Source organism: Abramis brama, assembly GCF_963993115.1.
Source record: "Abramis brama genome assembly, chromosome: 2".
Classification (NCBI taxonomy): Eukaryota; Metazoa; Chordata; class Actinopteri; order Cypriniformes; family Leuciscidae; genus Abramis; species Abramis brama.
Genome location: NC_139964.1, coordinates 39,837,503 through 39,909,591, shown reverse-complemented (window position 1 = coordinate 39,909,591; position 72,089 = coordinate 39,837,503). Strand labels below are relative to the sequence as shown.

Here is a 72,089-nt window from a genome sequence, read left to right as displayed (position 1 = left end):
TGGGACCAAAAAGTGGCCCTGGACTTTCTGGCCCACAGCAGCCCCCCACATCATAACACATTGGCTCATTAACCACCTTCTTTTGGTGTCATCTTTACAGCAGAAAACCTTTTGAACCAAAGCTTTGCTTGAATTTTGTTGAGGGTGGAACTTGAAAAATATGTCTAGATTTTATGATGTCGGTACAGTGAAGAAATCAAAGCTGGGGATGGCTTCCTGACTCTGGCTCAGTCTATCTTCCTGAATCTGAATGAATGAATAAATGAATAATAATAATAATAATAAAAGGTTATTTAAGTTTATTTAACATATAGGTGCAGTTCTTCACAAAATAGGCTCATCTGTGTGTTGGCACACTGTTACCTAGCACTAAAATGTAAAAAGACAAATAATATTAATACTCCTAAAACCTGCCCAGAAAGCCACACGGACAAAAAGGTGCAAACTTCTTGTGTAAGATGTGTTGGTCCTATCTGCAATGATCATAGCTACAAAATCTACAAAGGATAGTAGCAAATTTAAATTTCTCTAAAACACAATAACATAAAGATAAAAGATAAACATAAATATAAAACAAGGAACTTGTTTTTGAAAGAAAACAATATAATTTAATAGGGTTTATTATTTAAATGTTATACTAATTGTTGAGTTAAGAACTAATTTCTCAGCACTCAGCAGTGTTTGGAATTAATATTAACGACCATCATTGTTAAAATGAGTAACTACTTTACTAGTGCGAGCTAAATAATGCTACTACTAATTTCATTTCAGCTTACCGGTTCACTTTGATTGCCATCTTCACTACTAGCCTGAGGCTCAGGTACAGGTAGGGAGGGGGAGAGGAGTTCTTGGTCATCATCAGCTGGCGCTGGTTCATCATCAGTGACCTTGGTGCTGGGTCCAGCCTCGCTATCATTGGCCTTGGCTGTAAAACTAGAGCCGCCAGAGCCTGCTGAACTGCAACTTCCCTTCGCGCCAATTCCGCCAAATGCATTATCAGTTCATTTGAAGCATTTCACAGCATCTACCTCTAATGCTTTTTTTTTCTTCTTTTTTTTTACGCATAACTTTTCAGCTCCACCTTTTCTTTTCTTCCCCCTTTCATCCATAGACAATTATTTGTTATTATCTTATCTGCTCAGACATTCGCTGTACCGGATCAATCTGTCTCTCCCTCTGTAAATTAGACGTGAAAGGGGGCGTGTTTCAAGATACGCAATGGAGTAGACCAAACTAAACAGGGAGGGAGGGCAATACACTCACATGCAAACAAAACACACTCCTTGTCGATCGACTCACTCATCCATTTGCGTAGAAAAGAGATGTAATATTATGATTTCCATCATTTTTTTAAAATATATTTGCGTACCGGGTGGGCCGGCCCACATTTGCCAGCGGCCCACCGGGAAAAGTCCCGGTGCTCCAGATGGCCAGTCCGCCCCTGCATGTAGCTGTAATAAACATAAAATAAACATACATATAAGCAGCGTAGCTCAGTGGGTAGCACCTGTCACCTCACAGCAGGAAGGTCCCTGGTTCGAGTCCTGGCTGAGCCAGAAGTTTGCAGGTTCTCTTTGCAGTGTGGGTTTGCTCCAGTTTCCCCCAAAAAATCAAAAACATGCAGCATAGGTAAATGAACTGGCTAATCCATGCTGTTTCCCCTGTGGCCACTCCAGCAACTTCATGACCCTAAGGGATGAGCTTTGTAAATAATGGATAGATGAAAAGAAGCAATGTTCCTGGAGGTTTTTTGTAGGCTATAGAAAGTTTTATTTTTTTATGAAATAAAAAAAAATCTTAAAACATTTTAAAAACTAGATGTTTTGAACATTCAACATTTAGAAATAAGGGTTTCATAACATTTTCAAAATTATAGAATGGAATATTCTTCTAACGTTCAAATAAACCAATTTTGTGTCAAATTATTTATTTATTTTGTAGGTAGCCATGTAATAAGCGGGATAATGTATAGCGAGGCGGTTGTTATAGCGAATAACAACCCCTTCAGGCTGATTCAAGACCCCTCCCCTCCGCTTCGCGTCGGGGTCCCGTTCAGCCTGTCGGGGTTGTTATTCGCTAACACTCGCCTCGCTGTACATTATCCCTTACTTAAAGGGATACTCCACTTTAAAATGAAAATTCTGTCATCATATACTCACCCTCATGTTGTTTCAATCCTTTATGAATTTCTTTCTTCTGCTGAACAGAAAGGAAGATATTTAGAAAAATGTCAGTAACCAGACAGTTTCTGGTCTCATTGACTTCCATAGTATATTTTTTTCCTACTATGGAAGTCAATGAGACCAGAAACTGTCTGGTTACTGACATTTTTCTAAATATCTTCCTTTCTGTTCAGCAGAAGAAAGAAATTCATACAGGTTTGAAACAACATGAGGGTGAGTATATGATGACAGAATTTTCATTTTAAAGTGAACTATTCCTTTAAATAAAGTAATAATGCATTTGTTCTATGAAGTCGGTGTATTGTTCCTCATGCGTGTGTCCTGTGAGTTCTTGTTCTCTTCTCTTCAATTTTATTTAATGATCAAACAAGTAGTAACGTTTTTTTTAAAAAGAGTTATATTTACATCCAACTAAGAAATTAAAAACAAAAATGTTCCATGAACAATGTATAAGTAACGTTTTTATGCTAACTTTTAAGTAAGTTTTTAAATTCCAGCTCTATTAACTTTATAGGAAGAAAATTTGTTCATAAGTTTGAGACCATGCCAGAACATTAGCCAAAGCTCCGAACATTAGCAGGAATCTGCTAAATATGACTATAAGGCATGAATATATTAAGATATTATAACATCATGATTTTCTGTAAAGCTTCTTTGAAACAATGTGTGTCGTGAAAAGCACTAAGCCTATACAAAATAATAATAATAATTTGACTGACAAACACTACAAGGATTAAAATTGTTCTCACAATGTTTTATGCAAACATTCCAAAAACAGTCAGCAAATATTAATAACATCATAAAGCATTCCAAAGATGTTGTTCTAAGGCCTATTTATACTTCTGCGTCGAACTCGCGTCGTAGCTACGTCGTAGGCTGTGTGTCGCACGCGTACCCTTCGGCGTACCCTGACGTGCACCTCTCCAAAAATGTAACAACGCGTCAACTCTACGCGGACGCAAGCGCTGTGATTGGTCTGCTAGGACCGCTCCCTCGGGTTTCACATGCTCCCTAGGTGCTCGTCAACGCGGACAACAACGCAGAAGTATTTTGAAAACCAACGCGTTGCCTACAGCGTAGAGGCTCCGGCGTAGGTCCGACGCAGAAGTATAATAGGCCTTAAGAACTATTGTATTGCACCTGTCAATTAACTCTTTAGAGCATTAGTTGATTATTAGTAGCCTACACTCTTAGGAGTAGGGTTATAGGGTTAGTATAATAAGGGGTTCAGGATAATAGAATAAGTTGACATGTAGGCTACTTGCAAATTTACTTATAGTCAGTAGAATGTCTCTTTGGGAACCAGCACAATAAGGTGTTAACTGATATTAAGTACTCTACTAAAATGAGTTGCTATGTAGGTATGAATGTAGGTGCAATGTTACATAGTCAAAAAAATGTCTAAAGGGAACCATCAAAATAATGTATGTCTGATTAGGTTTATATATAGGCCTATTAAATAGATTCAGTAATTAATAAAAACTTGTTTCTAAAAATTCCTTATCTACTTATACTCTGTCACGACACACAGGGAATTAGAGATCCAAAAGCAGTCGATTTATTGGGGAATCCGTACTCACAAACAGTCCATGCAGGGGTCAAAACCAGAGAAGCAATCCAAAACAAGAACAATACAAGACAGGCAGGAAGGCAGTACTCAAAAGTGGTGTGATCTAAGACAAGGACTCCGTGACAAACACTGAAACAACCAGGGTATATATACACACACAGAACTAACAATGAAACAGGGAACAGCTGGGAACAATGATGACGTGGAACAGCTGAGTGTAATGAACAGTGATTGGTACAGACAAGGATTGTGGGGAATGTAGTTCCTAATGTGAAATGACACCGTGGGGGAAGAGGACCTCTAGTGGACACCAGGAAACAAACCAACACTGTGACACTAACATTCATTGGTAATCTGTAGGTGAGGCTTATTGTTCAAGAAAGGGAGGGTGTTTGATGGAGTGCATATAGTGTATACAATTAGTTAGCCATATTTTGTGGGACACATCAGACTTGGAAAGATCCGATTCACGAGTCGAGGGCACATGTACTTGTAGAAGTAGAGTTAAAATATACCTTGTTGTATTTTTTGTAATTAAAAAGGAGCAGGGGACTGCTGACACCGAATGCCTCACTAGTTTAATAAAAAACTTGGGTCCTCGAACTGTGGTCCTGACACTGCAGCGTCCGGGTATCGCAGGAATATAATATTGTGCTACGAAAAAACGTAACGGCTAACTTGGATCAGGTGTGCCTTGATAACCAATTACATTACAGCCTTGACGTCTGTAACGGTCACCAGCTGGAGTGCCCTTGAGAGCCACCAGAGGGCACTCCACACCAGACTATCATGTTTCACTCACAAACTACATCTCCCATCATTCTCTGCCTGGACTCATCAGCACTCATTATCAAATTCACCTGTGTCTCATTATCTTGTTAGTTTCAGCCTATTTATTTCATGTTCTCTCGTTCATTCCCTGCGAAGTCTTGTTTTAGTGTCACACTGCAATTCTGAGCATTCTCCTGGTTTTTATGTCTCTTGGTTTTGGATTTCTTGCCCTGTTCCCTGGATTACTCTTTTGCCTCTGACCCCTGCCTGTTTTGTGTGTTTGTTTGCACGGACTGCCTGCCTGTGTTTGACCTTGCCTGTTTTGGATTACCCCTTAATTATGACCGCCGCTAGCATAGCTAGCGAAAGCGGTCATATAGGGATTGTCAAAGTTTTTTTTTTTTTTTTTTGTCATCTACTGAATTTTTCGTCAACAATACCAGGGACACCGAAACACCGGGGAACATGAAATTTGGTGGGCATGTAGCCCCACTAGACTTTTACGGAAAAAATTCGTTTGGTCCCCGGGGGCCACTCCCCCCCGCGCTGGGCCCCCCCAAACCCAAAAAATGCAGTTTTTCCTAAATAACTACCTGAACCGTGGCACCGAGGATGAAGAAATTTTTATGGTATGTTGGTCTTAAAGGCCCACATCAACCTAGCCCATAATCACTCATTTGTGATTTGCGCCCTTCCCATAAAAAATGAAAATGCAATATTATTCTGCTATAATCGCCCCTATCTTCAGTTGAGATGTTCAGAACTGCACCATATTTCATGTGTATGATTAACTTGACATCCTCTGGGGGTATGCTAAGTTTCGTAGAATTTCATCCATGGGGGGGTATAAAATAAATTCATTTATGTGCACATTTAGTGACTGTACACTCATCGGCCTGTAGATGGTGGTGTTGAGCGAAGTGTTGCTGGTTTAGGATGATACTGTCACACACACACATGCAGGAATACAAACAAACGCAAGCATGCACACACACTGACATCCACACGCACAGACACACACCCATACACACACATACAAATCCACATGCACAGACACACACACACAAACACACACGCGCACACACATGTACGCACGCATACATACACGCACAGACACACACACAGACACACACATACACAAACACACACACATACACACACACACAAACAGACATGCACATACTACTACTTTTTTTAGGTATATACATAAACACGCAATACAGCCAAATTGCTCCACGTCATTTATTTTTGTGGAAAGCCAGTGCAGGCCTGAGCGGCGGTCATATTTTGTATCAACATATTTAGTTAACTACATCTAGTTAAAAGCTGCATTTGGATTCTCCACCTTTGTGTCTTGGAGCAGTTTGAGACAATATCACTGAATTTCATTCAGAGTTGTGTGCTTGTGGATTTCATTGAAATGAATGAGAAGTGCCGTAAACTGAAGCATATGCTTGTTGCGCAATTGTCTGTGCTTTCTCTTATAAAACAGCATTTTTTTTTTCTGTGTACATTCTAAAAATAGATCATTCCAAAACTAATGTTTATGAGCAAACATATTGAATATTAGCCGATGGGCTGTCGATTCATAAGCTATTTCTTCACAAAATCAGTTTATTCAGTGTAGTGAAGCCTCTCCTCCATTGACATCCATAAAAAAAAAAAAAAAAAAAAAAAAAAAAAAAACAGCCTCTTGTCCTCTTCCCTGCGTACCACAGCGTTAGCAGGCATCACGCTTTTTTCGGCTATATGGTTGTAGGCCTTCAAGTGGCATTGCTACAGGCTCAGTGCTTAAATAGTCCATGAAATGGGGAACAGATGTGTGTGTGTGTGAGTTCTGGGATTTGTATTCCAATTGCTAATGTTTAGGTAAGAGAGATCTCTGGTGGCAGATGGGAGGATTTTCAGAGGTAGCGTTCATGACAGAATCTGAGGACTGTGAGCTTTTATGTGTTTCACACAACACAACAATAATTTGAAAGATGCAAATAAAAATACCAGGAGGCTGGGTACCAAAAGTCACAAATGGTTTTACGGGCAGTTATATCTCTATAAATACTTTTTGGACTACATATTTGGTTGTCAGGAGAGATGATATTTTGTAAAATACGTTTTTGCCTTGCATGACAGGTTGTATGGCCAAATATGTACTGACATTTTTTTTTTACTTTATACTGAATTCTAAATAAATGTATTTGGTTTACAAAATTGTGCAATTGGTCAAATATAGCACTGAGGATGAGGGACAGTTTGTGACCTTAAAAGTAAGGTTTTATCTGTATATGTTTAGTTAAAACAAAATGCAGTAAAGCAATAAAATCATTCAAATATCTTTATCCTTGAAACATGTAAAGAATATGTAATTTACAAATCAAATATTAAAATGTTAAAGCTATATTGCAGATCTTTAAAAACAGAACATTGTCAAACTAATTAGGAAACTACGAACTCTCCACCTGCAGTTCTAAACTGGCAACGGTGCATTGGGAAAAAAATCAGAAATTGTTTGTAAATTTCACAGTTAATTACAAATAAATGGCAAATAACACATTGAATAAAACATGAAATGTTGAAGTATAAAGATTGAAATAGTATTTTCTTGGAAAAGTAATCAAAATTACTACAATTTTAAAATGCAAATAAAAAATAAAATGTGTTAATTTATGTATTTCACTACTGTTTATTTGAATTATTTAGATTTTTGATTTTTTTCAGAGTACAGTTATGGTACATATGGAGACTTGGAAAAAAGATTTTAAAGATCTCTCTAACCAGTCTTGGCAAACACAAGGTTATTACATCAATTCTACAGTAAGAAGATAGAAATGTGTTGCAACAGAAACATTCTGAATCTTCTGGATGCAGGAGAGTCCTAGGAATCTGTAAAAGAAAAAAGAAAAATATATCTGAAGCATTCATAACTCATTTTACACTAAAATACAGTATTAGCTAAAAGTGATGTCCGGAGGTGAATTTTGTTTTTAATTATAATACAAGTTTGATTAAACCATCAAAATATGAGGAAATTATTATTTTTTTTTTTTTTTCAAATATTTTAAATGTGAGGGAAGAACAAAATACTTTATTTGGCAAAAAAAAAAAGTGCACAGAAAAATAAAAAGCTCACAGGGAAAAAACTTATAATCAGTTATTAATATTTAATTGTTTTTGCATGTGTTCATGATTTATTTCTGGCAGCCTGGCCAACAATTATGTCTGCACAATTTGGCATGTTTCATTGCAAAAAAGGTTAAAAAAAAAAAGGGTAAAGATGTCAGTTTTCCTAAGCTGGAAATAACTTTTGGCCACTACTGTACAAAGAGTAAGGAGAGTATAAGATTCGTATTTACTCAGGAGACTCATGTAAATTCACATTGTTTCTTTAAGAAACAACATTCATTGTTGCAAAACATTTGGAAAGAAATTAAAATCCTATTTTGGGTCAAGTTTACTTTGCACATAATTGACAGAATAATATTACATTTTATTATTTATCAAAAACAGAATAATATTAAATTTATTGCACTTATAATTGAATTAATTTAATATAAATGTACATTATTAAAATAATCATTAATAATTACTAATTGATAATTATTAATTATCATTAATACATTAATAAAAGCATTTTTGATACGTGTACCTCTGTCACTCATTCTCAAATCTAGGAACATAGGAAGCTGAGCTTATCGTTGCAGTCTCTGTTCTCCCACTTCTTAGTCGCTATATTGCGGGCTCCACAACCATAAGGTACAGCTGGGCACCATGGCAGTGACACGTCGTTCCCAACAGGCTCTGTGTTCAACCAGTACCATTGTCCAGCGACAAAGCGCAGACCCACCCAGACACTTGTTTCTCCCTTTAGAATATGTTCAAACAGTTGCAGTTGCTTATTAGAGGTCAGACTGGCCAATTCAGTGTAGTGATCTCTGCAGTGCTCCATAGCTTCCTCCCATGTCTTTTGATCTTTATCCAAAGTCACTGAATAGCAAAAGAATGGCAACACATTATGACATTCATAATCAGCCCATCCTGTTCCATCAACTTCTACACAGTTTTGACCACTGTTTCTACCATTAGGTTGATCTGACTTCCAATTAATGAAGTTTGTTAAGTCCCCATCAGACCATATAAACTGGTCCAGGTTTGTACGGTTCCTGTACATCCCAATCCAAGCATGGTGTCCTCCCAACATTCCTCGAAGAAGCAAGTTTTCTTCATTGCTAGAGACGGTGGAAAGGTCTATGTAATTCTGCCTGCAATAAGACTGTGCTTCATTCCAGGTTTTCCATTTGTTCACATGGATATGCACTCTTGGGATTATTAAGGATCCACCCTGGATAATCAGGAGAAAAAGCAGAAAAATGTTTTCCATTTCTTCTTTGATGAATTGCTTGGAGAGGAATGTCTCTGAATAATTTCTAGTGGTTCTTGAATGGAGTGCACAAACCTTTCAGAGTTTCCTTTGCTAATATCCACTGATCCTCCAGTACCTAGTTAAAATGTGAATTCATTCAAAACACATTCAAATGAACACAACCGCAGCATCACTTCAAACCTCACACAAAAGACTTGTTTTTTTCTTTAACCAGTTCATGCTGTTTTCCGGTCTTACCCTGCTATCAAAAATATGTTCTAAGAATGTTTTGCTAGAGTTCTCGTTAAGTTATGAAAATGTTACGTCTGCGTGTTTTTAGAACATTTAAAATGTCCAGTTTTTTTATGTTTTAAAACATTTTTTTCTTGGTTTGAGTTTTAGAGAAAACATTAAGAGAATGTTCTATATAAAAATATAAAAAAAAAAAAAAAAAGTAGTAACGTTTAGAAGACATTAAATAGCATCCAAAATGTTTCAGAAAAATGTTAATATGTTATTAAATGTCAGATAATGTTATTAAAGACAGATGACTACTATTATCAAACAATCTATTAAGGTTACTGGAATAATGTTTGTTCATAACTTTGAGAGAACTTTGCCAGAAATAAGCCAGATTTCTGAGAACGTTCCCTCTTGGCTGGGTAGTTAACGTCCCAGCCTGCTCAGGCTAGTCTTTTGGCTTGTTTTAAAGGGGTTTGGGGTCTTTTTTCAGCTGATTATACAATAATACAATACAAATTTTATTTCTATAGCACATTTAAAACAACTGCCGTTGACCAAAGTGCTTGCCAGCAATACAACAAAAGCAATCACATACAGTCACACTCACAAAATTAAAACCTGTTCACTCAATCAGTTCTAAAAGCCATACTAAAAAGATACGACTTCAAACTAGACTTAAAAGCATTGGAAGAGGGTTCCATAAGTGTGGGGCTGCCACAGAGAAAGCCCTATCACCCTTTGATTTTAATCTATTTAGGAACATGTAGAATCATCTGACTAGAAGATCTCATATTTTTGGTGTTTTGATAAGGTATCAAAAGGTCAACAATATATTTTTGGGCAATACCATGCAACGCTTTAAAAACCATCAACAACACATTAAACTCAACTTTCTGAATTTTACCGCCAGCCAGTAGTGTAAAGAAACCAAAACTGGAGTTATTCTCTCTCTCCTCTTTGTACGAGTCAAAAGTCTGGCTGCAGCATTTTGCACTATTTGTAGACGAGATAATTGACCCTGTGAGATAAGAAAAATTAAAGAATTACAGTAATCAATGTGTGATGATACAAATGCATGAATAACCGTCTCCAGGTCCTTAAAGGAGAGAATTGTGACCCTGGACCACAAAACTAGTCAAACTTTTAAATTGAGAAATTGAGATAAACATCATCTGACAGCTGAATATATAAGCTTTCCATTGATGTATGGTTTGTTAGGATAGGACAATATTTGGCTGAGATACAACTATTTGAAAATTAGTTAGGAATTTTGTAAATAGGAAATTTATAAAATATCTTCATGGAACATGATCTTTAATTAATATCCTAATGATTTTTGGCATAAAAGAAAAATCGATAATTTTGACCCATACAATGTATTGTTGGTTATTGCCAAAAATTGACCCATGCGACATGTGACTGGTTTTGTGATCCAGGGTCACAATTGGTGTCAGCTTATAAATAATTCTGAGTTGATAAAAACCTGCCTTAACAACACTAGTGACCTGTTTATCTAAAACCAAAGCCGAATCCATGATAACGCCCAAATTCTTGACATGATCTGAAACATTTATCGACATAGAGTCCAACCTAATTTCCTTAGAGGACGAATAGGGTCCAAAGACAACACACTCAGTCTTATTAGAATTAAGATGAAGAAAATTGCTTGCCAACCAGGCTTTAATCTTAACCAAACACTGTACAGTGCATCAAAAGATTGAGAGCCTTTCGGATCTATTGGAATAATGATTATGCTGGAAGACCAACTAGACCAGCTGAAGACTGGCAAGGTATCCTGAATCCAGTTTTGTTTAATAGGTGCCCCCAAACATGCATTTCTGTTTAAGCCCTTGACTAAAAACAGCTGCCTTCACAGCAATTTAATGAACATTCATGGCACAACATAGCTAACTGGTTGCAGTGTATTATAAGACGTAATATTAAGTCCATAAAGTATGAGGAAACTAAAGATTTACATTACATTGCAGATTTACATTGAGTGTGATGTTTGCAAATTGATTTGAATGTATGTATATACAAGGGCTATGAACTCTGATAAGAGAATGTAAATCTTCAGTCACAACACACCTGAAGTTTGTACAGGTTTAATTCAAGTGTAACATGATTTAAAAAAGATGCAAATAACAGGGCTGACATTCACTTGATAAACCATTATTCAACATCCAGCATCCAACCTTTACTGTGTTAATTTGCCTCGATGGGAGGATTGCAAAATCACATAATTTGCACCATGCTGTGGTAGGAACACTGCAGTGGGTTTAGTATGTGTTTGAGTAACAAAACCACAGGCTTATGTTACTTTTTGGAATTGGCACAGTATACAGATCCAGCATTCCTTTGTTTTGAAGAGTGTGTATCAGTGTTATTACAAGTCACTCTTGCACAAGATATTTTTACATTATTTCTGCATAATGATTTGCATGCCATTTTATTATACCCACACACACACACCCACACACACACACACACACAATAAATAAACAAACCGACAAATAAATAAATCCCAGAGCAATGTTGCATTTATGCAACATAACTGTTTTTGATTGTACAATTATCAAAGAAATTGTGCACATTATAGGGTAGACAGAGTACACTACACGAAATAACACAACGCATCACACCTGCACTGATAGAGGCCATAACTGCCAACACATATTAACTTAATATTTGATTAATGAGTATGTGAATTTACTCACTGACACAGTAAATGTTTTTACGGTTGTACAGATGAAGTTTATATATTTTATTTAGTTTATTAATTTATTTATACAATTATATATATATATATATATATATATATATATATATATATATATATATATATATAATTGTTGTTTTTAGAGATTAACTATTCTTAGTGTTTCACTAATTGTTTAGTGTTTTTCCGATGACCTGTGTACTACTTACCTCTTACTGTAGATGTTCTAGCAAATTATCATTTGTACTTAATAAAGAGCATGAATAAAATAAAGAGCTGTTTTTTGTAGAATGATATTCTTAATGACATTGTATCATTTGAAATTAGTTGAAAAGGCTACTTTAGAGCATTACAGATGTTTCAACTGTACCAAACCCGAGTAACAAATGTACTTGTATTAATGAACTAACTGTGAAAAATTAACTACAGATGGTAACACTTTACAATAAGGTTCATTAGTTAACTACTTTAACATGAACTAAGAATGAACAATACTTCAGTGTTGTGGCAAAAACAATAATTAAACAATCATCATCACTGCATAAGAGACACCAAGAATCAAATTGTATTTTAAAAGATATTTATTCTCTTGCAAGAGGCTTATAGTCACAAAATCACAGCAGCTACCCCGTGACGTGAGCAAGACCTGACACCCAGCCCAGGAAATTCCCTTCTTATACTCCTTCTTCAAGGTCTTTCCTCTGTAGTTTTCCACTCACCCAGCATGGCCACATCTAGCTGATTTAGAATAGAATGACCCCTCTAACCCCACTAGGCTAAATTATCTTCCATACCTAAAGAGTTAAAGGTTCTTAACCATTTGTCTTACCGTGTGTCTTGCTTACACCAGGTGCACAAACATACATAAATTCCAGAAGAGAAACGAATGCTTAAAACCACACAATGTCTTAAGAAAGTTAATGAAAAAAAAGTAAAATATCAATTTTTCTACAACATTCAGCATTTATTAATCTTAGTTAATATTAATTTCAACATTTACTAATATGTTATTAAAATCAAAGGTTGTATTCGTTAACATTAGTTAATTCACTGTGAACTAACATGAACAAACAATGAACAGCTGTATTTTTATTGACTAACAAAGGTTAAAACAATACTGTAACAAATGTATTGCTCATTGTTAGTTCATGAACATCCAAACTATAGAACCTGATAAATGTGTGCAGAGAGGATTAGTATTAGTGAGAATATGGAGCTCACACTCGAGGAGGAAATAACATCTCAATTTTATTCAAAGGCTGAAACTGATCAAAAATAGACAGTTTGGTACAGATTGTGTTATTTTAGCCAAAAAGTCAGATTAAATTCCAATAGCTTGATGTAAATCAATTAGACTGTTATATCAATAAAGCAGACTACTTACATGAAATGCATATAAATATCAGTTGTCACTCTATATCTCCTGTTTATTAACACCTGCTGTTAACAAACAGAATCACTGAAAGAAAAAAACAGAATCACTGAAAGAAAGAGGAACAACAAGAAGAGAAAAAAAGAGATGAGATGAGCAAAAACAGATCTACAACTGCCTTATTGTAATCAACTGCAAATAAAAGCAGTTTGTTGTTTAAAAATAAACATATTTACACTAACAACAACTTACCAGAGGATGATTAAACAGGGGAGGACTCCAGGTCCAGGTTTGGGAACCACAACTTCAACTAATCTGCTTCTTTATTAATCTCTTTCAACAATGTTTATGTCTCACTAATTCAATTTCTGAAAATTAATGTAACAAGTCAACTGCCCAAGTAAAGGAAAACCTAATCACCATAACCACCATAATAGCAACTTTAAACTTAACATTTTCAATAAAACAAGTTTCAAAAGTGCAAGTTTTTGAAAACGGTCTTTGTGTAAACAACAAAAACGATGACGCCATGCACATGCGTAGGCCTATTACGTGTTCAATCTATAGTGTTTTTAATCGCAATCTAACGGCCTGGCAGCAGAGAATACAGCGTTTTCAGAAAATAGTAGTTTTCGCGGATCCGTGTGAACGGGGATCATTTTGACAATGGGGTCGTCTGTACATGGAAAACTCAAAGGAAACACTTCTCTGTTCCCTTTCGAAAGGGAACTCTCACTGCGTCGATTGATGCATTGGGGAACGCCTCAGGCTTGACAGGTGACAGATGACATCATCAACGTGCGACCCAGAAGGATACAAGGGTGCTCTCGTCTGGCCCTCTTCTCGAGTGAAGAGGGTTCAGCGTCTGGACCTCGTGGTTCAGGTCCCGCTCGCGCTGAGGCAGAGCGGTGGATGTGCATCATACGGCTGCCATATGGAGCTCACTGATCACCTTGAGAGGGGAATAACCCTCTCAGACGATTTGGCAACTGATGAGGGTGAGCTGCAGGTGGAGGATTACTCTCCTCCTCCTAGTCCAGCAGCGAGTGCTCTTCAGGATGAGCAGGAGATGGCTGATGAGGGTGGTGATAATCAGGTAGATTCTGAACCCTCTCAGCCACTCTGCCACTTTCACAGCCCTGCTTCCAGAAATGAAATAGGGACTTGTGTTTGAGAAAGGTCTTCAACGTGTTAAAACTTGTAGGGGTCATTGAAGCCAATAATTTAAGGGACCATTTCTTTGTTAAAGCCTTACTTTCCAGTTATATTAAAGTGTAGCTCTCCTTCAGAGAAAGAACATATTATCTTGATGTTTTGAGAAAACTCTCCTGTTTATAGTCTTTTTGGTTACAGGTTAAGGAACCACTGGCATTATTGGAGATTGACTGAGTTGTTGTTCTGGACATGCCCGCGCCCAGCAACCCAAATCTGCGACCTGGAAGATCACAACGTGCCTAACTTCAGGGTCCGAGTGTCAGCTGCCTAATCTATGGAGATATGCTTCTGTCTATCTGTATACTGTATGTGTGGAAAATTACTATGTTTATCTATTTCTTAGCCAATCAGAAACTGCAACCTGAAGCAAGGACATAGCTTAGACCTTGGTGAAGGGTATAACTGCTGTGATCTTTGTAACTGTAAACGGGGTGGCCTACGATGTTGAAGGGATTGGTGAACATGTTTGCAAACTATCTCGCGTCTGGGCAGGCATCGACACTGAGAGCTTCAACCCCATCCAGACCGTTGAAAGCAACATCGCATTTGAATGGCAGAGCATACACGGCAGCGGGTCAGGCCGGTGCTGCCCTGCACATCATGGCGGTGTTGCAGGCATACCAGGCCGATCTGCTGGGGGATCTCGACCAGGAGGCAGGGATGTCCCCTGAGGCGGTTGCTGAGCTACGCCGCACCACAGATCTTGCTCTCCGGGCCACTAAGCAAACTGCTGCCGCGATGGGCCGGTCGATGGCGGTGATGATGGCCATGGATAGACATTTGTGGTTGAACCTGGCCGACATCAGGGAAAAAGAGAAAGGCTTTCTCCTCGATTCTCCATTTTTTCCCTCTGAGCTTTTCGGCACCTCCGTGGAGGTGGTGGTTGGAAAGTTCAGAGAGGCGAAGGCGCGCTCAGCTGCATTTAAGACCTGTATGCCACTGATAGCCTTATCCACGCCCAGAGAGACGGGAGGGCCTGGCCCATCACGTTCCGAGGACCATAGACAGGGTTTAGAGAGCCAGTGTTGCCTCTCGTGCGCCGCCTCCGTGGAGGAGTAGACCGCAGAAGAAGCGCAACTCCCGCAAGAAGAGGGATCTGAGAGAGGTGATCCAACACACACACAGCGTCGGTGATGGATCATTAAAAAAAAAAATAATAATTATGTTTAGTGCAGACTGATGCTGGAGCTTCAGATAGATCTTATGTCCGGCCCACGTCTGACTTTTCTTGTTCTGAGTACATCGCTCCCTTTAGCTCTGTTTGGGTTTTCATTTAGGCTGAGCGTTTTTGCAGCCCCCCGTATGAGAATCTTTCTCTTGAGACTGTGGCTCCTCCGAGCATCCTCTGGTAGATCTACACTGTAACAGGTTTCTGTAATTTGAACAGTATGTTACTGTAAACAGCAAAGGATTATGGGAAAATATATGGTCACTACTGTAATTCTTCCCTACTGTAAATCAATTTACAGTAGTGAACTTGCCAGCGAAAAACTGACCAATGGCAAAGAGATTTCTTTTCAAGTGTTTTTTTGATGGTGGCAGTTAATGCACGGACAAAAGATCGTAACTCACTAAAAAGGTTAGTATATTATTTCTATTTTATGTAAAACAAACATTTTCAAATGTTTTTATTTATGTTAACAGCAAACTAACATGATTTATCGTTTTGTTTTTGTCTGAATGGTTTTAGTGCCTTTTTTTCTTGACTGTCCGTCAGAATGGTTTTGGTGCCTTACTGCCTTTTTTTCCTGCCTGTCGGCCGGGTCACTGTCACGGTGATAATATTAACTGGTGAGTAATTTAAGTTCACCTATATTAGCCGAAATATTCTTTAGTTAAAACGATAAAAAATAATGTTTGTGTGTTCCTCTGCCTCTTTAACACAAGTTAGCTCATCAGGCGGGCGGAGTCGTCGGTAACTTAAAGGATAATTCCGGTATTTAGCACTTTGAGTCTCTTTTCTGGTTTGTTATAGATGAACTAGAGTGGTGGAAACAGAAATTTTGACGATGGGTCCTGTCTCGACTTTGACTCATTTAGAATCGCCTTTGACCGCTTCAGAGTGGCTGGCTACGGGCATGCACAAACATGTCCTTAACCCTTAACGTTCGTTTTCAAAACTGTGCAACTCACCGAGTGGTTAGTGATGTTCGTTGATGTTCCAAAACAAGTAGCGTAGCGAATTACAGTTTCTGTCGTGTTTTATTCGGCATTTTGTAAAATCCCATTGATTTCTGTTGGAGGACTCATTGCTCGTTGATATTACTGCGCTTCAGACTCAAATATCGAGCGGAAGTTTATACGCGGTTGTGAGGTATCTGAAAAAATAGTTCCACTATAGCAAATAACACGGATTGAAATCATACATTGCGCCGATATATTTGTTTTTAATCATCAACGAACACCACTACGACCGTTTGATTGACGAACTTACTGTCCAATGATTCTAGGTGGTCTTGGAAATGATTGGCTGGAGTTTTTCAAGTCCTGCCCGTTCCACAGATGATTAAATTGCTTAATTTTCATTTCAGTGCTTCTAACTCAGTGGCTGTAAGTGGGTTAGGAATAGGATTTCAAGTGATTTTGAAAAAATGGACAAAAAAGAGAATCACATACCCCACCTTTAACTAGTTTGGCAGATGTACAACATAAATACTGAGTAAAACTAAGTTAAAGGGATAGTACACCTTAAACAGAAAATTATGTATGTCATCATTTACTCGCCCACAAGGTGTTCTAAACCTGCATGAAGTTCTTTCTTCTGAACATAAAATAAGATATTTTGAAGAATGTTGGTAATGAAATTGTTGCTGGTCCCCATGGACTTATATAATAGAAGAAAAAAATAACACATGAATGTCAATGGGGACCAGTAACTGTTTGGTTACTCATGTTCTTTAAAATATCTTATTTTGTATACAGCACAATAAATAAATTAATAGAGGTTATGAACAAGTTGAGGGTGAGTAAATGGTGACAGAATTTACAATTTTGAATAAATTAACCCTTTATCCAACACCATTGTTAATTTCATCTTTTGTTTTATTTTCAAGTTTGTCGTCTGAATTATGTAGTCTGCAATGTCGGAGGTGTATTTTGGAGTCTTTTTTTGTGATTGCCTTCGTAACGGTGATAACATCTACAGGTGAGGTGAGTAAAATAACATCAACTAAATTAGCTGAAGTATGCATTAGTTAAGCAGGCAAACATAATATAACTGCCGATGAAACCAACGGAAGGGGAGAAAACAGTGGTTTACCAGGCAGCAGAGTTACAGTGCTTTTAAACAATCATCAATCAGTTTCTGTTCTTTATTTTGAATTTGCAGCAGCCATTCCCTCCGGACTGTACATCACTGCTGATGCTCTCACTAATACACAGAACGGGTTGACATTGGAGGGGGAAGAGGAGGAGGAGGAGGAGGAGGAGGAGGAGGAGGAGGAGGAGGAGGAGGAGGAGGAGGAGAGGGTTAGCAATATACCATTATCAATATAGCAAAGTTTTGCTAACTAATATTTTTAATGTTGTTTAATTGATTAAAAACTATAAACACCATACAACATCATATCTTACCTCATCTTCACCCCACATGTTATTGTTGTTAGTAATAAGTTATGTTATTGTATTTGAGTTTATTTTCTGTAAACTATAACACTAAAAGTCTGCTGTGACTTTGTCTGTTTCAAACATTGCTTAGAGTCTGTTCTCTAAGCAAAAACATGGATGCTGTCAATGAAGGGCAGAATCATCATCCAGTTACAACAGTTAACAGACTCTTCTTCAGCATTAGCTGTCTATTTTGTCGAATGCAGAATTAGGTAAACCAATATATATATATATATATATATATATATATATATATATATATATATATATTTTTTTTTTTTTTTTTTTTTTTTTACATTACCTTTACATGCATGCATTTGGAAGACACTTTTATCCAAAGCAACTTACATTTAATTTAAGTTTAAGTTTAATTTAAGTTATCCATTCCCTGGAAATCTAAGCTACAGGAATGTATTGAAAAAGAATGAAGCTTTAATTATTTTAATGTAATGGATTATGAAGTAATACCATCCCTGTAGGTGGATTCAGAATCAGATGTAGTGCTTTTATTAACGTCAAACATGCAGCATCAAGTTTGAGAGTTAGGGAAAATTCTGCCAACACCGGTCTGAAAAAATTATATATTTTTCCCTGCTTGTGCTTGCAGGTTCATTCTGAGAATCAACCCTGATGGCACTAAACACCAAAGGCACAGATCAGATGGAAATCTGGAAAGGTCCAAAGAAAAGCATCAGCCTGAAACCATGAGCTTGTCAACTTTGACTGGCAAAATTACTGAAATGTAACAACACAAACTGACTTTGAATGTATTTTATTATTTTAAGGCCTGTTTTGCTTTTCAGTGTGTGTACGTTTTTGCCATGCTACAGATACATGGTCCCCAGGAGATTAATTCTATGGACTTTGGTGATGTTGCCTTTTTTTTCTTCAGCTAGTGGCTGCTAAAGGTCAAGATTTGTAATTTGTACTTCTAAAACAAAATGTTCAACGATTAAAAAGAATATTATAAGGACAAATGTTCATGAGTTATTGTGATTTTTGGGGGGTGGGGTAAACATACATTGAAAAAAAAAAAAATTAAATGATGAAAATTAATAAAAAAATAAACTCAATACTAATACTGTAAATTAAAATACGGTAATAATAATGCAAGTACAGTAAATGGTAAAAAATACAGTAATAATATTGTAAACATTTTACAGTAAATTACTGGCATCCAGCTGCCAGTAAGTTACTGTAAAATTTACAGCAACCTCTTTACAGTGTATGCTTACTGGCTGGCCCTAACCAGGGCCGCCACTGTAGCTGGCCTAGGCTATACTAGGGATAGTGGAGGCGTTATGCTGAAGCATTTCTGCCTCCGGCCCTTCACTATGTGAAATGTAGGCTTTTAGAATGGGAGGCATGTAGGCTCCTCCCATGAGAGTCGTTAGGCCAAGGCCCGCCCCCTTTCTGCATTCTGGGGTGAGAAGAGTAATGCAGGTTGGTGCAGAGGCATGATTGATAAAGACCTTGGGTCAGGCCTTCAATAAGGCCTCCCCGGTATACAATGGGTCTTTTTTGAGCAGGGTTAGGCCATCTCTCGCATCACAATGAGACTGTTTTTTTGTCTGCCCGACCCCGCCGTGCAGAACTAGCATATGGACCTGGGCCACCAGAATAGGCTCCACTTAGCTCGCTGAGGTACGGCTCGAGCGACGGGTTGTAGGAGGGTGGCTTGCAAACAAGCCCCTCTCCCCTAGGCTGGGTGCAGATATATTCTGTATTGCTGCAGTACAGTCAAATCTCCAGAAGAGGTCAGCATCTCCTCATTGCTGACACAGATTGAACTTAAATCACATTTAAATCCACTCATAAAAAACATTCACTTATTCTTGTGTAACCTTAGTAGGGTATATCGTGGTACAGTTGGAGCACTTTTTGCTTTTTACATTACAACACAAAAACTAGAGAAAACATTTAATCATGTTAATTTAAAACATTTAATCATGTTACGTCACATCTGTCCACATAAAGAAGGTGTCTCGGCTGGTAGGCTATATTGCTTGTGAGGATGTTGGAGGTGGAGATTTATAACCTTTTCTCACAGCACTTGAAATAATTAAACTTATGGCGGATCCAGAATGTCTCAAACGACAATCACCAGTGACAACTGGAGATTCACCTTTCTCGTTTTGCTATTATGGTAAATATGAATTATTTTGTGCTAGCTATGAGAGAGAATTTTCTACTCCAAGAAAATCAAACCCGCCTCCTCCGTTGTCAAGTATTGGATCTGAATCAGATCGGTAAAGTGAAAATTTTCCTGACGTAAGATGTTTATATTATGTTATATTATACGTTTATCAGTGGTGTAGTGGTAAAAAAAGAGGTGGGTAAACTATAAATTCTGGTGGACCACGACGTGTATCCTGATGACATCGCTATAGGCTATCATTTGATGGTACTACCAAGGGTATCACTGGTTGTTCCCTCATCATAGGTCACACAGTCACTATTCAATTCATACATTAATCTAAGTTCATGTTAAAGAGACTCAAAAAGGAATAATATGGTTGAAATCTATAAAGTTTACTAAATGTCAAAACAGAGAGATCAAAAATATTTATGAGAGATCGAGAGGGAGGCTTATATCCAGGGCTTCCAATGTAACGCACTTGTGCATAATGATTAGTGATTTGGGATTATTTTCATAGTCGATTAATCTGTTGAATATTTCCTCGATTAATTGATTAATTTTTTGGTCTATCAGAAAAATGTGGATCAGTGTTTCCCTGTAGAGGGAAAAGTCTTAAACCTGGTGCAGGCTTGACTCCCTCTGAATCTCTTGTACAGTTGGGTTTTGACATGCTCCCTACATTAAACCAGCTGCCTGTAATGAAATTAAAAAATCCCTTTTTTGCATTGTTTTAATGATTTCCTGTTGCGGCTGCGATCAAGTTTCATTTTCGCGCAGCTTGTTTAGTAACTTCACGAGCGTGTGTTTTCTGCTACGTGTGTGCGCCGTTCTCTTTGTTCCGTGCATGGTTCCGTGTGTGTGTGTCGGCGCGCTGCGCTCTCTGCTCCGTGTTTGTGCTACGCGTTCTGCTCTGTCGTTAACGGCTCAAATGCTCGAATCATGTACCGATCGGCGATAACGCACAGGAAAAACAAAGTCCGCTCAAATAACGTGAAATTTAGAGGTGGATAAACGCAATGTAGAGGTGGATAAACGCACTTTGGAGGTGGGCAAACGCTATTTCCGAATTTTGGGAGGTGCGTAAACGGCGTTTACGTGCGTTTAGCCTCCACTACATCCCTGACGTTTATGCATAACAGGGATTCTGTTCATACACCGTTTATTTCATAGCACTATGATTGTTATTTGTTTGATAACTGCTCTTCTATGATTTGCACGGTTTGACATGATATGATAAGCGATCGTTACTGGAATGCTTTTTTTCCCCTTAGTTGATCAGAACAAAAGTGGATGTTACTTACTTGTTCAGACGTCATTTTCCGTTAAAAATAGGTTGGTTTCACATGACGTCACGCTGCTGCATCGCGAGAGCGCGAAATTCAGATGGAGGGCAGGAAGTGAAATAGCTGTCTGAAAAAATGCCAGTTTTGTGTAGTTTACGGCTGCTCCAATCGTTCTAATCGAGAAAAGGGAAAGGGTTTTTATAGAGTACCGAAGATTGTCACTCATAAAGGTGAGAAATGTAAAAAGCTCACAGAACAACACCGTAAAAAGTGGATTTTTAACGTAAGTTACGTCTGCGGTCGGGAGGAGCAGAGTCTGTTAATGCCCATGTCTGCAGCGACCACTTCGTCGGAGGTATGTTAGCTAGCCAACGTGTTTTTTGTGTCTGTGTTTATATAGCATTAGGTTGTCGTTAAATGCTCATTTACTTAGGCCTCGTTTACACTGTAAAATGTGACCCAATTCCGATTTTATTTTTGCTCATATGTGACAGATCGGATGTGTTCTATGACCGTGTAAACAGGAAAAAAACGCATGCATTCGGATATTTCAAGATCGGTTTCAGGCCTCATTCATATGTGGAAATAAATCGGATATGTGCCAGTGCGACTGTCATGTCGAATTTTCTGAGGCATTACGTTAGGCAACGTCTCTGCGGTTAAAGCCAATATTTAAACACAATATGCTCCCACCAGTCCTGAGATCTCTCTCACACACAATAACTGAAGACACAAAGTGCAATGATGGCACTTTTCGTCCTCCTTCGCCTCAAAATCATGGTGATGTATGGCGAACTTCGCATACATCGCAGAGCTAGGATCAAGCATATTTCGCGTCCGCCCATCTGTGCAAGAGAATTTAACCCTTTAAGCATGCGCGATGTTTCAGATAGTATGGCAAGTGTAAACACATGAATCGGATATGGGTCAGAGTTGAAAGAACGTGTAAACGGACGGTCAAAAAAATCTGATAAATGTACAACACGGACACTCCGCAACGGTTTCCTCCATAGACGTATTCTCCATGTTTACTTCCTGCTCTCCATCTTCGTGCATCATAATAATCACGTGACTGAAACCCAGCTATTCTAATATTGGTCATACTTCCAAAAAGTATATTCTGTGATTCTGAATGACAGTTTCCACACCGGCGCGGTGATTGACAGCCGCACATTCACCTCAAAACATTGGATTCATCCGAGCTGTTTCATGCCGATGTACAACACACGTAAAGTTGATAATTCCACAAATAACTGCAATTGCAGATTTCGAACAGAGATGGCGACAAAGAGGAAAAGCTACGGACTGCAGCTGTCATTTATGGTGTTATTCTACTTCCCACCATTAGGGGACACTATTGTTCCTTTGTGCTAAGTTTAAATACAGGTAGGTAGGAGAAGATAATAGAGCTAAAAAGAATATTCAGAAACTATGGAAACAGTATTGGGACACTGATACAAAAATGCTGTCAACAGTGGGTAAGGGAAGAGTATCAGGTGGGAGCAGAACTGAGGAAAACAAAATTACACGATTAAGACTGGGGTATACAAGATTGAACAGCACAATGCACTTAAAGGTCCTATGACATGCTGCTTTTTAGATGCTTTTATATAGGCCTTAGTGGTCCCCTAATACTGTATCTGAAGTCTCTTTCCTGAAATTCAGCCTTGGTGCAGAATTACAGCCACTACGAGCCAGTCCCACAATGAGCTTTCCTTAGGACGTGCCATTTCTGTGTCTGTAGCTTTAATGTAATGAGGAGGAGAGAGGTGGGGCAAGGTGGAAGGTGGGGCTGTGGCCTTGACTAGCTTGCGGCCATGGTACCATGCGCTGTAAATAATTCAAATGTCCACATGAGTCTGAGACTTAAATTAATACTTTTGTATTCAATGAATACTTTTTAGTATTGTTAAACAAATGTGCAGGTAACATACAGGCAAGTGCTAAACTCTCCACAACCGGAAGTCTCTGTTAGGGGAACGCCCCCCGTACGTCCATAGGTATGAAGCCACATTTACATGTGCACATTGTATGACATCTCCCCTTTTAAGTTTTGTTTCTTTCTCTGAGAATACACAAGACACCGAAAATATCCTGACTGTTCCTATAACATTTGAACGGTACTGCATTTGATTAAACAGTAAGGCACTAGTATCAGTACACTTAACTCTTCAAACATTACTCTGTGCATTATATAAACAAGCATTAGAACATCAGCTCTTTTCACAGTGTCAATCAACTTTTCAGTCCACAAAATCAATAAACATTTCCCTTAAGTCCTCTTTTCCCCTCCCCACAGTCCATGGCTTAAATAATTAACAAAATAGCCACGCCTTCACAGATTCAATCTTTCAACATGTTTACTCAGTTTACTCACCTATGGACTGTGTCATATAAACATCAACATACATTGCATGCAACATGTCAGGCCCACATCATTACTATTCATTTTGTACTATATATATATGTATATTTAATATTTAATAAGCATAATAAACCCAACACAAAGTAACAATTGCACAAATGACCCAAAAACCAATACAATAAATATATATATATATACATATTGTATTGGTTTTTGGGTCATTTGTGCAATTGTTACATTGTGTTGGGTTTATTATGCTTATTAAATGGGTTTGTTTGGTTTATTATTAGGGGCCAAGCACCGAAGGTGTGTAGGCACTTATTGTATCTGTTGCGTTCTTCTTCTTATTATTCTTCCGACTGGGAGTCTATGGCAGCCAATAGAATCGTTTGCGGGAAAGTTGTAACGGTTTGACATTCTGATAGAGGACAGTCCCAACATTAAATACACCAATTTTGGTGTGTGTAACTCATTCCCTCTTGCGCCACCAACTGTCCAAAGTTTCACTCATTTCAAAGTTTGAACCGTAAGGCCTATCAAAAAAAAATAAATAATTCCTCTGATTCCTTAGCTCAAGCCGATTGCACACTATGACGTCATTTTGCGTCATGAAAATTTGTCCGCCATTTTGAATTCTCTAAAAAACCTACTTTTTTTAACTCGTCCTAGACGGTTTGTCCAGTTTGCACGAAAATTTAACCAGATCATCTCCAGACCATGCCAACAAAAAGTTATGGAATTCATGTTGATTCGTCAAACCGTTCACGAATACCGCGCAAACTAATATTACGTAGCGCTTGCAAAAACAGACGTAAGGCTGTATCTCTGCAACGCTTTATCATATTCAAATAACTTATGAACCGTAAGGCCTATCAACAAAATTATTTTTTCCTCTGATTCCTTAGCTCAAGCCAATTGCACCCTATGACGTCATTTTGCGTCATGAAAATTTGTCCGCCATTTTGAATTCTCCCAAAAAACTACTTTTTTGAACTCGTCCTAGACGGTTTGTCCAGTTTGCACGAAAATTTAACCAGATCATCTCATACTGGTCCGAAGATACGAAAAATTGCTATTTTTGTTTATAATGGTTTGTCCAAAAATCATAAAAGTGGTCTCGTTAGATTCAGAGATTCTTTCCCAGATCGGCCATTTTGGCTGTCAGCCATTTTGAATTATGTGCTAAAATGCTGTATTGTATACACATGAATGGATTGTTGCGAAACTCGGTATGGGTCATCACCACGATAAAATTTCATTTTCAAATGCTTATAACTCTGGGTGAGGTTGTCTTATTTTCACGGGAGTCATCTCATTAGGCTCCTGAATCCTTGACGAGTCCAACGATACCATGCTAGGTATCGTCTTACGGTTTGTGTAGCATTGTGATTTAGCGCTTAAAAAAAATTGCCAATATCTTCGAAACCATTAGACAGATCGAGACGAAACCACTGTAGGAAAAACGGAAACTTAGGTCGCTGGCTGAAAACTAATGCCCAAATGTGAAAACATTGATAGTAAGGGGTAGTAAAATCCAATCAAAGTCAGGTGTCATTTTTTATTTTTTAGGTGTCATAAATTTTTTATATGTTTTTTCATATAAATGTCTATAACTCCGAAGCGAATTGAGATATTTTCACCAAAATTGACACACATATGTATGGGCTCACTCTGAGGACACATAAAAAAATGGTGGGATTGAGCCTCTTGGTGGCGCTATAATAGAACAAAACATGAAATTCCCATTGAGTTCAATACAGTAGTGTGATATAAAATGCTATACTTTATGAACACATTAGCGTATCGTTAAGAAACTAGGTATGAGTCATCGGCACCATGCCTTGAAGGTACTCAAAAAGTTTCAGGGCAGCGCCACCCTGTGGTAAAAAAGTTGTAACAAAATTTCACAAAATGCTAATAACTTTTGAATAAATCTGCCTATTGTAATGCCACCGGTCTTAAGGTTTGTCATTGTCACCAGACTCTGACCACATCACATCACATCAATTTTGTAACTACGTCACCTATTGGTCAAAAGTGATAATCCATTAAATCATATTTTTAGTTAATGTTTATGATTTTTCAGCCATTTTGTCTAAATTCATCTTTAAATGTCTTTAATTGTTCCTTGCTGCAGTTGGTCTGAGACTCCCAGCCATGTTGACATGTCTTATCGTCTTTTTTTGCACTTGGCCCCGATAATGGCTGCTTGCAGCTATATTTGGATTTATTATTGTGCAATAAACACATGTATAAGCTAAGAAAATCAGTCTTCTGTTCTATTGTTTTCTTGACCTCAACCAGTTTAATGATTGAGATAAGTTGGTATGTAGATCCATCCCAAAAAAACTCTCAGATTTATAGTGACCTTTATATTTATAGAAGTACGAGTTTTGTTATATGACACCCGAACAGAGACCGTACTAAATAACATCATTTACTACAGTGTTTTGGGTTTTTATCCAGAATGACCAGCCATAATGATTTGTGTGAGGGTGGATTTCATCCTCAGAATGGGTCCTTAACCGCTCTCAGAGAACTGATCAATGCATTCAGTGATTTGTACCTGGACTCTGAGGGAGATGAGGAGGAGCGCACAGGTGAGGATCTGGATCATTTTCCTTTAACACCCCTCCCCCACCTTAAAGCTGACTGAGAACTAGGCCAACCAATCCCCTTTGTTACACCTTTGAATGAACGACTGGATGAAAGAATAGCATCACTTAAAGGCAGAGTTGAAGACTGTTAATAGAGAGTGGGTGAATGCGTTTCTCAGGACGCTTGTCTGTTGCAACTGAGATATTATGAAGTCTTGTGGCAAAACTTTCAGGCAGTGTGTGCCACCGGGCCTGAGATATATTACACCTGGCGATACACACAACCTCTGTGTAATCTGCCTGGGAGCAGAGCATGCGAGTTCAGCACTCGAGGGGCATGGATGCACGCACTGTGATAATATTGCAGTGAAATAGCTCCGCTCCCACTTGGCTCTCTTTTCGAGGGCACACATTTGTGGTATTGCCGCAAATATACAATGTATTGTTGGCTATTTCCACAAATATACATGTGCGACTTGTGACTGGTTTTGTGATCCAGGGTCACATATCTCTCCAGGCAAAGTGTCTTCGCTGAAGGATCCGGTTTTGCCCTCAAAGTTGTGTCAAGCCACCTCATGACTTGTGGGCAAAGCATATGCAGCAGGTCAGTCTTGTGTAGCCCTGCACACAATGGCATTGTTGCAGGCTTACCAGGTTGACGTGCTGAAGGACCTAAATAATTTGCAGGGATTTTCGCCTGAAGCAGTCACCGAACTGCGGCGTACTACGTATATGCCACACCACTAAACAGACGGCCGCTCCATGGCGGCTATGGTGGTCTCGGAGAGGCATCTCTGGCTCAATCTGTCGGGGATCAAGGAAAGGGAGAAATCTTTTCTTCTCAATGCCCCGTTATCGCCCTCTAGACTTTTTGGCACTATCGTTGAGACGTGGTGGGAAGGTTCAGAGAGGCAAAGGTGCAGTCAAAGGCGTTCAGGCGATACATCCTTCACCAAGCCAAGTCACCTTCCTCTCCCTCTGCTAAAACTTCAGACCCGAGTTCCTTGAGACAGGGTCAGAAAGACAGGGTCATAGCCGTAGCCAGCAATAAGGACACATAGGTTTGGACCTCTGTAAAATTTTCATACTCAAAAATAAAATCTGAAGTTCTCTGAATGAATAATTAGCCGTTTAAAACTCCTATGAGTCTCTGAATATATAATACAGTTTAGACAGTTTGCTAGATTGTTTAGTGGTGTGAAAATACCTGGGAGAGACATTCATGTCGCTGCGAGACACTGGCGTTGTAAACTGGGCTTGAGAGACAGTACTGTTGTATGTGTGAGGCCGCGGGTTCAGCCTCCACCGTGTTGCCAGATCCAGTTATTACAAGCATCTTTGGAGTTGTTTTTTCCACTTAATGTGACCATTTAGGAAGTTAATTTAGTGGGAAATTGCAAGTTAGGGTTAACGATATCTTTATCTTATTTCCAAAACACAACATTTGAACTTATTTTGTTCTTTTTGGGGGAGGGGGGCTTGTTTGTTTTTTTCAGAGAAATATCTGGATAACACTTGCATCGCCGGCACTTAAATAAAAAAAAAGACCCATAGACAGCGCAGGCAAGTTATTGGTGACAGGATACCACATTCGTTAAGACAAATGCAGTGATCATCATGATATTACAGTATCTGTAAAAAAAAAAAAAAACGCAATCAATTTTATTCGGTTTAGTAGTTAACCTTTCACACTGAAAAAAATAAATCTGAGTGGATGTAAATGTTAAGTAATTAAAATGTGTGATATCAACAATAAAAGGTTAAGTTTGTATATTTACATTAATATATCTAGTTTTGAATTAATCTGCATTTGTTCAAAATACAAGGCAATGTGCATTTTTTCCTTTACAAAATTAATCTAAGTAATCCCAGCCAAACTTTTTAGGTACACACGCACAACAAACAATACCTTGTTTTATTTACTCGGTACAAAAAAAACCCCTCCCCTTCCTGATTCGTTGGTCTGGAAACCCCTTGCAAGTTGCAATTCCAAACGAAGACGAAGACGAAGACGCGGACTGAACTTAAGGTAAGAATAAAGTTAGCAAATTAACAGTTAATGTTACTTGGGTTGGTACATTCTTTAGTTTACAGTTTTCAAATTGTTGTACAAAAACGAGGTTTCAAATGTAATTTGAAGATTGTTGTATGTGGATTTTCTAATTAGCATTAGCCTAGGCCTAACTTACCATGTGGTTACGCTGATAGGTTGCTTTACTTGTAGCTTAACGGTAGGCCTAATTGAAACTTTGCAAGTGGTGATAATAAAATAGTTTGTTCTAGTGTAATTTGAAGCTCACATTAGAATACAGCCATGAAATAAGGGATGTAAGTTAGTGTAAGCACGTGGATTTTCAAAACATCCATGAATAATGTAAGGTAACGTCATTTCTTTTCAATCTGGGTCTTATTAAAAAAAAATATGTTTTTGTGTTTAAGTGACTGATGGGAACAACAATCTTTGTTGGCAGTTTGCAGAGGCGAAAAAAATAACAGTTGGCCTAACATTATGTTAATGGGCAATTGCGTATCTTTAATTTACATCCACAAAACCTGCTTATTCGCCACTGACATGCTCAGATTATTAAAGTGTCTGACAACATTATGGAACGGATCCCTACAGAAGTCGACATACATGTTTGTTATGATCCTTTTTATTTAACCCGTTTACGTAGAAAGATTATTGTTTAATATTCACTGCACCTTAAAACATTTACCTGATCGGACTCCAGATATTTGGACACTATTTATGATAAAACTAGGTTGTATAGTGACATTAATTTATTAATTTGTAAAATATTGCAAATAATCCATTTATTTGTTCAAAAGATACAATTGACAGCGTCCATTAGGACTCTTCCAAGCGTGCGCGCATTTGTAGAAATATCGATTTAGTTTTCAAACTATTTCGTCATACAGAATGCATACTCCATTTACCACTGAACTACGCGAGCTGAAAGAGCGCTTACAATTGTCAATCATCTTACGTGACCCTAAACGTGAAACTATTTTTTAATTCTAGTTATAGTTAAATGATTTGCTACGATTTGGGTTTCTTGCATTGTTCAGTTACTAACCATAACACTGTGTCCTTACCAGGTTATTCTACTGACAAGTTGACTACATTGGATAAAGGTATGTAACTTTCAATATATTATATTTAAATTCTATAATAAATGTAGTGAGGAAACTAGGGGTGAAGTTATAACTCAGTTAGCTCATGGGCCAGACAAAATTTCAAATTTCTTCATTTCAAATGGCAAAGTTCCAGTTGTCCTGTTTGTTCTTTTTTTTTTTTTTTTTTTTGCATTTCACAGAACAAATTTATAGTCCTGTCAAAAATTTTGTCAAAAAAGTGACTTATTAACGTGTATGCACCATATGTTGATGGCTGCTCAAAGTCTGCCATTGCATTAGTTGCATTGCATTGCATGGTAATCTATTTTTGTCTTTCCAGACATCAGGCCACCTAAATGTTGTTCCTAGTGTTTTTCTAGGGTTACTTTTTCTAGTTGGTATTCTGTTTCTGTTTCTTTTTCACTGTGTCTCTAATTCTTTCAGTATCTCATGATGTCTCTCCATCTCTCTTGGTCTCTTTCTCAGATCGAGGAGGAATTCCGGAGGATCACACTGAAGCCACTACAGTCCACATTCTTTGGGAAGTTGGACGAATACACGCCTAAATTGTTGAGACTCTACAGGGGGACGGGAGGAGCTGTAGGGAAGAAACTTGATGAGACCCTTGAAATCATGAATGAGGCATGTACTTTTAAAATTGTAGGAGTTACTTTAATGTTGTAGCATTCCGATATCTGTACTTAAAGGGTCACACAAAAATTGAATTTCTGTCATTAATTTCTTACCCTCATTTCGTTCCAAAATCGTAAGACCTTCTTTCATCTTCGGAACACAAATTAAGTTATTTTTGATAAAATCGGACAACTTTCTGACCCTCCATAGACCGCAATGTCATTGCAACTTTTAAAGTCCAGAAAGGCGGTCAAAACATCGTTAAAATAGTCTATGTGACTCCAGTGGCTCAACCTTAATGCCATGAAGAGGCGAGAATACTTTTTGTGCACACAAAAATAATGATATTATTCAACTATTTAATCTCTTCTATGTCAGTCTCCTACGCTGTTCACGTAGTAAACACAGCATTGCCTTTCCGTGTTCTACTTCAAAACGCCGGCTTAGTATTGGCCTCTGGTTGGCCAGCTCCTGCGTCAGCATCACATGCATTTATCATTGTGCTTACGTGAACAGCATCGGCCAGTATACTCGTCACTTCATCACATTAAGGTTGAGCCACTGTAGTCACATGAACTATTTTAACGATACTTCCTTTCTGGGCCTTGAAAGTGGTTATGACGTTGCTGTCTATGAAGGACTGAGACAGCTCTCAGATTTCATCAGAAATATCTTCATTTGTGTAATCTTACGGGTTTAGAACAATGAGGATGAGTAATTGACAGAATTTTAACTTAAAGGGTTAGTTCACCTGGAAATGAAAATTCTGTCAGTAATTACTCACCCTCATGTCGTTCCAAACCTGTAAGACTTTTGTTCTTCGGAACACAAATTAAGATATTTTTGATGAAATCTGAGAGCTGTCTCACTCCTCCATAGGCTGATTGGTAATTGCATCTATCAAGGCCCAGAAAGTTAGTAAAGACATTGTTAAAATAGTCCAAGTGACTACAATGGCTCAACCTTAACTTTTTGAAGCGACAAGAATACTTTTTGTGTGAAAAAAAAACACAAAAATAACGTCTTTATTCAACTATTTATTTTCTTCCGTGTGGGACTCTGATGTTCACGAAAGCCCCACGACGCATGCGCGAGAACGTAGATGACGTCCTGACATAGCCGGAAGCACTTCACTGTCTGTTTACAAGCAGGGGACATACTGTGTATGTAAGCTATTTGAATTCGACATTGATTATGCTTTAGGTCTCGATGTAGTGTATAAAATGGTTTTTAAGTGTTTGAAATCTGCAGACATATTTACAAAGACAAAGTTACAAAGTTTTATGTACAGTGCGCATCATCCTCTGCTTGTAAACAGACAGTGAAGCGCTTCTGGCTATGAGGATGTTATCTTCAGCATCTTCTCAGTTCTTGCACATGCGTTGTGATGCTCTCATGAACTCACGTCAGAGTCCCACACGGAAGAAAATAAATAGCTGAATAAGGTCATTTGTTTTTGTTTGTTTTAACGCACAAAACATATTCTCAACGCTTCATAAAGTTAAGGTTGAGCCACTGTAGTCACTTGGACTATTTTAACAATCTCTTCCTTTCTGGGCCTTGAAAGTGGTCATGATGAGCTCTCAGATTTCATCAAAAATATCTTAATTTGTGTTCCGAAGATGAACGAAAGTCTTGCGTTCAAATCAATGTGAAAAAAAAATTGGCTTAAATCACAACACTGCTCAAAACTACCACAGCAACCACGTAATCCCACCCAAATCCTGACAACACGCAGCACATTCTTCAAGTGACTTTCGTTCTTCGAGTGACTTTCGATCTTCGATTGACTTTCGTTCTTCGAGTGACTTTCAGGCACAATTTTTACATAAGTATATGGATCAAAACTACCACAGCAACCACGTAATTCCACCCAGATTTCTGTTCAGAGGGAGAGCAAAGAGCTAAATGCATTCTTCACATTAGCAAACAAAAAGTAGGTTAAATTCTCTCTGGTATATTTCACAGGTTTGTGATGACGACGATGCTGCAGCCATCCAAGAGGCCATCACTTCATTTTTGCTCGACATCTTTGTGGTCAGCAAAGACAGAGATGGTGGTCTTGAGAAGCCAGAAGATTGTGTGAGCGTGTTGTTTTAAAGTCTTAGAGTATGTTACTGTACAGGACTGAAAAACACATCTTTATAGAAAATATTATGTAAATGTTTATTTTTCTGAAGACAATAAAGCCTTGTGAACTTTCACTTAATGAGTTTTCCTCTAGCACCACCATGAAGCACAATTTTCTGTTGTACACAATGTCTCAACCTGTGAGATGAATATATTTTATTATACTTTTTTTATACTGACCTTGTCAGTTTTTACTATCAAATGGCCAAATGTCAGCTTTATGTAATGTAATAACTAGATTTTCATATTTGATGAGTACATTCCACATTCATACATTCCAAGTACCAGTGTTGAACTTTTACTATAGTAGTAAAAAATGTACTATTTGCATTTATACTTTCAGTAGAAATACTCAGTTGCTAATTATAAAATTTGAGTACTTGTAACTTTAAAATACACTAACAAATTTTGAAAACAGTAGATCCCACTTGAAATTTGTAATCTGGAAATGTAAAAATTAAGTTGGATTCAATCAAAAATAAACATTTAGAACTCTTAAAGTTATGTAGATCACACACACAAAAATGACTAGAGCAATGCTAAAATTAAGTTAACTTTATGTACAAATTTTAAGTTAATTAAATAAAAAAATTAAGTTAACTTTATGTACAAATTTTATTTTAACAAACAGAAAAGTTAAGTAGTTCGTACAAAGACTAGTCTTGTTGGATCTACGTAATAAAATTATGCAAAAGAATTCATCATATTTTTTAAGTAAATCAAGCAGAGAATTTTTATCAGTGCACAAAGTCATACTAAAAACATTCATATAGCACAGACAAAGTTCTTATTTATTAATCTATAGCAATACTTATTACTGAAAACTAATACAGTAATAAGGATTGTTGCATGAATATTAAACAAATAAAATTACCTAGCCTAGACAAATAAATAAGGTCTAATTTAACAATGAGGTAATATCTCAGTCCGAAAGAGCTGTTAATAAAGATTAATAGTTCAGGGTTCTCCTAACATTTTTCAACTTTTCATTAAAGTTTATGATTCCATTCCATGGGGTTTGTTGGAGAAAGTAACCCACTCAACATGTGATTCATGTTTTTGATTCATCATTTCATTTCAACTGGTGACATCATATACACAAAGGCAAATCTAATTTACTCTCATTTGAAAGAGGACTGTGGATGCACATTGCTTTGCATGCGATAAAGGACAACAAATGCAAACAACAACTACATTTGTTTGATGCGTTGATGTTTCGAGTCGATTTTGATTTCATGTTGTCTACCAGTCTGTGTCTACTCAATGGTCGTTTCCCTCAATTTCTTAAAATTAATTTCTTGCTTGTTGTCCCTTCTTAAAGGGAAAATAAAACCACAGATAAACCTTATGCACCTGCGGTTACGGTTTAAAATCAGAACACTGCTCATGAGAAGATTTCTCTTTGATTAATGCATATGATAAAAATATAAATAAACAAATAAAAATTAAGAGAAAATATACTGATAAGATTTTATTTTTCTTTCAAGCTGAAGATTGAAGTATAGAAACAGCAGTGAGAGATAACATCAATCTTGATACGGATGTGAATACACCCTTGAAAACATTTGCATTTTTTTCCTGTGCAAAGAAATTCTACATCTTCATGCAAAATCTTATTTTAGATGAAATTTGAATGCATGTACCTTGACCTTACCAATCATGCTTAACCTAATGGTTGTTTGATACAAATACGTTACTGTTGGTCCTTTATCCTGTTCATTTTATGAATGAGGTCAGTAATTTTGCATGCAAACTAATTTTGGTAGTTCAATTAAAAATGTACAAAAATCACAATTGCACTTACTAAGCCAGGATGCCAGCGCAAGGCACAGACGCTTTTGTCACAATATAGACAAAAGACACTGTCCATTGTCTTTTGAGTTTACCTGAAAATTGCGTTTTAAGTGACTCAATCTAATCCAATCTGATCTCCCACATCTGCGCAGCGATTGCGGTTTTCTTAATGTTGGGATACAATAAAAATTCACCCTATCTGTTTTCTAAATGCATGTAACATTTTAAGAATGTTATGACCTCATAAAGTTTAATCAAAATTTAACTTCCAGTGAAAACTTCAGACTTCTCTCTGGTGACGTATGCAGGACTCTCCACTTAAACCCGCCCCTTCAAACTTACGTTCATATGCACCTTTCGGTGCAATGCCACATCTAAATCAACCAAACAACAACCAACACATAGAACCAAGTCACCTGTCCGGCATTTTTTTCTTTTTCAAAAATCCGTTACACTTATGTACTGTACATCATAATATGGAAGAGAAGATCTCTCACTACTTCCATTTTATCGCAACTGAGACAGGCATCAATATTTATCCTACCAGACATTGCAAGCCTTTACAAATTATCTGCATTACATTCTTTATCTAATTAATCCAACCCAATCTAATTAAGATCCTTCAATTAATAGATCCTCTAATGCTTTAAGGCCTGGTTTCAAAGACAGGGCTTAGTATAATTAGAACATGTACTGTAAGTAGCTGTCTTAGCAAAATACATTACTGGTGTGCATCTTGAGACAAAACAATGGCACTGATATATTTTAAGATGTGTCAGTGCAAGTTGCGTTCAATTAAAACAGCTCAAACATGCATTTTAATCTGGGACTAGATTTAACCCTTGTCTGTGAAGCCAGTGGTATGTATTTTACTTTCTCATTACAAGGATTACTTATTTTAATCTAGCACAGGTCACATCAGATTTTTTGGGTCAATTTCCAGTATATCTGACTTTATTTTTTAAAATAAACAAATTTATCAGGATTTGAACATGGATTCCCTTGCGCATACACAAACATAAACTATTTAGACTACACCATCTTAGTTTTTTAAGTTAGTTAACTAAACCATTTACTAAATAATGGTTGGAATAGCATTGACTGAACTGCATCAGTAGATCTAGTTTTTTACCTGACAGGCTTCAATCTTTTAGACACACACAGTATATGATAATTTTGGCATTTACACTCCTTCACATTTTAAGAGAGAGAACATTACGTGAATAACTAATAGCAGCTCTTCAGCACAAAACCAACCGACACAGTGCTCCTCTGTGTGCTTCTGTCCATGTCGTGCATGTCAAATCATAATAAATAAATGTCATTTTTATGTTTCACAAGAATATCAGTATTTATTTATTGATCCTTGTTTATTTCAAATACACTTTATGAATGTTATTTACATATAAACATAACCATTATGTTATTCTGAAATTAAAGGCATTTCGGCAAAACTTTTGCTCATGTATTTGAAGGATACTATTGAATCACTGAGGGTAAACATCATATTATGCAACAATGCATTACTTTATGGAGAGCTTACGACCTGCTAACTACGTTCTGCCTTAAGAACAAATAGGCAAGACTGAGCTAGAACAAAAGGCAAGACTGAGCTAAACTAATCCCGAAGACCTTTATTAGCTGATTCGGTTGTATTTAATTGGCATTTCTGCTCTATGTTTCAATAGGGTTTCCAATCATTTCAGTAAATACAAGAGTAAGATTACATGTGAAGCTGCTTGATTACTTTTTTCATTGATAGATGGACCATTGACAAACATATATAAGGTTATTTTTACTATCAGAGATTTACATATCACAAATACATCACTAAACACTTGAAGTAATAATAGTCAACATTTGGCTAATTTTGGATTGTGCAAGCTAAATCAAACCACAAAAAAAATCCATCAAAAACGTTGACCCCTGTAAAAGTGCTTTTATAATTTGCACACTGATGCCAGGCTATAAACTCCCCTTGATGATGAGTCTGTAGGATTTGCATGTCTACGTCAACACCCAGTTAGAGCTATTTAAAAAAAAAATGCGCCCAACCATTCTTAAACTCCAAACCAGCACACAACAGAGCAGAGCAGAGATGAAGTTATTTCTCACTATATTTTTTCTGTTTGTCCTTTATAGACAAACAACAGGTGCAGTTAGAGTGCACATTTATGTGACCACTCCAATGAACTGCACTGAAGCTCGAAAGTATTGTCAAACACATTATACAGACCTGTCTACAATTACCGGTGAGGAGGACGTCCAGATGGCACAAAAGGCAGCTGGAGGAGATTATGAGCAGAGTTGGTTCAGTTCACTGATTCAGGTAACTAACAACTCGTGCACATTAATGAAGCATCAGGAATCAAGAAATCCAGCTTTATGGATTGCATTGTGTGGGTTTCCTTTTTGGCTGTGTACAAGTACGCATCCTTTTTTCTGTTCTAAGAACTTGATTTTGGTGCAGGAGAAAAAGACATGGGAGGAAGCTCTAGAGTACTGTCGGTTCCGTTACGTTGATCTGGCCTACTTGGATTCTAAGGTGATACCAAATCTGAGTAATGCCCAGACAGAGAGTGTGTGGACAGGCCTGCGTTTCCTGGATGGAAAATGGTTCTGGGTGAGCAAGGAGAATGTTGAGACCAACATCGGTCTGCCCTCATGTCCACATGAGCCGTACCGTTGTGGAGCCCACAACAGCCAGAATGCGCAATGGGAGAACAGAGACTGTGTGGAGAAGCTCAACTTTCTTTGTTTTTAAAGATAAAGGCAAGTGATAAAGTATCATGTGAGAACTGTTTTCAATTTCAACTGACTTTTAATGCATGTTGACAACCCCAAAACATAAATCTTAAGTCATAAGTCTTTATAAAATAAAAGTGATGCACCATGGATGTTATTTACTCTGAGCACAATAGCCCTTAATAGCATATTCCTTAACAGAACACTGAATACAAAGAAGAATAGGTCTGCATTGAAGAGGACCACCCCCTTTTTTTTTTTTCAAAATGTGTCTAAAAACATTTAGCCTACATTTGCTACAATTTGAGTGTGGCTTTGCACAAAAACACTAATTTTCATATTTTCAGAATTGTGTGCATATGTTTTAGGTATTTACATATTTGTTTCCTATTTTATTTGCTTTTTATTTGTTTTGAATGAAATGTTTCCTATGTTTAAACATGTTGAAATACAGGCCGGTGGGTGATATGGAATGGCATAATAATTATTTTAAAATTTATTTAAGTTAAATTTAATATGTTCATGTTTTCAATAGTAGTAGAATTTTATATAAAAAGAATAGGCCTATATTATATTTCAAATATATTGCAGATACGGGTACTAAAACAAAATGTGTTACAACAACCTCTGATCTTCTCTGTTTGTAATATAAGTCCTAAATTGTCAAGAGATGGATTAATATGAGATTAAGGCGGGTTGGAGTGTTCTTAAACCCATAAGCCTAATAATTTCTGGCTCTTGCTGGCTTTTATCTGAAATTCTTTATTGCAGATGCTCCCCTTCATACTTTTCTCTTTGTTTGGCATCCATCACAGCAAAGTTAACACCAGAGGTCACTATCTCCTCTGGTATTAAGGGTTAGTCGCTATGGTTAGTTGCACACCTGTTTGTTCACGTGAATATCCTGCATATTTCCATGTTTTACAAGCATTTTCCAAGTTCACATTCTTTGTTCATGCTTTGTTTTTGTTTTACCTTCAATACAATGTAATGTTGATTGTGGTTATTTTGCATGGATTAGTAGATTTATGAGATTTGCATTGTGTATTTGACTGTCATTTAAACTGCACATATATCTTAATGAAACGTTGAAGTCTATATTATATAAAAAATGCACATTAAATATAATAACATAAGTTTAACAAAAGTTTTGTTGTCAACTCTAATTTATTTAGTTTTGTCATTTATATAAAGTCTGTGTTGCTTCCACAGTCTTTTAGGAAAGGGAGGAGTGACTAAAAATGAGCTCAGACATGTAAGAAGATCTAACACTCACCAGGGGGCGGAAGACACAAGGCTTTAATGAATGTTTAGACGAATTGGATTACACCTCACATTCCACTGATATTGTTTAATGGTATGATAATATTGATAATGTATTTAGTCAGGAAATGCAGTTTGAATGATGTTTGCCATTACATCAGACCAATTTTATTTTGCCATGATTATTGATTGCTCCACTGCAATGATCAGATATCAAAATGATCAAAATAAAATAGCACATAAAGTCCTATTTATTAACTTGACAAATGTTTTACATGAGAGAAGTTTTAAGTTTTACGTTATGCTTTCCTCACTGTTCCATTTGACAGCCTGTTTATTCAGCTGCTATTAGTACACTGTAAACCCAAATAAGTTGGCGAAACTCAAAAAAAATGCAAGGCAGACCCTGCGTGTCAATCTCCATACTATCCATCCTAAAAAGTATTAGAATAAGAGTGTCCCAAAGCATAGTATGTTGAAAAGAGTGTGCCAGAAGGCCCCAGATGGTCTACTATTTCCGGTGGATTTTCGAAGTGTGGATCCGTGCTCACTATAACTTTTGGTCCAGTCCAAAATGGTCATGCCCTTCACTCGCTAACTTCCCTCTGTCTCGTTCACTCGGATGTACGTCATTGCTTACGTTGCATGAGTGCCCACTACTGGCAGAACCTTTGCAATAGGCTGAATTGGAACGTGCCCTTGATCACTTAGAATCCACTATGGGGTTGATTTATTATTTATTCCTTTCCCTTAAAAATTGTGTAATGCAGCATTCTACATGTATATAGGTGTGTTTGAGTTGTTTAAAAAAATTGTTTTTAAATGATTAATATATCATATAGTTGTTTGTGGTGGGGTAAATTAAACACAATATGCGTTGACGCCTTCACTTCACTTCACTTCAAAATGGGGGCAAGGATTCCCCCGAGGGGAAGTGCTTAGGGAAGTTTGCAAGTGCTTGTCTAAAAGTGGACTGGAACGCAGCCTATAATGGCTAATATTACCCACTGTGCTTTGGAGGAGGAACTACAAACATGAGTAAAAAGCATGGACAGTAAAAGAAATGGACACAGCGACCCCATAGACTTCGACGGAGACCAGTGAAGTCAATTAGAAGCACTCTCTTCCTGATGGCTGAGCGTCCTGCGCAGACTCAAATGGAGCTTGACGACGTAGATGTGACGTGAGCAGTTGTAAGTCTTCTAGTAGCTGTGCCAAGAGAAATCTGAATCATTCCCTTCCGAACCTTGCAGAGACGGAGAGTGTGAGTAGGAGGTGTCCACGAGCTAGGAGCAGGAGCAACTTTTGGTAAGTATTCTGATTAATTATTTTGTCATTTTGCCTCCACGTCCCCCCGATTGCCCGCGAGCTTCTCCTCCTGTCTATACGGTAATTTCTCTACTGTGCAACAGAGAGTCGCTTGGTTATGACGCAATCGTTAGCCTATTTTTACAAAAACGGCTTCTACGGGGCCATAACATAAGATACAAGGTAATGGAGCCTTTTATACATTGTCGTGTTTCTTTAGAAATAAACAATGGACAAATGGAGTCTTTAAACGCCTCAGATGTAAAGTTATTCGCTGTCAAAGTGACGCCAAAATGAATGGGAGTCAATGGAATGCTAACAGCAGGTGATGGCTTGTTAGCCAATGGATGCCCCCATATAAGGTATGCTTTCCGGGTGCTGGATTACCCCCTTTAAAAAGAGTTAAAAAACTACAAAACATGGCGGATATGCGCGACCGACGGTGAGAGGTTTAGATAAAGGTTTGAGTGACTAATCAAAGTTTAACCTGCTAAAAAAATATTTATTTAATGTTATCTGTGTTATATTTCATCTAAAATAACAATGTAGACTTTTAAATGCATCATTAATAATGCATTAATATGAGGAGCGTCTCTGCATGAAAGACGCGTGACTGCAGATCAACAAGCTTCAATATTTCTCTCTGATACGGTAGGAACTGAAATGAAATTAAATGTGGAGGATTTTAACTGTGACAAGATGACTGACAGGTCAGTTTACTGTGACAGGATGCGACAGGAAGCAACTGTTTAAGACGCAATTGTATGTCCCAAAGTCTACTGTTCTGCTACACACTCAAAAGTATACTTTTCCTTCACAAAAAGAGTACAAACTTTTAGGGCGTAAGGCAAGGCAAGGCAAGTTTATTTATATAGCACATTTCATACACAATGGCAATTCAAAGTGCTTTACATAGAAGAAATTAAAATAATTAAAAGAAATAAGAATAATTAAAACAGTTTAGAAAAATAAAATACAGTACAATACAAACAGTCAGACGAACAGCGGCACATTGCTCATTCAGTAAATGCATAGCTAAACAGATGTGTTTTGAGTCTGGATTTGAATGTGACTATAGTAGGAGCACGTCTGATCTCCTCTGGAAGCTGGTTCCAGCTGCGGCTGGCATAATAGCTAAAAGCGGACTCGCCATGCTTAGAGTGAACCCTTGGTATTTCTAGCTGATATGATCCTAATGATCTGAGTGATCTATGACAGTAAAAGTAGTAAAAGCGTAGTAAAAGTAGACGAACTGAGATGCAGCAAATCAGTTGCCTCAAATTTTTTAAAGTCCGCGTGAACCGGAAGTTGCAAACGACTTTTCTCCAGTGTTGTGATGTATTTCCCAGTGAAACGGAATATTGAACAGAGGGCAGGGTTTTACTCTAGCGCTCCTCCTCTCCATCTCTCACTCATAGCAGACTAACGGTTTGAGGGGACTGGTTAAGCGTTTCCAAACCCAAGCCGTCAAACCTACATCATCAGAGAAGGAACCATTCCAGACCGGAAGTAACTTTTCAGACTTTGATTAAAGATTACGACGGCAAACAATTTTTTTCTGTGTATTAACTTGCACGGATTAATTTTTCACCACAAGACTAGTAATATGCGCTAACAAAGTAAATAGGGTCAATTTTGATTTCAGCTGGACTTTAAGTTAAAGGGATACTTCACCGATTAGCATTAAGCTTTGTATCAGTAGAAACCCGGTAGTTTTTTTGAATGACCGTGTTTCCCTTCCTCATGTCTCCCTGATACAAGAGATTTCTGTATTGTGTGTCTGGAAAAAACCTCCGATGACGCAAAAATCGTCATTTTGCCTCATCGGAGGCTTTTTTGGCCAGAGGCTAGAGACCACAGCCAGTAGTAGGAGCTTGTTCCGCATGTTTTCGTCCCGCCCATAGGGGGTGGGATCTCACAATAAAACAGCGTTTTTTCAGTTTCGAGTCAACTAGTAGCCTAGTTGTATCATTTCTTCCGATACTGCCCTCTGTAACCGGTAGGCGTGGCTTGGGAGTGGCCTCATAGGGCAGCGAAGCAAGTGCATTCTGGGAGTTGTTGTCTTTCATCCACATGAGCCAAAAATAAATTTTCTGGCTTTTCTCAGTCTAGAAGGCACCAACTTCTAAAATAATTTCACATTTCTACTACATAAATTACCCAATTCATAATACACATTCATCTTTCCAGCGGTGAAATTTCCCTTTAAGAAATGTTAAGTTTAAGCAGTACTCATACATTTGACTTGTTCTTAACTTGAAATGTTTGAGTACACTAATTCATACATTTAACTTGAAATTTTCATGTAACCTCAATGTGAATTTTTTTATTTTTATTAACTTAGCTAGCTATAACAAGCTAGATCAATAAATGCTATCTTATTAATTAGCTAACATGTTAACAATAGCATATTATAGCACTTGCTGTATAGCAATATGAAATTTCTAACATACTTAATCTCAAACTAAGCCGCAAGCACCACTTGTCACCATGATGGTAACTATCCTAAAACCAACATTATCAGAAATTCTTTTAAATCAGCATAACAAAACATTAATCACTACTAAATCTCCCATTTAACATTAATCTTGCACACACACACAAAAAAAACAACAACATTATATTACACTCAATTTTAGCACTTACTCTCCCTTTCGAGTGCCATGGACAAAGCATGCTGGGAAATAGAAATCCCAGCCGTTTCAGTTAAACTTAAGTTTGTCTAAATTAAAAGAAATAATTTCATAAAACTCAAAACAATGAAAGTTTACTTAAAATATATCAGTTCTGTGAACTTGAAATAAAAAGAAAGTGCTATACTCATAAAAGTTAATTTGACTGAACTAATTAATTTAATGTCCTACTCAATCCAAATAATTATTTTGAGCGTTAGGGTTTACAGTGTACTATGTTACTAGATTTTAAACTAAAAATAAGTATACTTTCAGTCTACTTTTTGTATACTTTATGCCAGGGCAACTTCGGTCCTGGACGGCCACTGTCCTACAGAGTTTAGCTCCAACCCTGAAAAAATCACCTGCCTGTAATTTTCTAGTAATCCTGAGGACCTTGATTAGCTTGTTCAGGTGTGTTTGATTAGGGTTGAAGCTAAACTCTGTAGGACAGTGGCCCTCCAGGACCGAAGTTGCCCATCCCTGCTTTATGCACTTAGAAATATACTTAAATTTGCACTTAAGTATACTTCTGCTGACAGAAAAGTCCATGTAGTCTATTACCCTTGTACTCAATCTTTTGATCAAGATATTAAAGCTGCAGTCCGTAGTTTTTCCTCTTTGTTCAAAATCTGCAATTGCAGTTATTCGCGTAATTATCAACTTTACGTGGGTTGTGCCTCAGCTCGACACAGCGTGGATGAATCCAATGTTTTGAGGAGAATGTGTGGCTGTTAGTCACCGCGCCAGTGTGGATACTGTCATTCGGATTCACAGATTCTACTTTTTGGAAGTATGACCAACATAAGAATTTTCACCGGAAAATGTCATCTGAACAAGTAAGTAACATCCTCTTTTGTTCTGACCAACTAAGGGGAAAAAAAGCATTACATAAATCGCGCTGAATAAATCTAACAATTGCTTATGTCTTACCTGTCCAGCAGAAAAAAGCCATCTCTGCGTCCGTTTTGAACCCCTTCAAAACACGGAGTTCACGCCAACTTTCAAAAGCCCTTCCGATATTTATCCTTGTTTTCTCATAGCCTACTAGTCGAGACACCTTCTTTATGTGATGTGACGTAATGATGCAAAGACATGCTCGAATTTCGAATAATTTTTAAATAAAAAATCATGGGATAGTAACATGACCATGCACACTTCAGAATCTACGGTGGAAGAAGGTCATCTATGTACTTTTTGCCTACTCTTTTATAAATACTGTGAATTTGGATATATTTATTTTATCACATACTGTTTTTCACCTACTATATAGGGACGTAGCCTATGTGATTTTGGATGCAGCCATATAGTGTCCCAGTGAATAAAATATACACTAACATGTATTCGAAATGCATTTATTTTGTGCCAAGTATACTACAGATACATTTACATTTTTATCTACTTACCCTGCAATTGTACTTTTGGAATACTAAACCGGTATTGGCTACTTAAAGTCTGCTAAATTGGAACAACAAATTTTGCACTAAATGCACTTTAATTGTGCAGAAGTAGTGCTGAAGTCCAACTAAAGCTATACTTAAGTATACTTGATTGTGCTGAAGTGGAACTATTGCAAGTATACTTAAGGTACACTTTAAATATCTTGCATTTAAAGACTGATATTATACAGAGATCATGCAATCCTTATTAATAATGATGATATGAAAACACATCTTAGGCTTAATATTAAGAAATGAAATAATTAAAGGGGTCATATAATGGTACATGAACTTTTACAAGTTGATTGTACTGAAATGTGTGTTGGCAGTGCCTGTACACAACCATCATAAAATGATAAAAATCCATCCAGTCGGTTTTTTTTAATCTTCTTATATGTTTCCTCCTGTCTCAAATCAAGCTGTTCGATATTGTGACGTCACAATATCGACGCCCCTCCCACGATGGCTGATTGACAGCAGCGTTTCAAACACAGACCCGCCCTCGCGTTGATAGCTGGAGTGCTGAGTAGAATGGCGTCTAGCGATTGTGGTGTTCTGTTCTTGGGTGTAATAACGAACACAGCAGTCATATTGATGATGTTTCTAAATCCGTACACTGTAAAAAGTGAACAGTTGGATCAACTTAAAAAAATTACTTCAATTGGTAACACCTAAAGAAATTAAGTTTTCTCAACTTAAATTATCACATTTTATCGTGAAAAACGTGATAATTTAAGTTGAGAAAACTTAATTTCTTTAGGTGTTACCAATTGAAGTAATTTTTTTAAGTTGATCCAACTGTTCACTTTTTACAGCTGAAGACGCAGTGGCTGAGTTTGTTTTCGAAGGGAATATTCCCCACGATCAACATCAATGCTGTCATGTTTGCGCGAATCATTTCACCAGACTGCTTTACAAACGAGGGTCAGTATAAAGCTGGATTTGCTAAGAAGCTGCTCCAGAAAAAAGGATCAGTACCAACTATTCGTGTTCCTGCTGAACCTCCAGAAGAACAAGTGAGTGTAACGTTTTATTGACCTTATATTAATCTTTATATTAATCTTTGCAAATAGCTTGCACGCTTCACGATGAATGTGGCTATTTTTACACTCAGGGTACATTATGGCATGTTTTCTATGTACGACGTTCTCAATATAATTCATAATCCCACGTTTATAATGAACAACGCGTTATGGTTTTTGTATTATTATTTTAAACGGTGTACGCACAGAACAGAGGGGCGGGGTGAGCAAAGCTCATTATCATTTAAAGACACATGCACTGAAACGGCGTGCTGAAAACAGAGCTGTTTTTGACCAGGTATTTTCTTAATACCTGGTGTGTTTTCTTACAATACTAATGAGAATTTTTAATTAAAGTATATTACAAACTTTTCATTTAGACCCTAAAGAATCATATTAGCTTGTACAAAAATGACATTATATGACCCCTTTAAGAAAACATTGTGCAATAATGAAATACTCCAAATAAAGTTTACTTATAATTGTGATATGTCAATAAATATTTTCATGGATTTGAAGTATCCTTAATAGCCAATATGAAATACATTTTTAAGGGTTTTTGTTGTTGTTGCTGTTGTTGTTGTTATTTTACTAGGGGTAATGTTTAATTTATGCAACTTGAAATGTTAAAATTGTAATGTACAAATTAACATTACTCTTCTCAGTCAGGAACTTTTAGCTACAAATAGATAAATCTGTTGAAAATATGTTTAATATTTAGCCTACTTGTTTGCTTACTGTAGATGACACTGTCGGTCTCTTAAGGGCGCTTTCACACTAGCACTTTTGGTGCGCACCCGGGTTCGAATGACGTCATAGTTCGGTTCGTTTGGATGATGTGAACGCTGTTTTCCGAACTCGGGTGCGCACCCGCGAACCGTACTCGAGTCCGCTTAAAAAGGTGGTCTGGGGTACGGTTCATGTGAACTCGGGTACGGTTCGCTGCTGATATGAATGCAATCGTACCAAATCGCGGAAGTGAACCGCTATTGATGACGTATAATCTGGTGCGTGCGTGTGTGTTTAACAACTGTAAAAGTGTCTATACGCTTACCTTGACGAAAACCGGGATTGACGCACTGCAAGCAGAGAGATGATTTCTGCTTGCCTCCACAAAAATTGTCCTCAGCGTACATCCCACTGTCTTTGGAACGGTTTTAATACTTTTGCGGCAGACAGACGCAAGTGTGTTTCTGTATCTTTTCTTTGAAAACAAAACCAAAGGTTCATAAAAAGAACAGCAAATGTGAAGCGAGCAATTCTATCCATTTTGACGCCTTTTCATAGCGGTTACCAAGCAACGCGAGTACGCGCCAGCTGCAGCTTGATGATGCAAGCGTACCAGGGTTCGGATACAAATAATATAATGTGAACACAGTCCATCGGGGGCTGGGGGAGGGGGGGAGTAATCGAACTTGGGTTCGGAACAGGCAATCGAACCAAGTGTGAAAGCACCCTTAATCTAAACATTAGCATGTACATGTTTATGATCAAGTGCAAGGAACAAGTTAGATATCAAAATTAAGAATTACAGCAGGTTACTTTAAACAAGTTATCTTAAATGTAATTGTGGTCGTTGGATCAAGCACTCTGTTCAGAAGAAAAAAACATTCAAGTTTAATTATTTGTAAATTGTTTCTAAATATTTAAAAATATGCAAACCTTTGTTGGCTTACATTTATTTTAAATCACCATTTAATTGTTGATGCATATGTAAAGACCACTGAGAGTGATATTTCTTATCACTTCAGAGTGAATATTATTGGGAAAGACTTCAATAAATCTGTTACTCATGTTTTTTTCTAGCAGATTATTTTTGAACATCTCCTCACAGTATTTGGTCCATGCACCGTCTGTTATCTGTTATCTGTTATCACCGACAGTATCTTTGATCAGGTCTAAGTTATACTGTGCAGTTGCGCTGGGCAGGTCTGTGAACTTTGACCTACAGTATTTAAAAAGCATCTTCCAAAGTCAAATTCACAGGTACAAGCCTCAATTTAAGTTGTCTTAACAGAGGAAAAGACGTTCAGCATATATACAGTAATTATAACTAATCATAGAAAGAAAAAAAACAGAAAGCATTTAAGTAATGTGATTCCAAGCTTCAGAAATGTTTCCTCCTGCTGCTTCTACCAACATCTGGTGTTCCTTCTTATTAGTGATGATGGACAGATATAGTACTTAGTACAGTATGAATAAGCATCATTCCAGGTCATTGGAGTGGACATAAATGTGTACTCTATAACCTGTAGTCAGTCCATAAAGCACAAACAGGAAAAGTCCAGTGAGAGTCAACTTCATCTCTGCTGCAGTGAGCTGGTTTGGTTTAAGGATGGTTAAGCACTGAACAGTTTATCAACCTCACTGGGCTGCTGACACGGAACATGCAAATCCTACAAAATCCCACAACAACATCATCCAACGTATTTCTGATACAACAGCATGATATTTTTTCTTTTTTTGCATCATTGTGCAATATGTCTGAGTGAGTAATATGTCTGAGTGTCAATCAGCACTGAATGTGTATCTAAGGTGTAATAACTGATGACATAATGTTCATGCTAAGAAATGTAAATGTATAGACAAAGGCAAATCAGCATTTCGATTGTGCATGTGGAGGTTCTTTGCATGCATAAATGGATCCAAAGCAATGCAAACAACAGCTATATTTGTTTGTTGTGTCATTTTCACAGCAACTGATATTTTACAAACAACCAAAATCAGCCACAGAAGAGATATTACCCCTTCATGTGATTTGGTGTAAAACATTTATAAACAAGAGAGGGGGAGAAATTGCTTTTATAATGAAATGTGTTTTCTTTAAGTGTGGTTTTATCTTTGCATAGTCTGAACTTGCAAATTTGAAATGAAAACTCAGTCTGTTTATATTTCCCCATTCATTCTGCATGCAAATAATTCAAATTCACAGGATTGGACTTGATGTACATTGACACTTTAAATCATGAATTTAGTGTAAAGTTTGTTAAAGCCACACCGCGGACTTTGTGAACTAAAGAGTTGACGCATACGAGTTATTTTAAATGATTCCTCAGGCCAATATACAGCGTTTGACACTATTAATGCTCCGAGCGGGGCTGCCCTCTTGAAATACCGCCTATGTAAGTTTGGAGAAGACGGACCGTCGTTGGCCAGGTCATGTGACCTGGAGAACGTATCGCTTTACGGCCATCACGTGACCATAGGCTCTGATATACACAAATCCGCCGCGAACTCTATAGGCGCTGCCATCTTGCCTGCCGCCATTACTGCGTGCCTGCGAAGTGTGAGGGTGTGACACTTGCCGGTGTCCTCTAATGACATTTCAATGAAAGCGGATCCTGGGGCTTAAATATTGTGATTGTCAAAACATTTTAGTTACTAAACTTAATTTTATTAGGTTTAGTGACAACATGTTGCAATGTTTATATTATATGGTACAATTTCTGGTACGTTTTTTTTATTATTGCTTGAAACAATTTCAGGATTTCAATTCAGTTCAATTCTTGTGATTTGTTTTAATATTGACTAATTTGGATAAATATTAGGTACACAACATAGGCGTTATTTTTTCTCAAGAAAAAAAATTCTCACCTAATGCTGTAAGTTAAACATACAGAGTTATCAGCTGGCAGTATTATTTAAGGTTAAAAATAACTCAAATTAAATATAATGCGTTTTTTTTATTATAATAACAACTTTGTTTAATGATATAAGAAAACATATAATAAATATGTAATATAGTACACATATTTAGCAAAATACTCTCTATAGCTTTTTTTCTTTTCATGAGGTAAATGTTATGTGACATAATTGTTCTCCAGCTGTTTTATTGACCCTTTCCGCGGTTAAAAAACACTTATCGATTGATCGATATTATGTATGATGAATATACATTTCGGTAGGTTATGCTACTGTTTCTTTTAACATTGTTCATTCGTGTTTATTTACTATTAAGTTATGATCGGTTCACGTGCCATAGGGATCTGTCACGTCACATTTGCAAACGCCAAAATATTTATTGTTTGAATTTCATAATAAAATTGACAGAATCTGAGAGCTGAGCTTTTTTTTATATCATAACTAACCTGCTCTGTCTACTCTGTCGGTCTCCGTGTCCTCTTTGCTTCACGATTTTTATGTGCGTGAGAAAATGGATGTGGCGTGAGAGCGTGTGAAAAGTGTCAATTGCGTGAGTCTCACGGTGAAAGCGTGAGAGTTGGCAGCTTACAGGTATTCAACATTATTTTATTAATCATCTGGCATGCGAGCTTCAGAACCTAAAGTACAGGGCATTGATTGAAGGTCAGAATTACATGAGCTCCGGATGGATTGGCCAGATACTGCATACCTTCGCAGATGAGCTCACATTAAAAGGTGTCGTGCGGTTTTCACAGGCAGTGAACTCGTACCATAATGTGTCAGTAACAATATAGAGAGAAAACTGCAAAGTTCTCGAAGTAGTGTGTGACTGCATGGCCGGCCGAGGGAAGTGTTGTAGCCATACAGCAGGGCGACTGTACAAAATTAAAGATGAATAGATAAAAATAACATTTCGTACAGCTACATCTGCTACAGCCGCCTACGGGACCAACGCTACTTCCTTAGCAGCCAGGCACGCGGTAATCCGTGTTTCGCCGGATTTGTCTATAAAGGCTAGATGTCTCGTGCTCGCTGCTGGCCAATGGAGGTCGACGTCCGCACGTGGCGGCCATCTTGCCACAGTGTGCTCGCTCACTCGTTTAATGGTGCATGTACTTTTAAATAACCATAACTTGCTCAATTTGCTACCGATTTTCAAACGGTTTGGTTTGTTATAAACGTCAGAGATGTAGTTATGACACTGCATACATACAGTGCATACATATGAATAATTATAACATACATGTTCAAGCATTCAGAATTATAGCCACGTTAATAACGTTTGTAATAAACCAAACCGTTTGTAAATCCGTCAAGATTTCAGCGAGATAAGAGGATTTGTGTGCATGCTGATCATTCACCTTAATGCACAGCTTCACTGTGACAAGATGGCCGAACGGTGATGCCGGAAGTGACTGCGCCATAAGACATCTAGCGTTTATATATGATATCTATGATTCCTTCCCTCAAACCCAGAGCCATAGAGAGATATGGCTCTGCTCAAACCGCTTCAAACTTTTGAAAGGTGGTGTGTAGGGCCAAAATGAACAGAAATGAACAGAAATGCCCCCCAAATTAAAGAAAATGGGCAAAATACACCACACAATTAAACTAAATCTATTATGGCTGTCGTGATTCAAATTAAATGTGAAAATGAATTAAAAGTGTCGATTGAGGCATCACAATAGATCTGCTCGTTTAAAAAAAAAAATTAAACATCATTCCCTCGGAATAGATACAAATGAGCAAATGATAAAGCTTGGGTTGCTGAATATTAGATCCCTTACTTCAAAAGCACTTATTGTTAATGATATTATTACAGACTATAATCTAGATGTGCTGTGTTTGACAGAAACCTGGCTAAAACCAAACGATTACATTACTTTAAATGTGACCACCCCGCAAGATTACTGTTATGATTGTAACCGGATGAATGAGGTGATGGACATTAGTGAGCACCTATCAGCAGGTAATCCACCCTATTTAAGAGCTGGTTGGCTGTAGCCCGGGATGCGTCACGTTCGACTCCGCCTCCTTCCAGTGTTTACAGTGGCTGTAGGTATGTGTGTTAGCATATAGCAACTTCTGTTTTTAGTTTGTTTGTATGTAGGGGACTAATTATTAGTGTTGTGTTTAGCTTGTCTGTCTTCTCCGGTTTTCCTTCGGTTTGTCGCAGTGGTTGCATATGCTGGCTGCTCGCCTTTCAGGTATGTGTGAACTGTTGATGGAAAGCGTATTGTTTGTCTTTATTTGGGGGTTTAGGATCGGCTGATTGTGTTGAGTTATGTGCAGTGTCCCTGTAGTCTATCTGAACAGCGGATTGCATGATTTGAGTACCCGTGCCTGTGAAAGGACAAGCACATTGTGCGAATGCATCGTCTACTTCCGGTAAGTGTTATTGCGCATGTAGTTACGAGCTGAAAGTTTAGCCATTGAGGCATAAATCTTAGTGTTTCTTTGTATTTGGCTTAGGATTTTCCCTCTCGTCCGGCGATCTTGTTCTTCCTGCTGGTGCTATAAAAAGCTATTACAGCCCCGTCGATTCCTTGCTGCCAGATTAAGAGCGCATCGTATTTTCCTGCTCCACTGTCGCTACCGTGTGCAATACAAACTTTTTGCCATCTGTGAGAAGATCGTCACCCCACTGATGAGGGGGACCGTTGCTGTCTGGTTTTATTTATTATTTGTTGATTTAATGTTTCTTTTATTGAACTTTTGAGGTTAACACTTGGTGTCAAAAATGGAACACCAAACTATCTGCTTGTGAGCTCATTGCGTGAATGGAGTTATTTATTTATGGTCTGTGTTTACACCTTTGTATGTTATTCGTGATTGTCTATTAATGGTGATATTATCTGCTCATGACCGTACCCTAAACATCATCCAACTGGGCTTTAGTGCAGTTGGTATGTTGAAGTTTGGTTATTAATTATTTTTTGTGATTTTCGTTTCAGGTGCTGAGGTTCCACGGGTGGAGGATCTCTTGTGGTGGTGGTGTTTTCTTCGAATGTTTGCCGTGACACTTTTGAAGTCTTTGCTGTGTGTGTGAGTGTGCTTTTGGTAAATTAAGTTTAGTGATCCCTCCTCCCGTGGTTTGCCTCAGCCCTGTTAGTCTGTGTCTTTTTTTCTATGGTGTCTGTGTAACCAGTGTATTGAAAGAGTGTGTGTTTATTCAAATGTGTTTTTGTTTACTTGAATGTGTTTGTAACTCAAAACCTTGTCAGTATAGCTCCAGGTTGCCTTTTTAACGTGACTACCCTGCTGCTTTAAATTAAATTTTGTATAAATAAATTTTTTGTATATTTTCATATCCACGTCTCTGCCTACCTTTATTAGAGAATCGAACCTGAGTGACCTAGTAATAGTAACTTGAGTGTTGTCCATATTTCCCGGGGCGAAATTCCCCGGGTGGCGTAGTCGAAATTCTTTCTACCTGTAATACCGCTCTTGTGCCACATAAACATGAACCTCGTCTGAAAGGCAAAAGGGGAGGTGTTGCTGTAATTTATAGTAATATTTTTATACTTCAATCTTGAAATGTTTCAACTTTAATATTTTTTTACGTATTTCTTTCTTTCTTTTTCCGTTGCGGTTCAGGGCTTCCGTAGTCTATTTTGATCATGCTATGACATTTTCTCGTTGTGCCGCTGGCTCTAGAGGCAGTATTTTCTAACCATGTCGGGGGAGTTTTATGCGTATGCGTTTTAGAATAATGTCACTTGCCAGGTCATGTAAGGGGTAGACCACAGAATTTATTATACTTGTCAAAACAAAAATAGGAACTCCACTATGTCTCTCTTTACATTTATTTTGTCCTGTTGTCGGCTTCAGCTAAGAAAATAAATAGTTCGCCCCACACGTCTAAAAATTTTAGCACACTTTAGATAACCTCCCGCAACGAGCGCAGGTTCTTTGGTGGAGCTCTGCTTTGAATAGAGTTCCATCGTGACAAATGAATGGACTACTTGCGGAGTGACATGAAGACATGAATCAGAGCCACAGCAGCGGTGAGCGGTCATTATGTTTACCAATACCCGAACTGTGCTTTGCGCGCGACCCGCAAAAAAAAAGCGGATTTGCATGATTTACGAGAGCATCATTTTCAGGTCGGAAAAGCCGGATTTATCCGGAAGAATCAAACCCCTGTAGCCTGGTTAAAACCAGACCATTCTCAGTAGTAACTGAGTTATGGTCTGGCAAAGCTTCATTAATAACTCATTTCCAAAGGGGCGTCACCAACGGACGTCGCTCAAATGCCTCTGGGCACAATTGGATAGACCTAAAACCAATCAGAGCGATCGTGTAAAGCCATATGCTGCGTCCCAATTCGCCTAAGTTACACTACGCCATAAAAGTATGTACTTTTTGTGAAGAAAAGGTATTTACTTTTGAATGTGTAGCAAAAAAAGTAGGCAAGCTTTGGGAAATACTACTTCGTCATCTTTATCGGACGGATCTGTCGCGTGCATCCTGTCACGTAAACTGCCCTGTCAATCATCTTGTCACAGTTAAAATCCTCTATTAAATCTAATTTAATTTCCTACCATTTCGGAGAGAAATGTAGTAGCACGCTCATCTGCCAGTGGGTCTTTCATGGAGACTGTCCTCATGTGTTTGCAATTTGAATATAATAATGCATTTAAAAGTTGAACGGACATCGCTCAAATGCCTCTGGGCGCAATTAGATAGACCTAAAACCAATCAGAGCGATTGTCATCGTGTAAAGCCCGCTCCAACGTTTCTGACTGGTGCCGCGATTTCGACAGATTAGAAATGGGCTTGAATGAGCTCTTTGCCAGACTACTTTCAGAGCAAATCTAAATTTGCCGGAAGTTGTCTGGGTTTTCCCAGGCTAACACCCCTGAGAAAAATCTAATGTAATCTCTGAGCTTGCTGATGTCCACTCTGTTGCCCTCACTGGTGACTCTTGGACTAGCATTGCTCAAAACCACTACCTAACTGTCACAGCACACTATTTAGTGGAGGGCAAAATGAAGCAAAAAGTGCTGCAAACCAAAGCTGTCTACAAAGCCCAGACCGGACATGCCGTGGCAGAGGAGATCGGCGACATCCTTAAAGAATACGGCATTTTTGACAAAGTAGTGGCTGCTACTGTGGATAATGCAGCAAATATGGACATAAAAAGACTAGTTTGTGAAACTGGGCTGCTTTGCTCACACACTCAATCTTGCAGCACAGAGTCTCTACTCCCTGACTGCAAAGATCCGTGCCATGATCGTGTGGATGAAGAGGTCCTCGATGGCAAAGGTTGTTCTGCGAGAGAAGCAAGATCTCCTCAGTAAGAATCACTGAATTAGTTTCATTTGACCACTGTGAATGCTATATAATTAATTTTTTAGTAATGTAAATTCTGCATGCATTTAATTTTTTCAAATAGCACAGCAATAGCTGATGTCTGAATGCAACTAAATCACATAATTGTTGTATGATGTTATAATATTTGTTTCTCTGTATTTGTGATTTTATTGTTTGTGTCAGAGCTGCCGCAACACTCACTCGCACTTGATGTGAGAAATCGACGGGACTCTCTCTACCTCATGATGGACAGATTCCTAGAGCAATACCCTGCAATTCAAGCAGCCGGCTTGGATTAACGGCTGAGAAAGAATATGGAGAGGGACAGGTAGAGCTAGATAGGAGAGAGGACAATCTGGGTATCCTACTCAACGTATTTATTCAAGATGAATAAAATACTAAGCAGCTCAAGTTTCCGTCAACTTCAAGGGAGAGTCTAACGTTAGATAATTAAAAATAAAAAGTGTAAGCAAGAATAACTATTCATTTTATATTAATTGTCACACACAGACATGCCCGGCTGAGTGATGAAGACTTCAGGAAGGCAGAGGACTTCATCAACTTGAGAGTTATTTGCACTTAGCGTTTGCTAAGTTGCGTTTCAACTGAGAAGAGCCCCACATGTGGTCAGATCCTGCCAATTCTCAAAAAGCTTGAGATGCACTTTACTGTTGTTGAGGGAGACACAGTATTTGTATATAAATATTTGTTTTTAATCATCAACGAACACCACTAACCACTCGGTGAGTTGCACAGTTTTGAAAACGAACGTTAAGGGTTGTTTTAAGAACATGTTTGTGCATGCCCGTAGACAGCCACTCTGAAGCTGTCAAAGGTGATCCAAAACGAGTCAAAAAGTTGAGACAGGACCCATCGTCAACATTTCTGTGTCCACCACTCTAGTTCATCCAAAACAAACCAGAAAATAGACTCAAAGCGCTAAATACCGGAATTATCCTTTAAAGAACAATACATTAAATAATTCTATTCCTGTGACTTAATTGTATATTTAAATAAAAATTTTATTTGACAGAGCGAGGACATCAGGAACTTTCTTGAAGTGGCAACAGCATTAGACCCACGCTTCAAACTAAATATGGATGGTGATGATGACGCTGTCGGTGTCTGGGACCGAATCAAGAGGGATATGACAGAGCACGAGCAGGTTATATGATGTCATTAAAGCTCAAACATTTAATGTCTCCAATTCAGTCATTAAAATGTTTGGTCTATAAATGCCAATTATGTTATTTGCAGTCAACAGAGGACGATTGTGGAGAAGGTAGTGATGTCAGAACAATGTGGTCAGAGAAAAGGCATGAGAATGATGAAGTGGAGGAGGAAGATGAGAATGTAAGCACAGAAATGCTGAAATTATATTTAGGATCTTAGCCTCTGCCTTTAGTAGATGTTTTTCTTTTAGCGAATAAGTCTATCCTTTGTTTTTGCAGCAACAACCTCCAAGCAAACATCCAAGAAAGTCTCCATTGGAGGAGCTTTTTGCTGTTAATTAAAAAAAAATTAATACATTTGACGGCATTGATGAACCTGTGGTGGTTTCTGCCGTAGGGAAGAAACGTACGCCATCTAAATCTAATCATTTACAAGAGGAGATTAAGAAGATGAGGCACGCGGGAGAAAAAATGCCGACTGTTGCTTGTTCTCACACGACAGCATCAAACTTCTGTCACGCTGACACGTTAACCCCAGGGGATCTTTTAAAAAACCTTCTTGTACTCAAAGTCAACGAAAACCGAGCAGGACCAAGCCATTTTACAGCTGATCGCCATCAAAAAAGTTCAGGAGGTATTTCTTAGCAATGGCTGATTGACCGTATAGTCCAGTGCCTGTATAGCCTTTAAGATTAGCATTGACCGAGTTCAGAGGCCGAGTTTATGTGGATCAACTTACTTTGTTGTGTATTTTCAACAGTTTCAATATGATAAAAAATAACTTTTATATTGATTCAATGGATTAATTACATTTTGAAAAAAAAAGTGTCATGAATTTATTGAATTTTTGGGAAAAAATAATCTGTTTTTATAATAAATCTTTGAAAATCTAAATCTGGATTAGAATTTTTTATGTTATCATAACCTAAAGATGCTATGTGAAAGTTTGAAACATAAAATAGTGGTTTTCATCTTGCCACTTTCTTGGTAAAGAAAACACATTTTTACTCAAATTAATCAAAACTAGTGCATAATGCCCGTGCAAAATCAGTTTTTGTGAGCTGATCGCCGTCAAAAAAGTTCAGGAGATATTTCTTAGCGATGGCTTATTTCAATAGTTTCAATATGATAAAAAATGTACCATAACTTTTATATTGATTCAATGGATTAATTGCATTTTGGAAAAAAAGCATCATGAATTTATTGCATTTTTGGGAAAAAATAATCCGTTTTTATAATAAATCTTTGAAAATCAAAATCTGGATTTGAATTTATGTTATTATAACCTAAAGATGCTATGTGAAAGTTTGAAACATAAAATAGTGGTTTTCATCTTGCCACTTTCTTGGTAAAGAAAACGTCTCGGTTACGAATGTAACCCTCATTCCCTGAGTAGGGAACGGAGACGTTACGTCGGATGACGACGAATGGGGTTTCGCTTAGAAAGCCTATCACCTTCGAGTATATAACACGAGCCAATGGCAATGAAATGCTATGGGTCTGCGGAATTTGCATAGCGTATCTCGGCCCCACGCAGGGGGTATATAAGGAAGTACGCCGGCAACATGATTAGCTATCCAGTGAGACAACCTTTGCTTGGAGAGAGCCTTTCCCTTCAGCTTCCCACCATAACAGACAAAGAGCTGGTCTGAGGTCCTGAAACACCGCGTTCTGTCTACGTAAGCACGGATGGCACGTACTGGACAGAGCAGTGCCAAGGCTGGGTCTGCCTCCTCCAAGGGCAGCGCTTGCAGGTTGACCACCTGATCTCGAAAGGGGGTGGTAGGAACCTTGGGCACATATCCAGGCCGGGGTCTCAGGATCACATGAGAGTTAGCCGGCCCGAATTCCAGGCACGCTTCGTCAACCGAAAATGCCTGCAGGTCCCCTACCCTCTTGATGGAGGCCAATGCAACCAGGAGCGCTGTCTTAATTGACAGAAACCTAAGCTCCACTGATTGCAGAGGCTCAAAGGGAGCACTCTGCAGGGCAGTTAGAACCACTGAGAGGTCCCAAAAGGGTACGAGGGGAGGACGAGGAGGATTCAGTCTCCTCGCTCCCCTCAGGAACCTGATGATCAGGTCGTGCTTTCCCAAAGACTTACCATCGACTGCGTCGTGATGTGCGGCAATGGTGACATCAGGGTGGAGGGAGACAGCCTTCGCTCCAACCCTTCCTGCAGGAAGGAAAGCACGACACTGATCGGGCATTTCGTGGGTTCTTGATGTTTAGAAGAACACCAGCTGGCGAAGAGGTTCCACTTCAACGCATAGGCATGTCTCGTGGACGATGCTCTAGCGGAAGTGATGGTAGCCACCACCGCCGGTGGTAGGGTACTCAAACCTGCCTCGTCCCGTCTAGGAGCCACACGCGGAGGTTCCAAAGATCGGGACGAGGGTGCCAAAGGGTGCCCCGTCCCTGAGAAAGGAGGTCCTTCCTCAGAGGAATTGGCCAGGGAGGTGCTGTCGCGAGGAGTACCAGTTCTGAGAACCAGGTCCGGTTGTGCCAATACGGGGCAACCAAAATGACCTGCTCCTCGTCCTCCCTGATCTTGCGCAAAGTCTGCGCAAGGAGGCTCACTGGGGGAAACGCATACTTGCGTAGGCCCCGCGGCCAGCTGTGCGCCAGTGCAGCCGTGCCGAGCGTGCCCTCGGTCAGGGAATAATACAGGTCGCAGTGGGACGAGTCGTGGGAGGCAAACAGGTCTACCTGTGCGTCGCCGAACTGATCCCAAATCAGCTGGACCGACTGGGGAAGGAGTCTCCATTCTCCAGCGAGAGGCCGAAGCCGAGACAGCTCGTCGGCTGCCTGGTTCAGGTCTCCCGGTATATAAATGGCTCGAAGCGACCTCAGATGCTTCTGACTCCATATGAGGAGGTGGCGAGCGAGTTGCGACATACGGCGGGAGCGCAGACCACCTTGATGGTTGATGTACGCTACTGTCGCGGTATTGTCTGATCGGACTAGTACGTGCTGACCCTTGAGCAGCGCACGGAAGCGGTGCAGGGCGAGACGTACAGCCAGCAACTCGAGGCAATTGACATGCCAAAGGCGCTGGGGTCCTGTCCAGGAGCCCGCGGCAGCATGTCCATTGCACATGGCGCCCCAGCCCTTGGTGGAGGCATCTGTTGATACAACAACATGCCGGGAAACTCGTTCTAAGGGCACTCCGGCCCGTAGAAAACTGAGGTTCGTCCATGGGGTGAAGGTCTGACGGCAGGCTGGAGTCACTGGGACTTGGAGCGTGCCGTGTTGCCCAGGCGAGGGTGGCACAGCGGCCCTGTGCGGGGGCACGGTCATTAGCCGCGTCCTGCCAGAGGAGGCCAGGGGAGGACCAGCGTGCTCTGGCAGGGGTCTGGCGACAGAGGGGGATGAGAGGAGCGTGGCCTGGGATACGGGGGTGTCGAGCAGACGAGTCCGCTCGGCCTCCCGCATATCAGCCAGGTTCAGCCAGAGATGTCTCTCCTGGACCACAGCTGTGGACATCACCTGACCCAGGGAGCGTGCGGTCACCTTCGTCGCTAGGAGAGCAAGGTCGGTGGCGGCACGCAGCTCATCAAAGAGCCCTGGGTCAGTCCTACCCTCATGCATTTCCCTGAGCATCTGGGCCTGGTAGACCTGCAAGATGGCCATGGCAGGCTTTGGATGGGTGCTTTGGGTCGCCACGTGATGAAGCGCATGCCGGACACAGTTGCATCGCGACAGAACGCTCCACCGGGGGAACCCCAGTTTACCCACAAGCATCAGCCTTATCGAGGGGAGGAAAGGCGGAGAAGGTCGACGAACGATCACGGGAAGACAATGGTGTCTTCCAGGACCGCGTGACCTCCTCATGCACATCCGGGAAGAAAGGTATTGGGGTTGGACGCCGACGGGGGTCAGCGGCCGCACCCAAAAACCAATCGTCCAGCCGTGAGCGCACTGGGTCGGGTGGCGGGGACCACTCGAGCCCAATGGCCGCGGCTGCCCGGGAAAGCATGGCCGTCATCTCGGGATTAGACTTGGGCAATGCTGGCACACCCGAAGGTGGCAGCACAGCTGAATCCTCACTTCCCGAGGACTCACGCCCACCTTGTGATGCAGCGATCGATATTGCATCTTCTTCTGGAGCGCCAAACGAGATTCGCTGGGCCTCCGTGGAGGGACCAGCGGTCTCAGTCTGGACACTCGCGGGTACCAGCGCTGGAGAGGGGGGTGTGGACCGTGGACGAGTCGGCGGTTTGTTCCACACCGTAACCCTCAGGTCACCCCGGCCACCAGCCGAAGTACTGCCTCTCGGGGAGACAGTAGATCGGGGTGTGGGTGGGGGGACTCTCACTCGAGTGAGCTCATTGAGTCTCGACCTCAGCGCGGAGATGGTCATGTTCCCACAGTGAGAACATGAGTCATCCACAAGCGCTGCTTTAGCGTGATCAATGCCCAAACACACAAAGCAGCGATTGTGCCCATCAGAATTAGACACATTGCGACCGCAACCAGAAGTGCACGGGCGAGGCATCTTTAAAAAGACGTGCCGCGTGCAATGCTCTTTTTGTGAGAGGAAAAACTCTGCGGATGTTGAAGCGACCAGGGAGAAACACACTATCTGTCAGATCACTGAACAGATCAGCAGGGTAATGTGCACTCGCTGGAAATCGCCGTCACACCAACACCGGAGAGTTCGCTCGTCTCGAAGATGGTGAGAGAAAGAGATAACTCAGGATTCAGGCTTCTATGTGGAGTGAAGAATAGCTCTCGGCTCCGAAGCGAAAACATATCTGCATGTTGCCGGCATACTTCCTTATATACCCCCGCGTGGGGCGGAGATACGCTATGCAAATTCCGCAGACCCATGGCATTTCATTGCCATTGGCTCGTTTTATATACTCGAAGGTGATAGGCTTTCTAAGCGAAACCCCATTCGTCGTCATCCGACGTAACTCGGAGTGACCACGAAAGGGAACACATTTTTATTCAAATTAATCAAAATGGATTTATCACGTTTTGGAACCAAACTATAATATTCAGAAGTAAACAGTGTAGCTGACTGAGTGTTTATGTCAGAATGTTTATTTTTAAACCACAACCTTCTTGGGGCTTCTTTTACCGATATATTTAACGATATCTTTTGCATTTCTAATCTAAACAACGTCAAACTTGGCACTGCACTTACTCGTGACCGTAGCGAGACACCTGTCAAGTTTGAAATCCATCGGACTAACGGTTCGAGAGATATGTGGTTAACAGACACACACACACAGACAGACACACAGACAGACGTTTCTGTAATTTATAGATAGACTAGTGCAAAAAATGCCTGTGCAAAATCAGTTTTTGTGTGTGTTTTTAGTAATTGTTGGTTTGGTGTGTTTGAGTGCTCATTGTTACAATTACACAGCAAAAGTTCAGTGACATTTTTATTTGTGCATGGTAGAAAGCACACAGTGAACTCCGAGAAAACGCTATGCTTGAGCAAACAGTTTGTGAATAGGCAACTACAAATGATGCCCGTGAAAGAGACCGTGAACGCATTGAATAGGATATGTTTAGTTGGTGAATAGCATAGGCTACTATTACACAGTAGCGGAAACGTTAAGCGCATCAGAATGAAATATTATATTCAGAAGTAAACAGCATAGCTGACTTACAGATTCAGTTTACATCCACAAATGAATAAGCGCCTCCAATTAATGAATTAATTGCATTTTTCATAATTGCATTTAAAAAAAAAAAAAAAAAAAAAGTCATGAATTTATTGCATTTTTGGGAAAAAAGAATCCGTTTTTTAATAAATCTTTGAAAATGAATAAGCGCCTCAATTCAGGGAGCAGTGCAAAGTGCCCGTGCAAAATCAGTTTTTGTGAGCTGATCGCCGTCAAGAAAGTTCAGGAGATATTTCTTGCGATGGCAATATGATCAAAAATAACTTTATATTGATTCAATGGATTAATTGCATTTTGAAAAAAAAAAAAAAAGTCATGAATTTATTGCATTTTTGATAAAAAATAACCCGTTTTTATAATAAATCTTTGAAAATCAAAATCTGGATTTGAATTTTTTTATGTTATTATAACCTAAAGATGCTATGTGAAAGTTTGAAACAGAAAATATTGGTTTTCACACATTTAGTGGTTATCTCACATTCGAGAGATATGCGAATAACACACAGACAGACAGACGGACATACAGACGGACAGACCGTTTCTGTAATTTATAGATAGATGGATTTATCACGTTCTGGAACCAAACTATAATATTCAGAAGTAAACAGTGTAGCTGACTGAGTGTTTATGTCAAAATGTTTATTTTAAACCACAACCTTCTTGGGGCTTCTTTTACCGATATATTTAACGATATCTTTTGCATTTCTAATCTAAACAACGTCAAACTTAACACTGCACTTACTCGTGCCCGTAGCGAGACACCTGTCAAGTTTGAAATCCATCGGACTAACGGGTAGACAAACGTTTCTGTAATTTATAGATAGATACTGTAACCAAACCTTAACCCACACCCTGACCTTAAATTAAAACTTTCTACTTTATTTACTTTTTACACACACACACTTACTTGTTTGTATGCATTGTGGGGGTCACCTGTCAAATGCTACATAATGACGACCACCCTTTCTAATGAACTTAAGACCTAAAAAATAAAATATTATGACAACTAATACAATCAGTTTAGAAAATGTCCTTTCAGATTACAAATATTTAGCTATAAAACTTTCACACATGACACAGTGGCTACTTGTGGGGTCATTTCAGGTATCGTGTAAATCTGAGGTCCGCCAATACAAACCAAACTAGTTTTAGTCATCGTGGGGATCAAATGTACATAGCTACTTTTATTCTTGTATCAATTCATTTTGAGAAGAGAAGATTCATTTGAGATTTTTAAAATTGAAAACCTTTATTGCCCCGAGGGGAATTTGTTTTGCACTCAAGGGAGCCACATTTAACATTAACACAGATAACATAAAGGATACAATAAAAAAGTAAAACAAAACAAACAACAACAACACAGCAATGGTGTTGACATACAATCATCAATCTAATCACTAAAATAAATCAATAAATAATTAAACAAATAATCAATAGTACACATTTAAAAATGTCTATGTGCCTTTGTCTGATCTGTTCAGTAACTGAATGCTCCTCGGCACAAATGATGTAATGGCACGTTTAGTTTTTGTTAGGGGCATTCGAAATCTACGTCCAGAGGGGAGGGGGGAAAACTCTGAAAAAAGTGGGTGGGATGGATCATCCAGTATCCTCAGAGCCAAATTGAGGGTATACTGATCTGCGAGATTGGAGATGCTTTTAACATCAGATCCAGTAATTTTCCTGCCCATTTTAGTCACCTTGTCGAGCATATTCCTGTTCTGGACAGACACTTTATAAGATTGAGATTTACACCCATGTTTGTCAGCTTCTCTATCAACATGTGTGACTGGATGGTATTAAAATCTGAAGAGAAGTCTGCAAACAGGATGCGTACATGAGAGGCAGGTGTTTCAAGGTGTTTGTAAATTCCATTCAGAAGGGTTGTGACAGCATCTTCCACCCCCCTTTTCTCCCTATAAGCAAACTGTAACGTATCTATGTGAGCTTTGGTTTGTATTTTGAGATGAATTAAAATGATCCGCTCAAAACACTTCATAGCAACAGAAGTGAGTGCTACTGGTCTAAAATCGTTCAGTCCAACTGGTTTGGGTTTCTTAGGAAGTGGTCAAATTTCCGCTGTTTTCCATATCTTTGGAACTTTATGTGTGTCAAGTGATTTCTGAAACAATCCTCTGAACACTGGACTCAGTTGTTCTTTGCAGCTCTTTAGGATGGTGCCTTCCAGCCTGTCAGGGCCGGCAGCTTTCCTTGTCCTTATATGGGAGAAGATCCGCCCCACTTCCTCACAGCTTACCCTGATTGAAGCACTTGCTCTTCCATCAAGGCTTATTGGATTGGCTGGCACGTCACTCTCCCATCTCGCAAAGTGTTCGTTCAGGGCATTTGCCTGCTCAACTGTATGCTCCGGGGTGTTAGAGCAGTGATTTTGACCTATGATAGTTTTAATACCCCTCCACGCCATACGTGAGCTATTTTCCTTTAGTTGTTTTTCAACTTTGTCTTTATATTGTCTCTTGCCGTTTGATTTTCATCTGTATTTCCTTCTGAATCAGCTTCCCTCCATACCTGTCATTTGTTTTAAACGCTCTTTCTTTATCCACTAACAGTTTTTTAATTTCAGTTGTAATCCAAGGTTTTGAATTGGCAAACTGTTTCACACGTTTTGTCGGGATCACATTATCCACACAAAAGTTAATATATGATGTGACAACATCCGCATGTTCGTCGAGATCTACACAGTCAAAAACGCTCCACTCTGTGCAATCAAAACAGCCCTGCAGAGCTGTCACACTGTCATCGTCCCACACACGCACTGATGCGATTTTAGATTTTTCCCTCTTCAGTTTTTGTCGATAAGAGGGCAATAAAAAGACAGTGTTATGATCTGAGCCGCCTATCGCTGGTTTGTTGACTGCTTTGTAAGCATTTTTTATGTTGCCATAACATAGATCAATTATTTTTGATCCACGCGTAGCGCAATTCACATATTGCTGATAGTGGGGTAATGCAGATGACAAAGAGCAGCCATTAAAGTCACCCAAAATAAATTTGGGAGTGTTTGGAGACACTGCCTCAAGTTCTTGTACTGTATGTGGTGATATATCGCATCTGCAGCCGCTTTGTAGTTTGCGTCAGGGGGAATATACACTAGACATACAAATAGTTGTCCAAACTCTCGTGGTAAATATATAGGTCTTAAGGAAACTGATAAGAGTTCTAGGTCTGGGGAATTGATGGTGTGTCTAATGATATGGTGTCTACACCACTTGATGTTAATATACATGCATAGTCCTCCACCAATCGATTTCCCCGTAGTTTGTTGATCTCTATCAAGTCTTAACGGTGTACCAAAGCCAGGTAGGGAAAGTCATCATTCACTGTACGGTTTAACCAAGTCTCACTGAAACATAACAGACAACTATCTCTGAATTCATACCGGTATTGCGTAGAGGCATGGAGTTCATCTAATTTGTTCCTTAGCGATCTCACATTAGAGAGGACCATAGTTGGTAGTGGGGGTTTAGATCCTCTTGCACGAACGCGGCGTTTAATTCCTCCTCTCGAGCCACGCTTCCTCTTTGTCCTGACAAATCGCTGTTCAGTTGAACGTAGGCATTCCAAGGGAAAATCCGTTGGAGGTGTCCACTGCAGCTGTGTTGTTAGGCCCAGCTGAAGTAGTTGATGTCTGCCGTAGGTTCCTGAATGGCTCGGCGTTTGACAGAAGTAGAGAGAGTAGAGTGATCGCCAGAAAGAGTTCCAAGTAAGCCATGTTTTCGTCCATTGTATACATCCAATTGCAGACGTTTACACTCACGATATTCAAAAACACAACTTGACACCGTGGGACCGTAATTAATAAACAAACAAAAAACTAGATAAACTAGAAGAAAAAAACAACGTATACTAACTGACCAAACAATCAGAGCTCCCGTGTGCGTGTCAGCCACTGAGCAGCGCCACTCTGTTGCATCATCTCTGTTGCAAATGTTGCCAAAAGGCAGTGTAAAAAGAAAATCTACTTTGTTGAGCTCTTTATAGAAAGCAACATTAAATGTCTTTACTTCTAAAAAGTATAATCTACATACACACAAACATACATACATACCTAGACATGCACGTGTGTATATATAAATATTTGTGACATGTATTGTTAAAATTCTCAAAACTTGCATCAAATGTCAGTCAACAAATAGATCTAGCATAAGACTATTCCATGCTTATGTTCATATTAATTCATAAAACCCTTCTTGATAAACACTTCTAAGTTTCTCAATATATCGTCGTCTCAACGTATCGTCAATAAGTAATGAAACTTCAGCATGCCTGCGTTTATAGTAAACATTTGGCATTTAAAAAGGCAATGATGAAAACTTGCTAAAAAAGAAAGAAAAAAAAAAGCATTAACTGCAGTATAAAAGTTATTTGAAACCCTTTAAAAACATTTGTAAAAGAACTGAATCAACTAATCCATTTAGGCAAGATTAAGATATAACCTGGTGACCAACACTCAACATGGTGTCAATATTAGTGTGCTAGATCTTTTCTTTGCAGAGCGGAGATTCGATTTTTGATATAAACCTTCAGAGCGGACCGTTCTCTCTGTTCTAGAGCAGATGGTTCAGCTTACGCAGTCTGCCTTCCCTGGAACTGTGCGGGTCTTTATGAACCTCATCATGTGGTTCTCCACTGCATCGATTTCGTTTTTGTTCCAGGCTGTCCTCTTGATGTGACCTGTAGGGGGATCAAGTACATCATATATGTATAGCATCATATCTTAGCATTTCACTAGTAAGAAGTTGCTTGAATGCTTAATCGGTCCAAGATCCTTGAGATCAGCTTGAGACATTCATTGTTAGAAATAATCTCAATAATCTTCCGTAGTTAGAATATTGAAATGCTTCAAAAAACAAGTTGTAAATAGAAACCTGATGAAACTGGAGAACATTTTAACCATCAATCAGTTGAAATTAAAGTCAACATACCCGTCTTTTTTTTGGACACTGGGTCTGCTGGAAGTGTGCTGTCTTCACAATCAGTGTGCTGTGGTGATGATGCTGTAGTGCACTCTGAAAGTAAAAATGATGCCAGTCAGAGTATTAACACATGTCTTCATTAAACTGACAAAGCTACCCCTCATCTGTTATTATTTTTATCAGGTGTTTTCAGGTTTTATTTTTTGACTGTGCAATTTTAAAACCATCTTCATGTGCAAGGTGTCATATTTTTCAGAAAAAGATTAGCTTTCAACAAATTATAGTTATTGACCATTATTGTGTGTGGTGGGTTTGTAAATAGAATTTAAATAGACAAAAAAAAAAAAAAAACTAAAATAAATTTACTGGTTTTTATTTAAAAAAATAAAAATCATGAACGAAAGAAACTAACACTTTAAAGTTGAAAAATTAACTATAATACATATATACAAGTCTTTTTTGTGACATTGGGTTGCACAGTTTTCATTTAGGACACTTTTTTCATACATACATTTCATACGCACACATACAAATGCACGCATACATAGGCATTAGACACGCACACATACACACACACACACACACACACCACATGCTAAGATACGTGAAAGAGTAACGCCATCCGCCTCCCAAGTTTAATTAAACAGACAGTCAGACTGATAGAGAGACAGACAGACAGATAGAGATGGATAGACAGTGAGACAGATAGAGAGACAGACAGTCAGACTGATAGAGAGACAGACAGACAGACTGATAGAGATGGATAGACAGTGAGAGATAGAGATAGAAAGACAGTAAGACTGATAGAGAGACAGACAGTCAGACTGATAGAGAGACAGACAGTCAGACTGATAGAGATGGATAGACAGTGAGACAGATAGAGAGACAGACAGTCAGACTGATAGAGAGATAGAAAGACAGTGAGACTGATAGAGAGACAGACAGACAGACTGATAGAGATGGATAGACTGTGAGAGATAGAGAGATAGACAGTAAGACTGATAGAGAGACAGACAGTCAGACTGATAGAGATGGATAGACAGTGAGACTGATAGAGAGACAGACAGTCAGACTGATAGAGATGGATAGACAGTGAGACAGATAGAGAGACAGATAGTCAGACTGATAGAGAGACAGACAGACAGACTGATAGAGATGGATAGACTGTGAGAGATAGAGAGATAGAAAGACAGTAAGACTGATAGAGAGACAGACAGTGAGACTGATAGAGAGACAGACAGTCAGACTGATAGAGATGGATAGACAGTGAGACAGATAGAGAGACAGACAGTCAGACTGATAGAGAGACAGACAGTCAGACTGATAGAGATGGATAGACAGTGAGACAGATAGAGAGACAGACAGTCAGACTGATAGAGAGATAGAAAGACAGTGAGACTGATAGAGAGACAGACCGTGAGAGATAGAGAGATAGAAAGACAGTAAGACTGATAGAGAGACAGACAGTCAGACTGATAGAGATGGATAGACAGTGAGACAGATAGAGACAGACAGTCAGACTGATAGAGACAGACAGACAGACAGACTGATAGAGAGATAGAAAGACAGTGAGACAGATAGAGAGACAGACAGTCAGACTGATAGAGAGACAGACAGTCAGACTGATAGAGATGGATAGACAGTGAGACAGATAGAGAGACAGACAGTCAGACTGATAGAGAGACAGACAGTCAGACTGATAGAGAGATAGAAAGACAGTGAGACTGATAGAGAGACAGACAGACAGACAGACTGATAGAGATGGATAGACCGTGAGAGATAGAGAGATAGAAAGACAGTAAGACTGATAGAGAGACAGACAGTCAGACTGATAGAGATGGATAGACAGTGAGACAGATAGAGAGACAGACAGTCAGACTGATAGAGAGACAGACAGTCAGACTGATAGAGAGATAGAAAGACAGTGAGACTGATAGAAAGAGACAGACAGACAGACTGATAGAGATGGATAGACCGTGAGAGATAGAGAGATAGAAAGACAGTAAGACTGATAGAGAGACAGACAGCTAGCGAGAGCTCTGGAACAGTCTGCAGCACCTGGCCTTACTCTACTGGACACTGAGGTCAAGTGCCTTCTGTTTGCTGATGATCTGGTGCTGCTGTCTCCCACTAGAGAGGGTCTACAGCAGCATCTAGACCTCCTGCACAACTTCTGTCAGTCATGGGCCCTGGCAGTTAACCCCAAAAAGACAAAAATAATGATTTTCCGAAAAAGACCCAGCCGCCAAGACCAACACCATAGTTTTACATTGGACAACATGCTCCTGGAACACACGCAGGACTACACTTACCTTGGCATAAATATTAGCAACACAGGAAATTTTAAAAAAGCTGTTAACGACTTGAGAGACAAGGCACGGAGAGCTTTTTACGCTATTAAGAGAAATATCCAAATTGACATCCCAATCAGAATCTGGCTAAAAATAATCAAAACAGTAATCGAGCCCATCGCGCTGTACGGGTGTGAAGTCTGGGGTCCACTCACAGACCAAGAGTTCACTAAATGGGACAAACACCCAATAGAGACTCTGCAGACCGAGCTGTGCAAAATCCTGCTACGAGTTCAGCGCAAAACCCCAAATAATGCCTGTAGAGCAGAATTAGGATTATACCCCCTTGTGATAACCATTCAAAAAAGAGCCATTAAATTCCATGCCCACTTAAAAAATAGCGATGAACAGACCCTCCATCACAAAGCCCTGAGCCACCAAGAGCTGAAGCCAGAGAGAAACGCCCTCGGCCGACTGGTCTTAGAGCTGACGTCACAAACTGACCATAAAAACACAGCCAGACCAAACCAAATCATTAAAACACAAAAAGAAAAATACCTCAAACATTGGACAGATGCAACAGACAAACAGAGTAAACTGGAATGCTATTTGGCCCTAAACAGAAGATATGAATTGGCAGGATACCTGAGTGAAGTGAGCGACCCTAAACTGAGGAGAGTCCTGAGCATGTACAGACTCAGTGAACACAGTCTGAGCATAGAGACGGGCAGACACAGACAGAGCTGGCTGCCGAAGGAGGAGCGACTGTGCCCTCACTGCTCAGAGAATCAAGTGGAAACAGAGCTACACTTTTTGACTTCCTGCCCCAATTATACAGACATTAGGGACACTTTCTATCCCCTTTTCACAGCCCACCAGAAAGACTTCCATCAGAAATCAAATCTGGACAAACTCCCACTCCTGCTCGGAGAGAGCCCAGCGAGCTCAGCCCTGGCTGCCCGGTACGTGAGGTCCTGTCACGACCAAAGAGCCTCCAGCAGCACAGAGCTACCAACTGTATAAATATTGGAAGATTAGACATTTTAACTGCTATGTTTATTTTCATGTAATTTTTATCTTCTTTTTATTATTATTTATTTATTTATTTATTTTTATTATATAGTGTTATGAATGCTTTGGCAATGTAAAGATTTCTTTCACCATGCCAATAAAGCTATTTGAATCTTGAATCTTGAATCTTGAGAGACAGACAGTCAGACTGATAGAGATGGATAGACAGTGAGACAGATAGAGAGACAGACAGTCAGACTGATAGAGAGACAGACAGTCAGACTGATAGAGAGATAGAAAGACAGTGAGACTGATAGAGAGACAGACAGACAGACTGATAGAGATGGATAGACCGTGAGAGATAGAGAGATAGAAAGACAGTAAGACTGATAGAGAGACAGACAGTCAGACTGATAGAGATGGATAGACAGTGAGAGATAGAGAGATAGAAAGACAGTAAGACTGATAGAGAGACAGACAGTCAGACTGATAGAGATGGATAGACAGTGAGACAGATAGAGAGACAGACAGTCAGACTGATAGAGATGGATAGACAGTGAGACAGATAGAGAGACAGACAGTCAGACTGATAGAGAGACAGACAGTCAGACTGATAGAGATGGATAGACAGTGAGAGATAGAGAGATAGAAAGACAGTAAGACTGATAGAGAGACAGACAGACAGACTGATAGAGATGGATAGACAGTGAGAGATAGAAAGACAGACAGACAGACTGATAGAGATGGATAGACAGTGAGAGATAGAGAGATAGAAAGACAGTAAGACTGATAGAGAGACAGACAGACTGATAGAGATGGATAGACAGTGAGACTGATAGAGAGACAGACAGACAGACTGATAGAGATGGATAGACAGTGAGAGATAGAGAGATAGAAAGACAGTAAGACTGATAGAGAGACAGACAGTCAGACTGATAGAGATGGATAGACAGTGAGAGATAGAGAGATAGAAAGACAGTAAGACTGATAGAGAGACAGACAGTCAGACTGATAGAAATGGATAGACAGTGAGAGATAGAGAGATAGAAAGACAGTAAGACTGATAGAGAGACAGACAGACAGACTGATAGAGATGGATAGACAGTGAGACTGATAGAGAGACAGACAGTCAGACTGATAGAGATGGATAGACAGTGAGACAGATAGAGACAGACAGTCAGACTGATAGAGATGGATAGACAGTGAGACAGATAGAGAGACAGACAGTTAGACTGATAGAGAGACAGACAGTCAGAGAGACAGTCAGACTGATAGAGAGACAGACAGTCAGACTGATAGAGATGGATAGACAGTGAGACAGATAGAGAGACAGACAGTTAGACTGATAGAGAGACAGACAGAGAATTAAAATTGAGAAAGACCCTGACCAAGTACAGGCTGAGTGACCACAGTCTGGCTGTAGAGTGAGGCCGGCACAGGCAGAGATGGCAGCCGAGAGAGCAGAGGCTGTGTTCACTGTGCTCTCAGGGAGAGGTGGAGACAGAAGAACACTTCCTGATACACTGTGATCACTATCACAGCATTAGATCAGACTATTTCACTAGATTCCAACAACTAGAACCAAATTTTATGGCACTACCAAATTCAGAAAAATTAAATCATATTTTGGGTGAGGACTCCAGCTCAATCACAACAGCAGCAAAATATGTGACAGCCTGCCACAAACTACGAGAGTCAGCCAGTGGACAAAACCAAAGTCAGAATCATCCTTATCTCGTCTGAATGTTGGTACTAATGTACAAAGGTGGTTTTTTTTCTTTTTTTTTTCTTTTTTTCTTGTTTATATAAATATATTCATACATTTGTTTACTGATTGATTTATTGAATTTATTGATTATTTGTGTATGTAATGTCCATTTATGTAATGGCCAATGCTTTGGCAATACTGTACAAGTCATGCCAATAAAGCTCATTGAATTTGAATTTGAATTTGAGAGACAGACAGTCAGAGAGACAGTCAGACTGATAGAGAGACAGACAGTCAGACTGACTGATAGAGAGACAGACAGTCAGACTGATAGAGAGACAGACAGTCAGACTGATAGAGATGGATAGACAGTGAGAGATAGAGAGATAGAAAGACAGTAAGACTGATAGAGAGACAGACAGTCAGACTGATAGAGATGGATAGACAGTGAGACTGATAGAGAGACAGACAGTCAGACTGATAGAGATGGATAGACAGTGAGACTGATAGAGATGGATAGACAGTGAGAGATAGAGAGATAGAAAGACAGCAAGACTGATAGAGAGAGACAGACAGACATACTGATAGAGATGGATAGACAGTGAGACTGATAGAGAGACAGTCAGACTGATAGAGATGGATAGACAGTGAGACTGATAGAGAGACAGACAGTCAGACTGATATAGATGGATAGACAGTGAGAGATAGAGAGATAGAAAGACAGTAAGACTGATAGAGAGACAGACAGACAGACTGATAGAGATGGATAGACAGTGAGAGATAGAGAGATAGAAAGACAGTAAGACTGATAGAGAGACAGACAGTCAGACTGATAGAGAGACAGACAGTCAGACTGATAGAGATGGATAGACAGTGAGAGATAGATAGAAAGACAGTAAGACTGATAGAGAGACAGACAGTCAGACTGATAGAGAGACAGACAGACTGATAGAGATGGATAGACAGTGAGACTGATAGAGAGACAGACAGACAGACAGACTGATAGAGATGGATAGACAGTCAGACTGATAGAGAGACAGACAGTCAGACTGATAGAGATGGACAGACAGTGAGACTGATAGAGAGACAGTCAGACTGATAGAGATGGATAGACAGTGAGACTGATAGAGAGACAGTAAGACTGATAGAGACAGTAAGACTGATAGAGACAGTAAGACTGATAGAGAGACAGACAGTCAGAGAGACAGTCAGACTGATAGAGAGACAGACAGTCAGACTGATAGAGATGGATAGACAGTGAGACTGATAGAGAGATAGAAAGACAGATATGGGGACCTCTGAAGACAGTGAGACTGATAGAGAGACAGACAGACAGACTGATAGAGATGATAGACAGTGAGACTGATAGAGATGGATAGACAGTGAGAGATAAGAGAGATAGAAAGACAGTAAGACTGATAGAGAGACAGTCAGACTGATAGAGATGGATAGACAGTGAGAGATAGAGAGATGGATAGACAGTGAGACTGATAGAGAGACAGTCAGACTGATAGAGATGGATAGACAGTGAGACTGATAGAGAGACAGTCAGACTGATAGAGATGGATAGACAGTGAGAGATAGAAAGACAGTAAGACTGATAGAGAGACAGACAGTCAGAGAGACAGTCAGACTGATAGAGATGGACAGACAGTGAGACTGATAGAGAGACAGTCAGACTGATAGAGATGGATAGACAGTGAGACTGATAGAGAGACAGTAAGACTGATAGAGACAGTAAGACTGATAGAGAGACAGACAGTCAGACTGATAGAGATGGATAGACAGTGAGACTGATAGAGAGATAGAAAGACAGTGAGACTGAT

General features: G+C 39.1%; 1 protein-coding gene and 2 long non-coding RNA genes across 3 annotated transcripts; all 3 read left to right on the top strand.

The window, feature by feature from the left end:
- The first annotated feature begins 28,362 nt into the window (after positions 1–28,362).
- Positions 28,363–32,920, top strand: LOC311078360. The gene is made up of 4 exons (XR_014605144.1): positions 28,363–28,450; positions 29,521–29,556; positions 30,025–30,180; positions 32,140–32,920. It is a non-coding gene; the product is annotated as an uncharacterized lncRNA (long non-coding RNA).
- A 3,444-nt stretch (positions 32,921–36,364) lies between these two features.
- On the top strand, positions 36,365–36,859 carry LOC311078005 (snaclec stejaggregin-B subunit beta-1-like; the record flags this gene model as incomplete). Its single annotated transcript, XM_084106651.1, has 2 exons — positions 36,365–36,424; positions 36,548–36,859. The coding sequence occupies 2 exons, from the start codon at positions 36,365–36,367 to the stop codon at positions 36,857–36,859; spliced, it is 372 nt and encodes a 123-aa protein (XP_083962777.1).
- Positions 36,860–50,111: 13,252 nt separating this feature from the next.
- On the top strand, positions 50,112–51,496 carry LOC311078232. The gene is made up of 2 exons (XR_014605080.1): positions 50,112–50,245; positions 50,324–51,496. It is a non-coding gene; the product is annotated as an uncharacterized lncRNA (long non-coding RNA).
- The last annotated feature ends 20,593 nt before the right edge of the window (positions 51,497–72,089 follow it).